Source organism: Schistocerca americana, chromosome 3 (genome assembly GCF_021461395.2).
Source record: "Schistocerca americana isolate TAMUIC-IGC-003095 chromosome 3, iqSchAmer2.1, whole genome shotgun sequence".
In the NCBI taxonomy this organism is placed as follows: Eukaryota; Metazoa; Arthropoda; class Insecta; order Orthoptera; family Acrididae; genus Schistocerca; species Schistocerca americana.
Window position 1 is genome coordinate 227,776,830 of NC_060121.1, and position 72,089 is coordinate 227,848,918.

Consider the following 72,089-nt stretch of genomic DNA (forward strand, 5'->3'; position numbering starts at 1 on the left):
CTTTGGGAGTCAAAAGTTACTGACGTGATGTGCGATGGGGGCTGATAACGTGTTAAATAACAACGAAGTAATGTCCAGCTGTTAACATTTAGTCGTTACAGCCAGAAACGATATTACCCCTGATAATAACGAATGAACATTTGATAAAAATTCTTTCAGCAATTATTGTAACCGAGCGAGATGGTGCAGAGGTTAGCGCACTGGACTCGCATTCTGGAGGACGACGATTCAAACCTGGGTCCGGCCATCCTGATTTAGGTTTTCCGTGATTTCCCTTCGCTTCAGGCAAAGGACGGGATGGTTCCTTTGTATGGGCTCGGTCGACTTCCTTCTCCATCCTTACCTAATCCGATGGGACCGATGACCTCGTTATTTGGGCCCCTCCCCCAAATCAAACAACCACCCAGTTTTTACAAACATACAAATACTCCAGTTCCAGACGATCTATTGCGTGACACTCAGAATAAGAAGACATGGTCACGAAAATTCAATTTATCGTCAGTTTTCCCGTGGTTTAGTAGACCTTTCACTATCCATAAGGCACATCGAATACAGGAAAATTCCAAAATCAGTTGGAGAATTGTGTAACCCACACGTTCCGGAGAACAGAGTTAAGAGCAAAACGTTATGGATTTTTTTTTTTAAATAAGCAGACAGCCATTTGACTTCATTGTTGTTCATTTAATTACGATACAAGTTTCGCCCTTTTATGCCATTTTCAAGTGATTGAGTTTATGCCATTCACATATATTGCAGGACATCAAGCTCAAAATGCTTTGCTTTTATATAAATTGTATATACGTAGCATCTGTTAAATTTGGTTTTGAAATAAGTGAAATAATCTGTATGATACGTGGATAATGTGAAGTTTGACTCACAGATCAGGTACAAATCAAATGGCTCTAAGCACTATGGAACTTAACATCTGAGGTCATCAGTCCCCTAGACTTAAACCTAACTAACCTAAGGACATCACACACGTCCATGCCCAAGGCAGGATTCTAACCTGCGACCGTAGCAGCCGCGTGGTTCCAGACTGAATCGTCTAGAACCGCTCGGCCAGCGCGGCCGGATCATTACTAAATAACCCATCCAGCTAGCCGAATACACAACGAAGGTGTTGGATGATCGTAAGAGTGTGAAACTGATACTTAAGACAATGCCTAGCTACATTATCTTTCTCTTGAATCAGGTTGCCATCTGCTCGTTATATAGGTCCACACTTTGCTAAATGACTACCCATGTAATTTACACTTTTTACTTTGCATGCTAAAGTCTCCTTTACATAATGAAATTAAAATTTTAAACAAGTAACTATTGTCCATAGGAAATTACAGGTCTTTCATCTGTAATCCAAACTCACTAATACGAAAGCATACGTCATCTAAAATTTCCAGAAAGAATTAAAAACAATTATTGGAATAATGCTTCTTGCAGCTGAATCATTTATTTTATAATAAACACACAAAAAATATGTTATTACAAAATTTTTCCATTCAGCAACTAAGTTTTCAGTCACAAGAAAAACTTACGATCTTATGTTAACTCATGTTTCGGCAATGTTTCTAGATATGATGCAAGGCTTTGCCAGACTTCTCTATCATTACAAAATATCGTAAGACTTAAGGTATATGCCATGAAAAATTTGTATGAAATAAGCTTTATTACACAAGTAAACAAACACATCGACGTACACAAAACACAGAACAGTTACAAAACATATTCAAAAGTATGTACACCAATTCTCAATTTCTTTCGAGACATGTTTGTGAATTTATACTTTGAGCAAACACCAGGTATGATTCCGAAAAGAAATTCAGCAACCGTGTAGCTCACTAAAACATACTCGTACTCTCTCGCTTTCAAAACAACCGCAATGGCTTCCTGAAACACAGCGGCTGATAGTACGGCGTGTCACCACGGGTTGCGATGAATAACGTGCCACAGGCTCTCTGTGTATTATCTACCACTTAGCCGCAGACAGCACAAACAATGACGGAGAGAATTTCTGCTTTTAGAGATCGCTTTGGCATGGCCCCACACCGTAAAGTAACCCCATCTGATGCTTTCAGCCAGTGTTAGAAGTCAGGCCGCGCAATGGACGTGAAAAAACGCGAGGGGGAACGTCCGTCGCCGTCGCGTAATCAACTGAAATATCTCTACTGAAATGCATACGCAAAAGAGCGGCTGAACTGCAAATACTGACAACATTAAAAAATGCTTGAGAACGAAAGGATTTAGATCGATGTTTGTGAATGAAGTATGGAGCAAAGAGCTGCAGCTTGCTGTGATTTGTTGGCACAATTCCCAATTGCTGTCTCTCACAAGGGTGTTAAAATCGGACGAATGTGCAATATGTGCCAGCTTACACAGGAAGAATGTGGTTTTCTAACCTAAGCAAGTTGGAAAGGACCACAGGTCATGGTACCATTTGGGTCGGGATGTCATCACGATATCTCTTAGAGCCAGAGGATGACTCGCACCCGGTAGCTGGGTGGATGCCGGCACGGTAGCTCAGCGTGTTCGATAAGAGAGCTGGTTGGCATCTGTAATAAAAAACTGAGTGGAAGGATCAACAAACGAACTTGAACCGATGTCATGTGACGTCCGCAACGACCAAACACAACGATCAACAAGGAACAAAATGCAAAAAAAGTGGTCAGCGCAACAGAATGTCAATCCTAAGGGCCCAGGTCGGAGATTTTCTCCTCTCAGGCACTGGGTGTTGTGTTGTCCTATTCATAATCATGTCACCCCTATGAACGCGCAAGTCGCGAAAGTGGAAGCAAATCGAAAGACTTGCACCCGGCGAACGGCCTACCCAACGGGAGGCCCTAGTCACACGACATTTATTTATTAGTGGATGACTGGAAACGATTGATTTGGAGGGATGTACCACACTGTACCCTGTGGCAATCCGACGGAAGGGTTTGAGTTTAGCGAATGCTTGGAAAATGCTATCTTCCATCAGGTGTAGTGCCAAACGTGAATTACAGAGGAAGCGGGAAATTTTCAGGTTTGGGCCCCTTATCGGGCTTAAGAAAACGCTAAATACAGAACGATATGAATACATTTTACAGCACTGTGTACAATAGAGAAACGTTATGAAGACTATGATTGTTTATAGTAGCATGACAATGCACCGAGTATAAAGCAGAATCTGTGAGGCAATGGTTCGTGGACAATAACATTCTTGAAGTGGTCTGGTGTGCCTGTAGTCGCAATCTGAACCCAATGGAACACATTAGGGATGAGTCAGAACGTCCACTTCTATCCAATCCTCGACGTCCAAGCCAGCCGGTGTGGCCGTGCGGTTCTAGGCGCTTCAGTCTGGAACCGCGTGACCGCTACGGTCGCAGGTTCGAATCCTGCCTCGGGCATGGATGTGTGTGATGTCCTTAGGTTAGTTAGGTTTAACTAGTTCTAAGTTCTAGGGGACTGATGACCACAGCTGTTAAGTCCCATAGTGCTCAGAGCCATTTGAACCATTTTGAACTCGACGTCCAATACCACTACCGACGGTTTCAGCTCTTGAGAAGAAATTGGTTGCCATTCTTCCACAGACACCTCACTGAAAGTGTCTGCGTACAGTCGTTTCGCATACGATGATTGTGTCAGCTTGACAACGAATTCTGTCATACAGCACCATCTTTGAGGCAATGGTTTGTGGTCGATAACATTCCTGAAATAGACTTCCCTGTCCAGAGTCTCGATCGGACACAATGGGACATCTTTGGGATATGTTAGGACGTCGTTTCTGCTACAGAACCTAGCGTCCAACATCAACAGCTTCTATGGTTTCAGCTCTTGAGGAAGAGTGGAATTACATTTCCCAACATTCAGACACTACATTGAAAGTGTCCCCTTAGAGTTCAAGGCGGCATAAAAGCGATGGGTGGACACATCTCATATTAATGTCGACTAACAGGTGTCCAGATAGTTGTGATCAGATAGTTTACATACATGTAAGTTCTCCAATATACAATGTAGCTACACACTGTGTTTTTCGGCTCACGCGTGAGACAAAATAATGGGCAAAACGTAGTTGGAAAGGTGTTACAGTTCCAGTAGTTCTAGAGGGAGCAGCAATCAGCGAGATGTGAAGTTTCTGGCAAGTTTGCAGCGGATTATTCGCTCGCCCGCAGTTTAGCTTCGTTTCGCTGCACATTGCTGTCCCGATTCCGAAACTGCTATCTCGGACGCCGCCTAACACTGAGTCAAAACTGATTTGCAAGTTAACCCGAACGCTTGATCAGTGCAGGGAGCAAAGGCTAACGTCGTTAGCGAGAAAGTGGTTCAATTAACTAGCAGTAGTCGCTACGTGCCAGCCGGGAAACGGCCGGTAGGTAAGTTGCTTCAGCCTATACTGTGGTGCACACACACCTGCATGCAACTACTCTGCTACAGTAAATAAACGAATATTGCAATAACGATGGAAGTTTTAGGGAAGATGTAAAAGGATAAATTCATCGATTTAAGATAGGAAATCTGGTAAGGAAACATCAGTGATGGAGGTTACGAGGACAGCAAGAAAGTAATGCCTCCTGCATTTTCGTTTTCTTTTACAAGAAATGTGAATGTCATATACATAGTTTAACAGATACAACATTCACAGTTAATTGTCACTTTTCAATTTTATCATTATCTTTGTCCAAAGGTTTTTTCCATCTTGAAGCAAAAGCATATACGGTATGGTAAAAATCATGATTCTGCTTCTTCAGCCACTGGCACACTGAATTTTTCAGTCTCTGCGTCTTCAAATTGATGTCCCCGATAAGCTTATTTAAACGGACCAAGCAGATGGAAGTTTGATGGTACAAGATAATGGCTGTATGGTGTGTGGGGCAAAACTTCTCGCCATTTTTTCGCAATTTTCCAATCGGTGGAGTGACTAGTGTGTGGTATTGAATTTTCGTGCAAAAGAACATTCGCAGTAATTTTTGATGGGCGTACTCGCTGAAGACTTTCCTTCAACTTCTTGAGCGTTTTCACATGTTGAATAGAGTTTATTGTGGACGATGTCTGCATCCCAAAAGACTGTTGCCATAACATTCCCAGCAGAACGCACTGTTTCGAACTTTCTACATCTTCATCTACATACAAACGCGGAAAGCCACCGCAAGGAGCGAGGCGTAGGGTGCCTTGTACCGCTTCCAATTGTTTTCTTTCCTGTCACACTCGGGAAACGACTACCTCTATGCCTCCGTACTAGCCTTAATTTCTCTTGTATTCTCTTCACGCTCCTACGCAAAATTTGCGTTGAAGGCAGTAAAATCGGTCTGCAGTTAGCTCCAAATGCCACTTCTCTCATTTTCTCAACTGTCTTTCGCGAAAAGAATGTCGTCTTTCATCCAGGGAATCCCGCTTGTGTTCACGAAGCATCTCCGTAATACTCGCAGCCCGTCTCTAAATAATGTCGATGCCTTCCTTTCATCTGACCTGATGAGAGTACCAAATACTCCAGCAGGACTCCAGAATGGGTCGCATTTGTGTTCTAAACGCGGTCTCCTTTGCAGATGAACCATCCTTTTTTTAAAATTCTCCCAATGAACTGAAGTCGACGACTCGTCTTTCCTACTACCGTCCCTACGTGCTCGTTCATTTCATATCACTTTGCAGCGTTGCCCCTAGATATTTCATCGACATGACTGTGTCAAACAGTAGGCTACTAATGTTGTATTACAATATTGCAGGTGTTTCCTACTCGTCTCCATTAACTTACATTTCTCTGCATTAAGAGCAAGCTATAGTCCATTACACCGACTATAAATTACGACTAAATCGTCTTGTAACCTCCTACCACGACCTTCACGTACATCACAGCGCCATCGGCAAACAGCTCTGCAGGTGACGCGTTTTGTAGCCCTGAATTTAAACTCATGTCCAAAGCTAGCCACAACCTCGTGATGCGCAGTTTATCGGAGAAAACGGCCGTCAGCAATCAGCGGCAGAAGTGAAATTACTACAATTTTGTTCACGGCGACTAAAGCTAACCTCTACGAGCAAACTCAATACAGAAAAAATTCCGCTTTTAGCTCTAAAAGCAAACTGTAATTTCTCGCTATTACTCGTTACCTGTAACAATCCTCACACTAGCTACGAAAGCTGCCGCCTTATGAACCAATGAACAGCCCTTGTTGGCACTTGGTTACAGATTAGGGCGACACAATCAGACAAATACAAAAAGATAAAACAATGATGGAAAGAAAAATACGATGATGAAAATAAAGCGGAAACATATTAGAAATTAAAAAGAAACACATTTAAACCAATTAACTGACTAAAACTGGTAATAAAAATCTTTTGACTGAATTTAGAAAGAAAAAATAGCAACAATTGACGAGATTCGATCCTCGGACCTGCCACAAATGAGATATTTACACTGGACATTACGCGAGGCCCTAACACTTGCTAAAGTAGTTATAACTGTGGTGACCCTGTCGCAAAGATAAATTTCAGCCTTCAGAAATTCGGACGGCTTTAGAACAGAAAGAAATAGACTGAAGAGATACAGAATACTTCAGAAGTCGTCAGCTCGTGGTGTAGTGGCTAGAGTTGCTGCCTATGGACCAGGGGTCCCGGGTTCGATTGCCGGCCGCGTTGGGGATTTTCTCTGCCCGGGGACTGGGTGTTTGTGTTATCCTCACCATTTCATCATCATCATTCACGACAGTGGCTAGATTGGACTGTGTAAAACTTGGACTGAGTAAAAGCTTGGGACTTCGCACGGGCACTGATGACCGCGCACTTGAGCGCCCCACAAACCAAATGTCATCAAACAGAACGCTTCAGAAGATACGGGACACAGCCTACCTAGAAGAGCACACAGCTGCCTAAGACTCAGGCGCAACTTAGCTGAGACTACAGACAGGGTGCTCATGACAGGGGCTATGTTACACTTTCACCTTACGATACACAGATAGTTCCCGAGTGGACACCCATCCACCAAACATGAATATAAGCAACCAGACGGCTGCAGTCGTCAGTTGGTTATATTTTCAAAAGTCTTCTAGAAGTGACCACTTTCGCTTGCTCCGCCACACGTCATTAGGTGGCTTGCGGAGTATGATGTAGACGTGGATGTCGTCCGCTATTGGTATCGTCCTAGGTGGAAGACTTGAACACATCTTTCTCGGCACCGGCACATTCGACTCCCTATTGTCGTGTTAATAATCTCTATCGCAACTATGTACAGCCTATCGTAATATTCGTTGGTGGCAGCCAGTATCTGCGTTATCAAATGAAGTGTGACGATCTTCTTGCTGAGTGTTACTGCAACAGCTTATTTACGTATTTCATTGAAAACAGTGAAGGAGAGATTAGTTTTTACTGCAAGTCAAGCCCTTGATTATTAAAACTGTAACACACGATCAGCTACGACGATGACGGGGTACATGATTAAGGGGAGGTTTACTATCTTTGGCCCGAAAAAAGCATGTTCTTTGAGAATTATTTTCTCGGGATGTGTTAAAGACACCAATGTCAAATTTGGTCAAAATGTTTATTGATACTTCCTCTACAAACTGGAACTTATTCGACCGGAAATGTCGAAGAGCAAAGGCGGAAGTGCCGTCGGAACGAAACAAAATTCCGATGTAGACCACGCGATGTATGTCACAAGTCAGCCGGCTCGTCTGTAATCATAATTGAGTTATTAAGACTCGCAGTTACAGTTCTTGGCACTTTTAGTCAGTATTTTGTCCATGGTCGAGATGTGGCTGCTAGATCTGCTGCTTTCTCGTTCCCTGTCTCATCATTTATGCGACGTACAATACTTGCAGCATTCTCCCAGTTTTGAGAAATTACCTTCCCCGGAGGCTTTCTGTAAATAACTTTGCCTCTACCTTTAACCATTTTAGTTGAACCACCATCACCAGTTGCTATTCAGTGTTAACCAGCACCAGATTTTGAGTACACAGCGTTTATTGTTCTGTTTTTGTTTCACAGTGAAATTAATATTCTTTTTAAACTCCGTAATACATATTGAGAATGTAAAATGATGCAAAATGTTCGAGATTTTGAGAAAAATGTAAGTAAGCTATAGGAAAAGACGGGTAATATACAATATGACGAGAATCAAGAGGGAACGGTAAGAAGTGAAAACCAAGATCGAAGTGCTCGGCTTAAAAAAGGATTTAAGACACAGATGTATTTCCCCAGACGTAGATGTACACTCCTGGAAACGGAAAAAAGAACACATTGACACCGGTGTGTCAGACCCACCATACTTGCTCCGGACACTGCGAGAGGGCTGTACAAGCAATGATCACACGCACGGCACAGCGGACACACCAGGAACCGCGGTGTTGGCCGTCGAATGGCGCTAGCTGCGCAGCATTTGTGCACCGCCGCCGTCAGTGTCAGCCAGTTTGCCGTGGCATACGGAGCTCCATCGCAGTCTTTAACACTGGTAGCATGCCGCGACAGCGTGGACGTGAACCGTATGTGCAGTTGACGGACTTTGAGCGAGGGCGTATAGTGGGCATGCAGGAGGCCGGGTGGACGTACCGCCGAATTGCTCAACACGTGGGGCGTGAGGTCTCCACAGTACATCAATGTTGTCGCCAGTGGTCGGCGGAAGGTGCACGTGCCCGTCGACCTGGGACCGGACCGCAGCGACGCACGGATGCACGCCAAGACCGTAGGATCCTGCGCAGTGCCGTAGGGGACCGCACCGCCACTTCCCAGCAAATTAGGGACACTGTTGCTCCTGGGGTATCGGCGAGGACCACTCGCAACCGTCTCCATGAAGCTGGGCTACGGTCCCGCACACAGTTAGGCCGTCTTCCGCTCACGCCCCAACATCGTGCAGCCCGCCTCCAGTGGTGTCGCGACAGGCGTGAATGGAGGGACGAATGGAGACGTGTCGTCTTCAGCGATGAGAGTCGCTTCTGCCTTGGTGCCAATGATGGTCGTATGGGTGTTTGGCGGCGTGCAGGTGAGCGCCACAGTCAGGACTGCATACGACCGAGGCACACAGGGCCAACACCCGGCATCATGGTGTGGGGAGCGATCTCCTACATTGGCCGTACACCACTGGTGATCGTCGAGGGGACACTGAATAGTGCACGGTACATCCAAACCGTCATCGAACCCATCGTTCTACCATTCCTAGACCGGCAAGGGAACTTGCTGTTCCAACAGGACAATGCACGTCCGCATGTATCCCGTGCCACCCAACGTGCTCTAGAAGGTGTAAGTCAACTACCCTGGCCAGCAAGATCTCCGGATCTGTCCCCCATTGAGCATGTTTGGGACTGGATGAAGCGTCGTCTCACGCGGTCTGCACGTCCAGCACGAACGCTGGTCCAACTGAGGCGCCAGGTGGAAATGGCATGGCAAGCCGTTCCACAGGACTACATCCAGCATCTCTACGATCGTCTCCATGGGAGAATAGCAGCCTGCATTGCTGCGAAAGGTGGATATACACTGTACTAGTGCCGACATTGTGCATGCTCTGTTGCCTGTGTCTATGTGCCTGTGGTTCTGTCAGTGTGATCATGTGATGTATCTGACCCCAGGAATGTGTCAATAAAGTTTCCCCTTCCTGGGATAATGAATTCACGGTGTTCTTATTTCAATTTCCAGGAGTGTATTTCCCCCCTACTGTTTATTCTATACACTGGAGAAACAATGATCACAATAAAAGAGCGAGATTAAAATTCAAGGTTATAGGATATCAGTTATAAGTTTCGCTGATGACATTGCTATCCTCAGTGAAAAGTCGGGAAGAATTGCATGGCCCTTTGAATGAAATGGACAGCCTAATCGCCACAGACTGTGAATTGAGAGTTAACTTAAGAATGACGAAAATAACGAGGAGGGGCAGCAATGACACTAGCGGTAAACTTAACATCAAAACTAGTGACAACGAAGTAGACGAAATTAATTCTGCTATCCTAGAAGCAAAATAATAAGTGAGGGACGAGGCAAAGAGAACAGAAAACGCAGACTACAACATGCGAAGGACGCATTCCTGGACAAAAGAAGTCTGTTAGTATCAAATATAAAGAAATTTCAGGGAACGTATACCTATACAGCAGCATTTTATGGAAGTGTATTATAGACAATGGGAAAAACGGAAAAAAGAGAACCGAATAGTTTGAGATGTGGTGTTGTGGATGTGGGAAATTTTGTGGGCGTATAAAATAAGGTATGATGAGGTTCTCCTTACAATCGGTGAGGAAAGGAGCAAATGGAAAACAGTGACAAGAAGAAGAGTCTAGATGATAGGACACGTGTTAAGACATTAGGAAATAACTTCCATGGTACTAGAAGGTGCTGTGAAGAGTAAAATCTATAGAGGAAGACAGAGATTGAAATATATACAACAAATAATTGAGAAAGTAGGTTGCAAGTGCCACTCTGAAGTGAAGAAGATGACAGGGGAGAGGAATTCGTGGCGGGCCGCATCAAACGAGTCATAAGACCGACGAGTTAAAAAATGCTTTATATATGTAGTATTTTTACACACTTGGTAGCTTTATTCCACATCCGTGGAAGGTAACGGTTTAGAGGTATCCGCCTGAGATCGTTAAGCTTTCGCGGTCTAGTGACCAATTAAATTTGATTCGTGCAACTGCACAAACGCTATTTTTCTCATAATGTTTCGGCCACCTTCAGCTCTCCCGTTTGCAAACCATTTAATTTAACAGTCATCGTTACCAGTTTTCAATTTTGATAAATTCATATACAGGTCTCTGAAAATCGCTCCAAGGTATACGTCCGAAATACACCGAGGTGACAAAAGTCATGGGATACCTTTTACTATCGTGTCGGGTCTCCTTTTGCCCGGCATAGTGCAGAATGCAGGACGTGGTTTGCCCTCATTAAATCGTTGGAACTCCCCTGCAGAAATATTGACCTATGCTGCCTCTATAACCGTCCATTATTGCGAAAGTGTTGCCGGTGGAAGATATTGCCGACGAACTGACCTCTCGATTATGTCCTATAAATTTTCGATGGGATTCATATCGGACCACCGGGGTGGGCAAATCATTCGCTTGAATGACCAAGAATGTACTTCAAACAATCGCAAATAGTTTTGACCCAGTGACATGGTGCATTGTCATCTATAAAAAAGAAGTCAATGGATATCTAGAAATGGTCTCCATGCATCTCAGCATAACCATTTTCAGTGAATTATCGGACCAGTTGGGCGAGACGACCCAGTCCATTCCATGTAAACATAGACCACTGCATTATGGAGCCACCACCAGCTTCAGAGTGCCTTGTTGACAACTTGGGTGCGTGGCTTCGTGGGGTCTGTGCCACTCTCGAACCCTGCCATCAGCTCTTACTCATCTGAACAGGTATGGTTTTCAGCCGTCTAGGGTCCAATAGATGCGGTCAGGAGTCCAGGAGAGGCGCTGCTGGCGATTTCGTGCTGTTAAGCAAAGGTACTTTCGTCGGTCGCCTGCTGCCATAGCCCATTAGAGCCAAATTTCGCCGCATTGTCCTAACGGATACATCCACCGTACGTACCAGATTGAAGTTGGAAACTAGTGGAAAGATCTTATAGGACCAAACTGCTGAGGTCATCGGTCTCCAAGCTTACACACTACGTGATTTACCTTAAACTAACGCTAAGGACAACACACACACCCATGCCCGTGGGAGGACTCGAACCTCCGACGGAGGGAGCCGCGCGGATCGTGACATGGCGTCTGAGACCGCGCGGCTACAGCGTGCGGCTTACCACATCGACTTCAAGCAGTGTTGTTTGTCTGATAGCACTTACAAGTTTACGCTGCTCTCGATTGTTAAGCTTATTGTTTATTTATTTATTTAATTATTTATTGTTCCTTGGGACCAAATTAAAGAGAAATCTCCATGGTCATGGAACGAGTCAATACATGAAATTATAACACGATAGTAGAAACAGATAAAATGAAATATAAAAACATATTCAGGCGACAAGTCTTAAGTTTAAATAAAGAAAATCAACAATGTAACACTGGAATTTGCTTAATTTTTTACCTCTTCCAGGAGCTCCTCGACAGAATAGAAGGATTGAGCCATGAGGAAACTCTTCAGTTTAGACTTAAAAGACATTGGGCTACGGCTAATATTTTTGAGTTCTTGTGGTAGCTTATTGAAAATGGATGAAAGTGAAGGCCATCGGCCACTGTGCTGTCCGTGGTGACAGGTAATGCCTGAAATCTCTCGGCACTCTCTTCACACTGTGGACCTCGCAATGTTGAATTCCCTTACGATTCACGAAATGGAATATCCCATGCTTCCAGCTCCAATTACCATTCCGCGTTTAACGTCGATTAATTCCAGCCGTGCGGCTATAATCACATCAGAAAACTTTTCAGATGAAAAACCGGAAACCTTTTCACATGAATCATCTGAGTACAAATGACACCTTCCCCAATTCGCTGCCTTTTATGTCTCGTGGACGCGATACTGCCGCCATTTGTACAGATGTTCATATCGTTATCCCATGACTTTTGTCACCTCATTGTACACAACTGACCATTAAAATAGCTATACCACGAAGATGACGTGCTACAGACGCGAAATATAACCGACAGGAAGAAGATGCTGTGATATGCAAATGATTACCTTTTCAGAGCATTCACACAAGGCTGGCGCCTGTGGCGACACCTACCACGTGCTGACATGAGGAAAGATTCCAACCGATTTCTCATACACAAACAGCAGTTGACCGGCGTTGCCTGCTGAAACGTTGTTGTGATGCCTTGTGTAAGGAGGAGAAATGCGTACCATCACGTTTCCGACTATGATAAAGGTCGGATTGTAGCCTATCGCGATTGCGGTTTATCGTATCGCGACATTGCTGCTCGCGTTGGTCGAGATCCAATTACTGTTAGCAGAATATGGAATCGGTGGCTTCAGGAGGGTAATGCGCAACGCCGTGCTGGATCCCAACGGCCTCGTGTCACTAGCACATCTTATCCGCATGGTTGTAACGGATCGTGCAGCCCCGTCTCGATCTCTGAGTCAACAGATGGGGACGTTTGCAAGACAACAAACATCTGCGCGAACAGTTCGACGACGCTTGCAGCAGCGTGGACTATCAGCTCGGAGACCGTGGCTGCGGTTACCCTTGACGCTGCGTCACAGACAGGAGCGCCTGCGATGTGTACTCAACGACGAACCTGGGTGCACGAATGGCAAAACGTCATTTTTTCGGATGAATCCAGGTTCAGTTTACAGCATCATAAAGGTCACATCCGTGTTTGGAGACATCGCGGTGAACGCACATTGGAAGCGTGTATTCGTCATCGCCATACTGGCGTATCACCCGGCGTGATGGTATGGGGTGCCATTGGTAACACGTCTCGGTCACCTCTTGTTCGCATTGACGGCACTTTGAACAGTGGACGTTACATTTCAGATGTATTACGAGCCGTGGCTCTACCCTTCATTCGATCCCTGCGAAACCCTACATTTCAGAAGGATAATGCACGACAACATGTTGCAGGCCCTTTACGGGCCTATCTGGATACACAAAATGTTCGACTGCTGCCCTGGCCAGCACATTCTCCAGATCTCTCACACACTGAAAACTTCTGGTCAATGGTGGCCGAGCAACTGGCTCGTCATAATACGCCAGTCACTACTGTTGATGAACTGTGGTATCGTGTTGAAGCTGCATGGGCAGCTGTACCTGTACACGCCATCCAAGCACTGTTTGAGTCAATGCCCAGGCGTATCAAGGCCGTTATTACGGCCAGAGGTGGTTGTTCTGGGTACTGATTTCTCAGGATCTAAGCACCCAAACTGCGTGAAGATGTAATTACATGTCATTTCTTGTATAATACATTTGTCCAATGAATACCCGTTTATCATGTGCATTTCTTCTTGGTGTAGCGATTTTAATGGCCAGTAGTGTATTAGGAGAAGAAACGTGGATTTTTGCGGTAGCAGACAAATATTTAATGGGTCGCTGAATGAGGTGTCCCCAGAGTTAATGGTGTTAGTGGGGGAGTGGATAGCGTTGGATGGATTGAAGTGGGAGTCGGCCAAATTGTTGTTAGAGTTTTGGGTCCCGGCGTGTGTACATTAGCGCTCAGGCCAGCGGCCGCCTGGGTTAACGGCGGCTCTGGGGCTCGTGTCCCGAGCCCACAGTTTGCTCAAGTTCCGCGGCCCGCGGTTACTACGCCGCGCCGCAGCTCTCTAATTAAAATTTAATTAAACTTCGTATTCCATTCACTACTCGCTCGCAGGTAATAACAGGTTTTTCCACTAGCAGTGCTAACAGCTTAGCAGCTCTGGTTTGTTGTCTCCTACTTTGCAGGTGCACGTCTCTCTAGGGGAACGGCTCCCAGGCCACAGGCCTGAACCACTGACGTCATAGGGACTGCAGGAAATAGTTGAAACGAGAACACAAAAAGCAGTGTATGTCGACCACATTGCGCGGACGGAAACCCAGACTTAGTTGTTTGGTAGTCAGCCTCCATAAGAATAGGGCCGATTCCCAAGCATGGAATTTTGTTATATGTCGGAGCTTCCGAAAGGAATGTATACCATTGAAATAGTAAAAATGCACTGCCCCTTGCTGCAATGACGTGCCGTAATTCTCCAAGTCTCAATTGTTCTACTAAAATGTAATGTGTGGCTAGGGCCTCCCGTCGGGTAGATCGTTCGCCTGGTACACACTGAGCTACCGTGCCGGCACACAACACCCAGACCACTCAGCTATCGAGGGCGGACAATTGCTCCACTGAGTTCGTGAGTCTGCACACACATGACATACATGAGAAGCAGGGATATTCTTTGAAGTGACTGCACACATGCACGCCCGCACGCGCGCGCACACAAAGAAACATTTCACTATCTCCACTTAACGCGAAAACAACAAGGCAACTATTTTTGGTACAAATTAAGGACTATTTCTCGTCGAATCTGTTAGTTTTCAGTGCAAGAAGGCAACTGTACACAACTCATTTGTAAACCATCGTTACCAGTTCCCAGTTGTTAATTCATCTTCAGACAGTTTATATGGTTTATAGTGTTCCGTGGCTCAGTCAGCAAAGACTGAACCCATATAGTCTCGTTTTGTCGTCCGTCCGTCCGTCGGTCTGTACGAGTATGTCTGTCCGACTGTGAAGAACGCTTTTTCTCAGGAATGAGCAGAAGTAATACGTTAAAATTTATTTCGCATTTTAAGGTCTATGGTCCTTCGGCGCTCTAAAAATTGCGAGCTTATAAGTCAGTGCAATCAAAAGATGGTTCAAATGGCTCTAAGCACTATGGGACTTAAAGTCTGAGGTCATCAGTCCTCTAGACTTAAACCTAACTAACATAAGCACATCACACACATCAACGCCCGAGGCAGGATTCGAACCTGCGACCGTAGCTGTCGCGTGGTTCCACACTGAAGCACCTAGATCTGCTCGGCCACATCGGCCGGCCCATCAAAAGATACGACCAGTTTTGTCAAATAAATTGATACACGAAAACACACTCATCAAAACCTGTAGAGTACTTCCCGTTGACCGACAATCATTAAATTGGGAAAGAAGCACCGTTTCACAGTACAAGAAAAGAAGGAAGTCCGGAAATTGTGAATTTGTAGTTATGAATATGAAAAAAAAATATTTTTGGTCATTTTTATCCGTCTATGTCTTTGTGTGTCCATCTGTTAAGACCCTCTTCCTCTGGAACAGATTGGCGTATCAAGTTCAAGCTGATGTCACATACCAATTTCCATGGTCCATTGGCGCTGTAAAAATTTTAAGCTTCAGAGTCAAATCAGTCAAAAGACAAGGCCATTTATGTCACATATTTTGGTACTCGAAAAACTCACTCATCGAAATATATAGGGTACTTCCCGTTGACCGACAATCATTAAATTGGGCAAGAAGCACAGTTTCACAGTACAAGTAAAGGAAGAAATCCTGCACTGTTAATTTGTAATTATATGACACGAAAAAAGTATTTCTTTTATCATTTCATCCGACTACAAACTTTAAATTAAAAGCACTCTCGAAAGTCTTGGAAGCTGTGGCAGCGATATCTTGCCAGTATCAATACCGACAACAGTAAAAAATGGTCAACATTCTCTATACCTGGAATAGGTAAATGTGTATACATATAACTAAGTTACTACGGAACTCTCAGGACGCGAGTTCTACTCGCACCTGGCCAATTCTTTCCCCTTAAAAATGCACGTTGTAAGACGAACAGAAATCGACTGTTTCAAACAATACAACTTGTTTGATGTTTCTTGCTTTTGGACTCCAGCAGCTAATGCCACTCACAAGAATTAAGGGCACATAATTATACGTAGCAGTTTTCAATGCCACGTTAATTTTAGACTTAGCTAAAAATAGTTATGATTCTTCAAGCACTTTTTGCTCTGTTTGTGGTGTAATTCTGCAGTGCCATAAGACTTCATTATTTTTTATTGCTCGTTCATATCCTATGTGTGTAAGTTAAACCATATGATGTGTTCTCATAACTAGCATTTTTGCTTCGTAAAAAATAATAAATATGAAAGCTGTGTAATTTCTTACAATTTCCCAGTGTTTTTGTGGCATCTTGTTGAATCGGGTGCACTGTCGGTGGTCTACGTTTTTCTCACACTATATTTCGAAGTCGTACCTCGGCGTCTTCATCATGTGCTTCCTGTGACTGTCACAGGAAGCGCCTGTTGAAGACGCCGAGGTACGACGTGACTGTCACAGGAAGCGCCTGATGAAGACGCTGAGGTACGACGTGACTGTCACAGGAAGCGCCTGATGAAGACGCTGAGGTACGATGTGACTGTCACAGGAAGCGCCTGATGAAGACGCTGAGGTACGACGTGACTGTCACAGGAAGCGCCTGATGAAGATGCTGAGGTACGACGTGACTGTCACAGGAAGCGCCTGATGAAGATGCTGAGGTACGACGTGACTGTCACAGGAAGCACCTGATGAAGACGCTGAGGTACGACGTGACTGTCACAGGAAGCACCTGATGAAGACGCTGAGGTACGACGTGACTGTCACAGGAAGCACCTGATGAAGACGCCGAGGTACGACGTGACTGTCACTGGAAGTGCCTGATGAAGACGCTGAGGTACGACGTGACTGTCACAGGAAGCACCTGATGAAGACGCCGAGGTACGACGTGACTGTCACAGGAAGCGCCTGATGAAGACGCCGAGGTACGACGTGACTGTCACAGGAAGCGCCTGATGAAGACGCTGAGGTACGATGTGACTGTCACAGGAAGCGCCTGATGAAGACGCTGAGGTACGACGTGACTGTCACAGGAAGCGCCTGATGAAGATGCCGAGGTACGACGTGACTGTCACAGGAAGCGCCTGATGAAGATGCTGAGGTACGACGTGACTGTCACAGGAAGCACCTGATGAAGACGCTGAGGTACGACGTGACTGTCACAGGAAGCACCTGATGAAGACGCTGAGGTACGACGTGACTGTCACAGGAAGCGCCTGATGAAGATGCTGAGGTACGACGTGACTGTCACAGGAAGCGCCTGATGAAGATGCTGAGGTACGACGTGACTGTCACAGGAAGCACCTGATGAAGACGCTGAGGTACGACGTGACTGTCACAGGAAGCACCTGATGAAGACGCTGAGGTACGACGTGACTGTCACTGGAAGTGCCTGTTGAAGACGCTGAGGTACGACGTCACTGTCACAGGAAGCGCCTGATGAAGATGCTGAGGTACGACGTGACTGTCACAGGAAGCGCCTGATGAAGACGCCGAGGTACGACGTGACTGTCACAGGAAGCGCCTGATGAAGACGCTGAGGTACGATGTGACTGTCACAGGAAGCGCCTGATGAAGACGCTGAGGTACGACGTGACTGTCACAGGAAGCGCCTGATGAAGATGCTGAGGTACGACGTGACTGTCACAGGAAGCGCCTGATGAAGATGCTGAGGTACGACGTGACTGTCACAGGAAGCACCTGATGAAGACGCTGAGGTACGACGTGACTGTCACAGGAAGCACCTGATGAAGACGCTGAGGTACGACGTGACTGTCACAGGAAGTGCCTGTTGAAGACGCTGAGGTACGACGTCACTGTCACAGGAAGCGCCTGATGAAGATGCTGAGGTACGACGTGACTGTCACAGGAAGCGCCTGATGAAGACGCCGAGGTACGACGTGACTGTCACAGGAAGCGCCTGATGAAGACACTGAGGTACGATGTGACTGTCACAGGAAGCGCCTGATGAAGACGCTGAGGTACGACGTGACTGTCACAGGAAGCGCCTGATGAAGATGCTGAGGTACGACGTGACTGTCACAGGAAGCGCCTGATGAAGATGCTGAGGTACGACGTGACTGTCACAGGAAGCGCCTGATGAAGATGCTGAGGTACGACGTGACTGTCACAGGAAGCACCTGATGAAGACGCTGAGGTACGACGTGACTGTCACAGGAAGCACCTGATGAAGACGCTGAGGTACGACGTGACTGTCACAGGAAGCGCCTGATGAAGATGCTGAGGTACGACGTGACTGTCACAGGAAGCGCCTGATGAAGATGCTGAGGTACGACGTGACTGTCACAGGAAGCACCTGATGAAGACGCTGAGGTACGACGTGACTGTCACAGGAAGCACCTGATGAAGACGCTGAGGTACGACGTGACTCTCACAGGAAGCGCCTGATGAAGATGCTGAGGTACGACGTGACTGTCACAGGAAGCGCCTGATGAAGATGCTGAGGTACGACGTGACTGTCACAGGAAGCACCTGATGAAGACGCTGAGGTACGACGTGACTGTCACAGGAAGCACCTGATGAAGACGCTGAGGTACGACGTGACTGTCACAGGAAGTGCCTGTTGAAGACGCCGAGGTATGATGTGACTGTCACAGGAAGCGCCTGATGAAGACGCTGAGGTACAACGTGACTGTCACAGGAAGAGCCTGATGAAGACGCTGAGGTACGACGTGACTGTCACAGGAAGCGCCTGATGAAGACGCTGAGGTACGACGTGACTGTCACAGGAAGTGCCTGATGAAGACGCTGAGGTACGACGTGACTGTCACAGGAAGCGCATGTTGAAGATGCTGAGGTACGACGTGACTGTCACAGGAAGTACCTGATGAAGACGCTGAGGTACGACGTGACTGTCACAGGAAGCGCCTGATGAAGACGCCGAGGTACGACGTGACTGTCACAGGAAGCACCTGATGAAGACGCTGAGGTACGACGTGACTGTCACAGGAAGTGCCTGTTGAAGACGCTGAGGTACGACGTCACTGTCACAGGAAGCGCCTGATGAAGATGGTGAGGTACGACGTGACTGTCACAGGAAGAGCCTGATGAAGATGCTGAGGTACGACGTGACTGTCACAGGAAGCGCCTGATGAAGACGCTGAGGTACGATGTGACTGTCACAGGAAGCGCCTGATGAAGACGCTGAGGTACGACGTGACTGTCACAGGAAGCACCTGATGAAGATGCTGAGGTACGACGTGACTGTCACAGGAAGCGCCTGATGAAGATGCTGAGGTACGACGTGACTGTCACAGGAAGCGCCTGATGAAGATGCTGAGGTACGACGTGACTGTCACAGGAAGCACCTGATGAAGACGCTGAGGTACAACGTGACTGTCACAGGAAGCACCTGATGAAGACGCTGAGGTACGACGTGACTGTCACAGGAAGCGCCTGATGAAGATGCTGAGGTACGACGTGACTGTCACAGGAAGCGCCTGATGAAGATGCTGAGGTACGACGTGACTGTCACAGGAAGCACCTGATGAAGACGCTGAGGTACGACGTGACTGTCACAGGAAGCACCTGATGAAGACGCTGAGGTACAACGTGACTGTCACAGGAAGAGCCTGATGAAGACCCTGAGGTACGACGTGACTGTCACAGGAAGCGCCTGATGAAGACGCTGAGGTACGACGTGACTGTCACAGGAAGTGCCTGATGAAGACGCTGAGGTACGACGTGACTGTCACAGGAAGCGCCTGTTGAAGATGCTGAGGTACGACGTGACTGTCACAGGAGGCACCTGATGAAGACGCTGAGGTACGACGTGACTGTCACAGGAAGCGCCTGATGAAGACGCCGAGGTACGATGTGACTGCCACAGGAAGCGCCTGATGAAGACGCCGAGGTATGACGTGACTGTCACAGGAAGCGCCTGATGAAGACGCTGAGGTACGACGTGACTGTCACAGGAAGCGCCTGATAAAGACGCCGAGGTACGACGTTAGTGTCACAGGAAGCGCCTGATGAAGACGCCGGAAGCGCCTGATGAAGACGCCCAGGTATGACGTGACTCTCACAGGAAGCGCCTGATGAAGACGCCGAGGTACGACGTGACTGTCACAGGAAGCGCCTGATGAAGATGCTGAGGTACGACGTGACTGTCACAGGAAGCGCCTGATAAAGACACCGAGGTACGACGTTAGTGTCACAGGAAGCGCCTGATGAAGACGCCGGAAGCGCCTGATGAAGACGCCCAGGTATGACGTGACTCTCACAGGAAGCGCCTGATGAAGACGCCGAGGTACGACGTGACGGTCACAGGAAGCGCCTGATGAAGACGCCGAGGTACGACGTGACTGTCACTGGAAGTGCCTGATGAAGACGCTGAGGTACGACGTGACTGTCACAGGAAGCGCCTGATGAAGACGCCGAGGTACGACGTGACTGTCACAGGAAGCACCTGATGAAGACGCCGAGGTACGACGTGACTGTCACAGGAAGTGCCTGATGAAGACGCTGAGGTACGACGTGACTGTCACAGGAAGCGCCTGTTGAAGATGCTGAGGTGCGACGTGACTGTCACAGGAAGCGCCTGATGAAGACGCCGAGGTACGACGTGACTGTCACAGGAAGCACCTGATGAAGACGCCGAGGTACGACGTGACTGTCACAGGAAGCGCCTGATGAAGACGCCGAGGTACGACGTGACTGTCACAGGAAGCGCCTGATGAAGACGCCGAGGTATGACGTGACTGTCACAGAAAGCGCCTGATGAAGACGCCGAGGCACGACGTCGAAATACGAGTATGGTGTTAGAAAAACGCAGGGCACCTGCAGTACACCCGATTCAACGAGATGTCAATATGAAAGCTGCTATTTACGACTATGGAGCCTCGAGAAAGACAGTGTCTGCTCTTAGCTTCTGGAATACGAAAGTAAGAAACTGCACAAGTTGTCATGCAACTTAAAAGTTGTATTGTAACATGAGTTCTGATAGTCTCGATTTTCCGTCATTTGTTCTCGCAAGTTTCCAACTGATAATTGCTCTTGTCTTCGGAAGGCACACATGTAAAAACACACACAAAAAGACTGTAACGACATAAATAGCATGTAATCCGTGTCAACGGTTTCTTTAAAATTCGAAATTGGTAGCAGCAACTAAAGGAACAGCAGAGGCTGTATTTGTACAGTGTGCAGTATCATGGGCGCCCGCAGAGGGGAAAAAATTCAGATATTACCGTTTTTGATATAAATGTGAGTTGGAAAAAGTATCGTGCAGAAAGTACCAATTCTAATGGGAAGTACACAAAACTAATCGTATTTCAAGCGATTGAAACTATCAACTAAGCCCTTTTCAATACTTTACTTTCAATATCTAAACTTCATGATTGTTTCAGGAGTGCACACAGTCCTTTGGTATTATTAATATGAAAGTATACAACGGTTTTAATTCAACAATCTGAAAATTATATCACTGTATGATTACATCTTACATATCCGATGAGGTATAAGTACAAGTAGAAAATATTCGCAAAAAATTATTATATTCCAATAATTATGCCTGACACTGAAATAAAAAATCTTAAATATAAACGTTCTGAACGATTAAGGATATTCTAACAAAAGTGCCACCTTAAGTGTAGAAATGTAGTTAGTTAGTTACGTGTTCCATTGATCAATAGCACGGAAAACTGTTATGATGTGGAATGTGTCAAATGCACAAGAAATGTGCACAGGAATCAAGTTTTCTTTAATCATCACATTTTTTGTTTACATTATAGTGTTATACTTAAACATTTCTGTTATCTGTCCTATTCCCTTAAATGGCACAAAATGCATATATTATATCTCCAGATTTATTTACTCATATTCAATAATTCATCTATGGTATAGAAGGAGTTGTCGAGGAGGTGTGATTTCAATTTTTGTTTGAAACTATTACTGCTGTCTGTCAGACATTTTATTTCATCTGATAATTTATCAAAAAGTTTTATAGCAGCATATTTTATCCCTTTCTGTGCCACAGATAGGTTAAGTAAAGGACAGTGTAGGTTTTTCTTTTTTCTGGTATTGTAATAATGAATGTCGCTGTTGATTTCAAACTGGTCCATGTTGTTGAGAAAAAATTTCATTACTGAGTAAATGTACTGCGAAGCAGTTGTAAGAATTCCTAACCTTTTAAACAGATGCCTATGAGATGTGCGACTATGAACACCACACATTATTCTAACTACTTTCTTTTGAGCAGTGAATACCTTTTGCCTAAGTGTTGAGTTGCCCCAGAATATTATTCCGTATGATATCAGAGGGTGGAAGTATGCAAAGTATGTTAGCTTACCAATTCACACATCCTCAAAATTGGCAATTATTCTGATTGCAAAAGTTGCTGAACCTACTCGCTTTAGGAGATCCAAAATATGAATTTCCCAATTAAGATTCTCAGCTATATGTACACCCAAAAACTTAGTATTCTCAACCCTGGCTACTGACTTCTTTTGATGTATTATGTTTATTGAAGGAATTATACTTGTTGCAGCAGAAAATTGGATGTACTGTGTTTTTTCAAAGTTCAGAGCAAGCCCATTCGCAGAAAACCAATTAATAACTTTTCCAAAGACCTTATTTGTATCATTTTCTATCGGACTTTCTTTTACCGGGCTAATAATTATGCTTGTATCATCAGCAAACAGTTTCAGTTCAGCATCTTGTTTCACATAAAAAGGGAGGTCAAGAACAGGAGGGGACGCATGATCGAACTTTGTGGAACACGTAATGTAATTTAAATAAGTTTGATGAAGTGGCAAACTCCTTTGAATCGCGTGAAGCATATAAAGAGACTTCTTGCTTCCTGTTCTGTAGATATGACTTAAACCACTCATATGCTGTTGCATTTATACCATAGTATTGTAATTTCTCTAACATAATGTTGAATTAATTTAAAAAGTAATTATCGCACTTTGATGAGAATGATTACACTTTGTTTATGTACGAACTTCAAGTTTAATCATGTTAATGGATTTGTTGCGGTACTTCCATGCTTTCTATTTTTAATGTTGATAGGAGTAACTGAAATTGCATTTTAATGTATTTCGAAAGCTACCCTTTTTGTTTAAATGGAAAGAGTGAGCCAGGGTCAGCATTCAACCGTATTAATGAGGGTAATCTCTTGAAATCAACGTCGAATTGGCCGGCAGAAAAGACTTTTAACAAACTAGGACTCAATCAAAGTAGTTCTCGTCTCTTCTGTTCGTCACAATATGGTGCAGTCTGAACAAACGGAATCCAGAATTCGTAGCTCTGTGACAGCATTGGACCCTGTGTTGTACGCCTATAGAGCTCCCCCCTAGGGAGGACAGTTTTCGACCTGGAACTTTCATATTTTTTGACTTTTATTGTAGAATACGAGATTTTTGTTACGTTGATATACATACACTGAAGACCCAAGGAAACTGGTACACCGGCCTAATATCCTGCAGGATTGTCCATAGAACCGTAAGAATACGAGGGAGTGGAGAAGGTTGCAATGCATCCCAGATATGCTCAATAATGTTCATGTCTGGGGAGTTTGCAAGCCAGCGGAAGTGTTTAAACTCAGAAGAGTGTTCCTGGAACCACTCTGTAGCAATTCTGGACGTGTGGGGTGTCGCATTGTCCTGCTGGAATTTCCCAAGTCCGTTGGAATGCACAATGGGCAAAAATGGATTCAGGTGATCAGACAGGATGCTAAAGTATGTGTCACGTGTCAGAGTCGTATCTAGACATGTCAGGGGTCACACCTAACACCATTACAGAGCCTCCACTAGCTTTAACAGTCCCCTGCTGACATGCACGCTCCATGGATTCATGAGGTTCTCTCCATACACGTACATGTCCATCCGCTTGATACAATTTGAAATGAGACTTTCTGACATGTGTGAGACTGGTTCTGACCTATATTCCTACCACAGTTGCACCAGGAGTCTTTTAGGAATTTTGTGTTGGACCTACGTCCTGCAAGGTAGGAAGATACCATCTCACAGATGCAATGTTCAGAAGAGTGCAGCAGTACGGACAGTGATGTAATCAGACAATAACCTCAGTGTGGGTTCCACTACACTCCCTGTAAAACATTATCGCTAACAGAAATTAGTGTACGAGCTCAGATGATGGTAGGAAGATAGGTCAGAACCAGTCTCACAAATGTTAGAAAGTCTCATTTCAAATTGTTAGCAAAAATGAAAATCTCAGATTTCCGTTATTAAGGTTTATCTTTACTCTACCTATGACTTAATGACACATAAATGTTAGCAAAATTACGTACAGGATGGTAAAATATTGATACTGGCTGTTCACAACTGGGAAGCGAAATTTCTAACTATTACAAGGGTCTTTAATGGTAAGATGCTTGATGACCCTGTCTATAAAAATAAAAACAATTTAAATAAAATTTGTGCCAGAGATATCAAATATGCTAAAATGCACACTGAAAATATCCAAATTGAGTGGGGGTTGGTAAAGAGCAATCAAAAAGAAGTACACAATTAAAACAATGCATAACTGTACGGTGGCAGATCAATACTTTCCGTTTGATCAGACACGTCGCGTGTCTGCTTCGAGTAAGCCCGACAGTCATGAATATGTTTAACTACAGCTCTTGGTTGAATGTACAAAAATTAGGGGAGACAGAGACGACTGCACTCCTATTCTAAATCTCTCCCGACAGTTAAACACCAGTCTGATACATTTCCTACATGTTCGCTGAAGCTGACGCTCCTGTTTGTTCCCTAGCTAAGTTAATTAGCATAGTACACACTATTTGGCTGGAATAGCACGTACTTCGTTGCCCTCAAATCGGTCGCAAGGACTGTCAGTGCTCGGCGCGGTTCTCTATACTAGGAGACTTTGCAGTTTAACTTCTTACGAGTTAAGATGAGCCTGTGAACAAGTGTTCACGTAATGACTCTCACAATCGTCTCAGCATGGTGCGAGTCGCCTTGCTCAAACACTCGACGATTTTCTGAAGGAAAAAACTAATTACTATGTCTGCAGTTTGCCTCTATCAAAGCTGGTGGCCACGCGTTTTCTATCTAGCCAATCAGGATACTCATACTTGCTATATCTCCACCCACTATAGTTTTGTAGCCTATCACAGGCGTCGTTTCTTTTGTAGGGCAGAGATTAACTTCTGCTATGAACGAAAACAGCTTTTCACAGTGAAGTGAATACCCTTAGCTGCACACAGGCGTTGATATAAGTCGACGGGGACAGTTGAAAATGTGTGCCTCGGCCGGGACTCTAACCCGGGATCTCCTGTTTACATGACAGACGCTCTAGCTATCTGAGTCACCAAGGACACATTTCCCCTGGTAGCTGAATGGATTCATTATTTGAATGCTGTAATTTATGACTGCAATTATTTGTCATCTTATTTATGTGATTTCATTGTAGCCATTTTTGTTACTGTTTTTGTGGAATAAAAGAAATGGTCAGCGTGATGGATTGTCAATCCTCTGGGCACGGGTTCGATTCCCTGCTGGATCGGGGAATTTTCTCCGCCCAGGGACTGGGTGTTATGTTGTCCTCATCATCATCCTATCATCCTAGTCGACTGCAGGTCGCTGACGTGGCGTCAAATTTAAAGACCGGCACCCGGCGAACGGCCTGCCCGACGGGGGGTCCTAGCCATACGATTATACAAAAGCAAGGACACAAAGGCTACTGCGACTGCAGGGGCTTATCTCTGGCACGCCTCCGATGAGACCAACATTCGCAAATTATTGTCCCGCACTACATTCATAGTGCCCCTGCCCATCATACTCATTACTCGCGGCTTTACCGCCGATTCCCGTAAGGGTTCGGGCACTGTTTGTGCATCCGCACGGAAGAAGATGGTCAAATGGCCGGTGAGCCTGATGTATATATATATGGTATCTGGTATACCATCGGTGACCATGCAGCTCGTTATGATGGGCAGGGGCACAATGAATGTAATGCGGGACAATAAGCTGCGAATGTGGGTCTCACGGGAGGCGTGCCAGAGATAAGCCCCTGCTGTCGGAGTATCCACTGTGTCCTCGGTGCCTCAGATGGATAGGGCGTCTGCCACGTAAGCAGGAGATCCCGGGTTCGAGTCCTGGTCGGGGCACATATTTTCAACTGTCCCCGTTGACTTATATCAACGCCTGTATGCAGCTAAGGGTATTCATTTCATTGTAATTTCATTCTAACGAGCTGCATGGTCCCTGGTGTTATCTGTTCGAAATTAACAGATACCGTCTTCATATAAAAACAGATTTTTATTTCACGCAAGTTTTAACGCAGGTGGCTACAGTGAGTCACCAGTGTTTTGAGTTGGAATTCTCTGGAGGTTTTACCTGGCATCTCCAGATGTATTCCTGTAGGAAGGATTTCCGAATGGTCATCGTTAAAGCATGGACAAAGGCTGATTTTGCGTGGCCTACACAGTGGCTGTGGCGTCTCATTGTGTCTGCTATGTGTCCCGTGGTGTTTCCAGCCGTGTGGGATGGTGTTCCATTGTAAAATTCTCCTTTCCCTTATAACTGCTTATCGTAGCTTAGGTCAGGGAAATTACTTGCGTGCAATTACTAGTGTGAGTGTTAGTCGTTTGATTTCACGAAATGTCAGTTTCTTTATACACTTCTCTTTGTCTATCAATAAAATTCGTACATTTTCGCGTAACTACATTTTGTGACATATCGAATTAATTGGAATTGTTTCAGGAATTCAATGTAAGGTGTGTTATTTGTTTGACATGTTACAACTTATCTGATCAGGCAACATGTTTCCAGTCGTCAACAGTCCAATGTCAGTGTTGAAGGGTGCAGGCGAGTTGTAAAGCTTTGTGTCGTGCAGTCATCAAGGCTACACGAGTGGGCCTTTGGTTCCAAAAGGCCATACCAATGATGTTTCATTGAATAGTTATCCAAGCTGACACTTGTTGATTGCCCAGCATTGAAATCTGCAGCAATTGGCAGACGGGTTGCACTTTGTTGAACGATTCTCTTCAGTCGACATTGGTCCTTTTCTTGCAGGGTCCTTTCCCCGCAACAGCAATGTCAAACATTTGATATTTTACCAGATTCCTGATATTCAGGGTACATTCGAGAAATGGTCGTACGGGAAGATTCTCATTTCATCGCTACCTTGGAAATGGTATGTCCCATCACTCATACACCGACTTTAACACCATGTTCAATCTGCTGGACAGGTCCCCAGCTGTACAGGGCAGACAGGAGATCCCCTTTTCGAGACAAGACTGCAGCAGAGCAAAGCCGCACTACCTGCTGCGGCGCCAGCGGAAGCTTAGGCTGGGGTTACAGTCTAAAGGACATTCATATTTCTTTACGTACTACACGAACATGTAATAAAAATAGGGGTTCATATTTAAAAAATCGCAGTTGATACCCGTTTGACCTATGGCAGCGCCATCTAGCAGGCCAACCATAGCGCCATCTGGTTTCCCCCTTCAAGCTAGACGAGTTTCGTTCTCTCCGTTTGACGCTTATTTCGTGAGATATTTGGCCCGGTCACGGTCACGATCAATGGACCACACTGTATACTGCACGTTAGTTTCGCAAAACCGTCGATAAGCTCGCTACCGAACGTAGCTGCTGAAATTACGGTGAATGAGACAGAGATAACTGTTCGCGGTCTGAAATCTCCCCTTTGCCAATCGGTACTGAGTGTGCAAAGAGCTTTTCACGTCAGCTTTAACACGACATCTCCAGTTTACAACAGCATATTGAAGTGTTACAATAAATTTGAGGAGGATGACCATTCTTGAGATGCAAAATGTTCAGACCGACCAGTTGAGTGAGACCCGACAGTGGACCGTGTCAGCGACATGAAGTTTGACAAAGTCTACCGATGAAGCGAGTGTGCAATTTAACATCCCTAGGGTAAGTGTAAAGTGTGTGGAAAATCTATCGTAAGTGATAAAGGGCGAAGCTGATCAAAGTGCCACTACTACAATCCATAGGGAATGTCGACTGATGTGCTTTCTACAGTTCCGCATTCTTATAAAAAATCGCACTCTAAGTGATGACTTTGCACGTGAATTAATCTTCAGTGACGAAGCCACTTTTAATCTGTCGAGAACGCACAGCTGACACAAAATACTCGTATGGCATATAGGTATTCCACATGCAACTGTCGGAGATGTCCAGGATACCGAGGCAGTTAACGTGTTCTGTGACGTGGCCACCAAGGCAGTCTATGAACCCTTCTATTTGGCTGAGAGGACGACATGCTGCATTTGTGGCTCATGGCACGACGTGAAGCTGACAGCAGTGATTACATCTTTCAAATGGATGGCGTACTTTCACATTTCTGTGTACGAATTTACCTGCATGAGACGTTGCCACATCGCTGGCTCAGCTGTGTTTCAATGGCTGACCTGGCGCTACTCGAGCGGCCACTATGGTCGCCGGACGAAGTTTACCGATTTTTCTTTTGGTGTTACAACACGGATAGCATCTATGTCGCATGTCTACCACAGGACCCCGAAGACTTGGAACATCGTATTGTAGTGTCTGTTCTTTTGGTGACTCCTGATACGCTCAGTCGGGCATGGGCATAACTACATCACCGGGATTGAATGTGTACCATTCGATGAAGTATGACACATAGAACATTCAAAAAATTGCGAAAAACCTGTTTTTGTCTTTCGTTCATTGTATCATTTGTTACAAATTTCTTGGCCATTTATCTGCAACCATTTTCTGAAATGTTTCACGGACTTTATGATTATCTTGTAATTAATTTTCTTCGATTGATCAATATCGACCACATGGCCATTTTCAAGCTGTCATCTAATGGAGTATAGTACGTTGTACGATCTTACATGCAGTCAAGAATATCTATGTGTGCATTCTCTGTTCATTAGCTCCAACTGGTCATGAGCTATTATTGAAGTCCAGATATCGGTAACAAGCTCACTCGTTATGCTCCGCACACTCTTTGTTTTCTGAAATCAAATGTAATGATCCATGGGCACCTGCCAATAATACCACAGGTATGGTGTGTTTGATAAAATAGCAGAATCTGCCACTACCTGGATGTATTGTGAAACGATTACAATACCAGGTCCTGTCCTGATCAAAATAAAGCCGAGAAATGTTGTCGTGCGAAATTTGTTTAGCGAGATGAGCTTCTCCTCTGCTTCCCTTTCCTCTGCCCATTTCACCTCCCCCCCTTGCCCCCTCCTCGCTACTCGACCACCAGTCACACGCTTTGTAGAGTACAAACAAAGGAACTAATTCAGCCTCACTGATACGAAGAACTGGTTCATTCGTTGTACTCCCACGATGTCAAACCGATTTTGAAGATGACGGTAGGGTTCGAGAGGAATCACATATATTAAGAGTCAGAAAGCAGTTGTGTTTCTGGAATAAGAAGAATGCGTTTGATCTCACTCACTGTACGACATTATTACACCAGACAAAATATTAACGTCGCACTCTAAACAGTACAAAGACCACTTTGGACCGTCGTACTTGATGTAGAGCTGTCGCACGTGGTTATATGGCTCTCCACTGCAGACGCAAGTCATGGAGGTGTAGGGGTGTGCATGTGCATGTCATTTGTGAGTAATCACAGCAGTAAGTGCTTCGATATTAGATGTCAGAGAATGTGAGAAAGAAGATATCTAATTTAGACATGTCCAAGACCAGTTCTAAGCAAAGAAGGGGCAGCAGAAAGGTGGAAGGAGTATATAGAGGGTCTATACAAGGGCGATGCACTTGAGGACAATATTATGGAAATGGAAGAGGAGGTAGATGAAGATGAAATGGGAGATACGATACTGCGTGAAGAGTTTGACAGAGCACTGAAAGACCCGAGTCGAAACAAGGCCCCGGGAGTAGACAACATTCCATTGGACCTACTGACGGCCTTGGGAGAGCCAGTCCTGACAAAACTCTACCATCTGGTGAGCAAGATGTATGAGATAGGCGAAATACCCTCAGACTTCAAGAAGAATATAATAATTCCAATCCCAAAGAAAGCAGGTGTTGACAGATGTGAAAATTACCGAACTATCAGTTTAATAAGTCACAGCTGCAAAATACTAACACGAATTCTTTACAGACGAATGGAAAAACTGGTAGAAGCCGACATCGGGGAAGATGAGTTTGGATTCCGTAGAAATGTTGGAACACGTGAGGCAATACAGACCCTACGACTTATCTTAGAAGAAAGATTAAGGAAAGGCAAACCTACGTTTCTAGCATTTGTAGACTTAGAGAAAGCTTTTGACAATGTTGATTGGAATACTCTCTTTCAAATTCTGAAGGTGGCGGGGGTAAAATACAGGGAGCGAAAGGCTACTTACAATATGTACAGAAAGCAGATGGCAGTTATAAGAGTCGAGGGACATGAATGGGAAGCAGTGGTTGGGAAGGGAGTGAGACAGGGTTGTAGCCTTTCCCCGATGTTATTCAATCTGTATATTGAGCAAGCAATAAAGGAAACAAAAGAAAAGTTTGGAGTAGGAATTAAAATCCATGGAGAAGGAATAAAAACTTTGCGGTTCGCCGATGACATTGTAATTCTGTCAGAGAACGCAAAGGACTTGGAAGAGCAGTTGAACGGAATGGACAGTGTCTTGAAAGGAGGGTATATGATGAACATCAACAAAAGCAAAACTAGGATAATGGAATGTAGTGTAATTAAGTCGGGTGATGCTGAGGGAATTAGATTAGGAAATGAGACACTTAAAGTAGTAAAGGAGTTTTGCTATTTGGGGAGCAAAATAACATGATGGTCGAAGTAGAGAGGATATAAAATGTAGACTGGCAATGGCAAGGAAAGCGTTTCTGAAGAAGAAAAATTTGTTAACATCGAGTATTGATTTAAGTGTCAGGAAGTCGTTTCTGAAAGTATTTGTATGGAGTGTAGCCATGTATGTAGTTTAGACAAGAAGAGAATAGAAGCTTTCGAAATGTGGTGCTACAGAAGAATGCTGAAGATTAGATGGGTAGATCACATAACTAATGAGGAGGTATTGAATAGAATTGGGGAGAAGAGGAGCTTGTGGCATAACTTGACTAGAGGAATGGATCGGTTGGTAGGACATGTTCTGAGACATCGAGGGATCACCAATTTAGTATTGGAGGGCAGCGTGGAGGGTAAAAATCGTAGAGGGAGACCAAGAGATGAATACACTAAGCAGATTCAGAAGGATGTAGGCTGCAGTAGGTACTGGGAGATGAAGAAGCTTGCACAGGATAGAGAAACATTGAGAGCCGCATCAAACTATTCTCAGGACTGAAGACAACAACAACAACAAAAACCAAGACCACTCTGTGTAGGAGTTTGATACATCAGTGTGTCTAGAACTGAATGGTGTACTACCCACAGGCAGGTAATATGGTCTAAGGACAGTGGTCGTAAAAAGATCCTAACCTGCAGAGACTGGAAACGAGTGTCACATAATGTTGTTGTTCTTACTGTCTTTATAACGCGTTTGAAAATCGACAGTAATTACTACTATCAGTGATTGCAGGTCTTTTCAAGCAGTTTACCAGCGAACATTTGGAAGGGAACTGCATATAATAGACATTTGGGAGTCGGGTACCTCGTAAAATGCCGCTGCTTGTATCAGCACATAATGCTGGATTTCTTCAATGGGCTAAAGGACACAAAAACTGAACAGTATTTGACTGGATGCATGTAATGCCGTCTGGCGAGTTGCGATTTTGCGTCTTGTCAAATCCTATGAGGTGTCGAGTGTACCGAAGGCCCTGTGAGGCATTTAACCCATCGTACGTGAGGGCTTAGTGCATGCCAGATGTGGTTCCGTGAAGTTTAGCAGTGTTTTCTCGTACCTCGACATGGACTCAGTCGTATTCCGTGAACCGAGGTGTTTGTTTTAACATTTTTGGTGGCCCAGTGTTGGCCTTTCTTCTCCAACCTCTTCATGAGTATCGTCTGAATACTCCCGTCTTACATTCTGACAAAAACCATGTTTACAGGGATGACCACATACATTCTTGATTTGTCGAAAATACAGGCATACTATCACACTTCGACTGGCTTTCTAAATGACGATCTGAATAAAAATTGTCTGGGACTTTTGGGAACAGAGGTTGAAACGTATCAATCACTAAACCCTCGCTTCGGTAGCCCTTCTGCATCCAGTAGTAGTAGTAGTAGTAGCTTCATTCATCCGTAGATATCTTTTTACAAGGATATAGGACATGTCAAAGTATTTACAAGTTTAGGCCAATTTAAAATAAGCTAATCCGTTTACACACATATTTACAGACTTCTAGTTAGAGACAGTCATTAGATTTACTCCTTGTTAACAATACTTTTTTTACAAATAACTTATTAAATAATGTAATGTCACACTGTTCACTCATATCTCACTATCAGTCACTGCAAACACTATACGCACATTGTTTCATAACACTTCACTCACTACATACACACACACACACACACACACACACACACACACACACACACACTCTGATGACATTAGACTCCACAGACATGAACATTATTGAGCATATCTGGGATGCATTGCAACGTGCTGTTCAGAAGAGATCTCCACCTCCTCGTACTCTTGAGGATTTATGGACAGCGCTGCGGGATTCATGATGTCAATTCCCTCCAGCACTACTTCAGACATTAGTTGAGTCCGTGCCACGTCGTGTTGCGCCACTTCTGCGTGCTCGCGGGGGCCCTACACGATATTAGGCAGGTGTACCAGTTTCTCTGCTCTTCAGTGTATTACGTTCAGCAAACTGATATGCTAAATTTCGAAAATGTTTAAATGCAAAGCCATAGAACGTAGAACGCAGTTTCCTCTGTTTCAGAAAATACGCTCTTAAAACGCCGCAATGATTCATACCGTAGACTGCTTTAAGTCTTTTACGTAATGCGAGTTCATTACGTACATCTGCATTAATAATGGGATATCCACTCCCTATTAGCTTCAAAACCTCTTCTAACGTTTTAGAAGGTAACGGCATGGAGGACGTTTCTCTCTCGTATTTTCGGTAACAGATATTTGAACTAGTCTCATTAGTATTGAATCAGTCGATGTCAAATTGTGAACGATAAATTAAGGTTATTAAATATGTTAAATAAACCTACGATTTCAGTATTAAAACCAAAGAAGGAAAAGACAAACGTTTTGGAGCAAAGGTACGCATGGCTACATTTACCCTACATAGTATCGTAAGACCATTGCACTATGGCACTGGCTTCTGAACTTCTGGTATCAGCTACCATATATGGCAATTCGTTAAACTAACAGCTAAGCTTAAAGCTTGAGCTATGTTACGAACTTACACACGAGCTATTGGTAATTCTTTGTGATTCTGTTTTAGGAGATAGATAGCCAATATTATAGGAGATAGATAGCCACACATTTATATGGTAAATACTTAGATCGAAAGTTCCAAAAATTAACTCACCTCGTATCTCGAAATCTCCAAAACGCAAACCACTAACACAACACACCTGACTCTTCCACCATATAAGTTCTCAACTGAAGATGCAGTGCTGCCACACTACACTCTCAAGTCGATCTTTAGCTCGATCTTTTTCCCGCCTGTCTGAACTGGAGGCTGGTAAATCGTTCAGCGCCACTAGGCAATAATTTTCATATAATGCCGGAAGACAGAGAATTATTCTTCCGAAAGCTATAGTTTCGACACTGTGTCACTGCTTGGACGATGTTTCTGGAGTGAATTCCTAGACTCAGTTTGTTCTTCAAGACTTCCTCTACAGTCACTTAAAATTTTTCAGTATCGCTTAGCGCCATGCCGTAGAGGATCGCCAGTTCGTGGCAATCGGTCCCCAAGATAAAGAAATGTGATGTGTTGCACATAAATAGGCTAAAGGGCATCGTGTTGTCCGACAGCACAACTTAGCGATCCATCACTGCCAACGGTGGCAAGTGTAAAATAACCAGGAGTGCGCCAAGCTGGACTTAAAATAGAATTCACACATGAAAACAAATGAAGAAAATAGAATGACAGTGAGATGCAGAGTGGAATGCGGCTGTGTATTGCATAGCTTTCGATAAATCACCTTTGTCGTACAAGAGACGATTGTTGGATAGTCTGCTGCACGATCAGAAACATTTCTATATATATGAAGACAGTAACTGTTCTCGAAAGAACAGAATACTGTTGATGACCGTGCAACTTTTCCCTGGAATAAATGATGACTAACTGAAACCATCAGCTGCCGACAGGTGTTGTTGATATACCTCGATGTGGACAGCTGAATATGTGTGCCCCCAACCGGGACTCGAACCCGGGATCTCCTGCTTACATGGCAGACGCTCTATCCATCTGAGCCACCCAGGACACACATGAATAGCGCGACTGCAGGGACTTATCCCTTGCACGCTTCCCGTGAGACTCACATTCCCAACTGTCCACAATTCTACATATGTAATGTACCTTATAGACATTTGCTCATTCACTCATTACTCGCGCACGCTTTGGCGATTCTCGTAAGAGTTTGGGCAACCTGTGCGCATTCGCACAGACGAAGGTCAATGGCTGGGTAGCCTTTAACTATATATATCTATATGTGAAGACGGTAACTGTTCTCGAAGGAACAGATTACTGTTGTTGACCGTGCAGCTTTTCCCTGGAATAAATGATGACTAACTAAAAACCTCAGCTGCCGACAGAACAAGTTACTGTCTACGTATATATAGTTAAAGGCTACCCAGCCATTGACCTTCGTCTGTGCGAATGCGCACAGGTTGTCCAAACTCTTACGAGAATCGCAAAAGCGTGCGCGAGTAATGAGTGGTTGAGCAAATGTCTATAAGGTACAATACATATGTAGAATTGTGGACAGTTGGGAATGTGAGTCTCACGGGAAGCGTGCAAGGGAAAAGTCCCTGCAGTCGCGCTATTCATCTGTGTCTTCGGTGGCTCAGATGGATAGAGCGTCTGCCATGTAAGCAGGAGATCCCGGGTTCGAGTCCCGGTCGGGGGCACAAATTTTCAGCTGTCCACATCGAGGTATATCAACAACACCTGTCGGCAGCTGAGGGTTTCCGTTAGTAATCATTTAGAAACATTTCTGTCATCGCTCTGCCTGTTGAGGTCAACTGAGACGGCGGGGATAGATGTCTCTGCTGGGTCTCGCGAATTTTGGCATATTCTTTCCTCATGGGTCGTGAGCCTTCCAGGCAAAGAGAACTGCATAGGGAGCTTGTCAAGGTTCTGGAAGGGTCGGACGTGGAACGCGGGATGCAGTTAGTCCACGTGGTACGTCTTGCAGGTAATCTGCTCAGATCTGGCTAAAACGCCATGATACTGGCAGCTGAAAATTAGCGCATAATTGACCAACGACGAACTTATCGTGATTTCGTCTCGTTTTAGTAAGTGAGAGCGGTATCGATATTTTCATCAAACTCCATTGGTAGTTACTACAAGAGAGCTGTTGTGCGTCAAAAAGGGTTACTGTTAAAATTCTGACAGCATACGTTCTAAGAAAAGTTCGGAAACGTATTGCTTCCACCGACAAGCGTCTTGTGAAGTGATCACGACGGAAAAAATACAGAAATTTGAGTCCATATGAAAGTTCACCAGCAGACGACATTCCAGTGTGTCATGCATCATGAATGCAATAGAGAAGGCAGAAACGATTATGTTATCCAAACTACCTTTCACCAAACACCGTAAGGTAGATTGCGGAATATAGATGTAAAATGTAGATACTACACTCTTGCACCAGTTAAATGCCAACGACTCAATTGCAGCACGATATGAGATACGTCAGTTGAGAACTTACAATCCTTCTGCAAAATACACACACACACACACACACACACACACACACACACACACACACATATATATATATATATATATATATATATATATATATATATATATATATATATATATATATATAGTGTATCGTGAATATCAGGAATCCGGAAAAAATGCAATGCGGCGGCAAAAATATCCTGCAAGAATGACTAAAGAGAATCGTTCAACGTGACAGAAATGCAACCCTTCTGCAAACTGCTGCAGATTTCAAGGCTGGGCCATCAAGAAGTGTCAGCGTGCGAACCATTCAATGAAACATCATAGTCATGGGCTTTCGGAGCCAAACGCCCACTCGTGTACCCTTGATGACTGCATGACACAAAACTGTACGCCACACCTGGGCCCATCAACACCGACATCGAGCTGATGATGAACCTGGTTGGACGAGTATCATTTCAAAGTATATCGAGTGGATGGACGTGTACGGTTATGGAGACAGCCGTATGAATCCATGGGCCGAGCATGTCAGCAGGGGACTGTTCAAGCTGGTGGAGGCTCTGTAATGGTGTGAGGTGAGTGTAGGTGGAGTGATATGTAACCCCTGATATGTACGTCTAGATACGACTTAGAACGTACGTATCCTGTCTGTTCACCTGCATCCATTCATGTCCATTGTGCAATCCGACGGACTGGGACAACTCCAGCAGGACAATGCGACACCCCACACGTCCAGAATTGCTACAGAGTGGCTTCAGGAACACTCTTCTGAGTTTAAACATTTCCGCTGGCCACCAAACTCCCTATACTTGAACATTATTGAGCATATGTGGGATGCCTTCTAACGTGCTGTTCGGAAGGAATCTCCACACTCTCCTACTCTTAGGGATTTACGGACAGCCCTGCAGGATTCACGGTGTCAGTTCCCTCCAGCACTACTTCAGACACTAGTCGAGTCCATGCTATGTCGTGTTGTGGCACTTCTGCGTGCTCGCTGGGGCCCTATACGCTACTAGGCAAGTGTATCAGTTTCTTTGGCTTCTGAATTCAGCGTCTTTGGACAGATATCTGGAGAGATGACGTTATGGATAACAAATATAATGGGGACACAACGCTCGACGAAGTTTTCTGGTGATGCTAAGCATCTTTTGTAATTGGCTAGATGTGTGCCCAGCATTGCACGGGTATGTATTTATTCCAGTTCTATGAGTCTATGTCCTCCTTCCCTCTCTCTCCTACGTCTCCTCCGCCTCTCCTTGTGTAATCTCCTCCTCCCACCTCTATGTCCATCTTCTCCTGCCCCCTCACCACTCTCTCGCTTCCCATCTCCAAGTGCCCCTCTCTCCATCTTCATCTCCCCCTCATTCTATCCGTATCTTCCTCTTCCCTTTCTATTTCCCCCTCCCCTCTATCTGTCCGTCTCCTGCTCCCCTTATCTGTGTCCATCTCCTCCTTTCCCCTCTCTGACTTGTCTGTCCATCTCTTCTACACTCTCCCCCGCCCCCACCCCTGTTCTCTCCCCCTCCTTTCCTTTCTCTACCCTTCTACTTCAGTTAACATAATATCTGTCACAGCTGCGGACCCACATAAATAACAATTACTTTTCGAGTAATCTAGAAAGGGTTGTGGATTCAGCTTGGTTTCTTTCTTAAACACTGCTAAAATGTTGCTAACAGCTGCCTTACTCGAATTATTCCAATTCTGCTAAAGAAACTGTAGCCAAAATGGATTTTAGTTCCTGAGAATTCCGTATTTTTGGGCGTATATAGCTACATTTGGTCTCGGTCGTACAGTTAATACGATTATAATCGACTGGCAGTCGACAATGTTTAATTCTGTTCATTCGTAGTTCCAATAACATTTTGTCTTGTACTTAAAGGGAAACATCGTTCTAGGATATCCGGAAACTGAGGAAAAAGGAAGGTGATGAAAAAGAAGAGAAGACAAGCCCAATGGAACAAAATGTCATTTCAAACACTATCTCCACTGACGAAAATATGCAAATGTTGTAGGCAGAAGTAGCTGAAGAAAAAGTAAAATTGCAAGGGACTGGGTTGATAAAGATTGACAAATGTGAGATGTTCTACATGAAAGACGTTGTGTTTCCTGACTTCAGGTAGAAATTGATCCAAGGAGTTTCATACGTATATGTTTGTAAAGCAATTTATTTATAGCTAGCATTTTGCCTGCTGCTTCGCTTGCGTAGACTACATGGTCTGCACAGACGCTTTTTTCATTAATCGAATTTTAATGTTACTCAAATGTGGTAACACCTTCTCAACTTTCCACGCTAAATAAGGTCATAGAAGAATGATCTTTGTCGAATGTACTTCTGATCGAAATGCGATTCTGGTAGCTACGGTCCAACGTTTTTTTCAATCATACCCTCTGCGTTCTTGTATTGGTATTTCCACAGAAACTTCATCCCCAAACACACGTTCCTTTATGTATAATCGAGAAGTGAAATACCAATTCCCACAGCTTTGCCTTTAGACATTTTTGAATGTAACGAAATATTTTCTTGAAAATTTTCATCCCCTATTTTACTCCGTTAGTGGTTTAATTTCCAAAAATGCTGGAAGAAGTATTTTTTAAATTTATGACTGAGAAACCAAATATCAAATATCGTAGTTCTAGCTTCAAAATTAACCTATTAGCGACAAATTTACGAAAAGCCTTTCATCCCCTATTTCATCCCCTTAGGAGTGTAATTTGGAACAATCGCCTCTTAAACGAGGCCTACAGTATAAGACCCACATCATCTACAAATTTCGAGTTTCTGTCCTTAGCGGCTTAGGGCTGGGTGATAATGAGTCAGTGAATCAGTCTGCCCCTATCCCGTTCCCTTAGGTATTGAATTTCCCAAAACAATGAAACACGTATTTTTTTCATTTCTAACTGAGAAGCCAAATACCAGTTGTCATAGACACAGTTTTAAAAATGCATTCTCATATAAATATTTTCAGAAAACTTATCGCCCTCCTATTTCACCGCCTCAGGGATTGAGTACCACAAAACAGTGAGATGGGTATATTTTAATTTTGAACAGAGAACCAAATACAAATTTTCTTATATTTATCTTCCAAAATGCTTGTATAATGAGATATTTCCATAAAAACCCATATTTCACCCCCATGGAAGTTCAATTTCAAAAATCAGTGAAACACTCTTTTTTTTCTTTTTTACTTCGAACCAAGAATAAAAATCCAAATTTTCACAGATTTAGCTTTAAAAATGCTTTCATAATTAAATATTTCATAATACACCCCATTAGGGGTGTTTTCAAAAATACTAAACAGATAATTTTTTATTTCGAACCAAGAAGTCAAATTCCAGTTTTTAAAGTCCTAGCTTTAAAAGTACTTTAGTATCTGAAACTTCCTGGCAGATTAAAACTGTGTGCCCGACCGAGACTCGAACTCGGGATCTTTGCCTTTCGCGGGCAAGTGCTCTACCATCTGAGCTACCGAAGCACGACTCACGTCCGGTACTCACAGCTGTACTTCGGCCAGTATCTCGTCTCCTACCTTCCAAACTTTACAGAAGCTCTCCTGCGAACCTTGCAAGAACATCCCCCAGACTGTGGCTAAGCCATGTCTCCGCAATATGCTTTCTTTCAGGAGTGCTAGTTCTGCAAGGTTCGCAGGAGAGCTTCTGTAAAGTTTGGAAGGTAGGAGACGAGATACTGGCAGAAGTAAAGCTGTGAGTACCGGGCGTGAGTCGTGCTTGGGTAGCTCAGATGGTAGAGCACTTGCCTGCGAAAGGCAAAGGTCCCGAGTTCGAGTCTCGGTCGGGCACACAGTTTTAATCTGCCAGGAAGTTTCATATCAGCGCACATTCCGCTGCAGAGTGAAAATCTCATTCTACTTTAGTATCTGTTTAATAATGATTTATTTTCAAAAAGATTTACACCTGTTGTTTTATCACCATAGGGGTTAAATGCCAAAAAATGATGAAACACGTATTTCTTTCTTGAACGGTTCACAGGTGTACTGCCGGTCCATAGAGTCGTCAGGACCGGCAGTACAAAAAAAATGGTTCAAATGGCTCTGAGCACTATGGGGCTTAACATCTGTGGTCATCAGTCCCCTAGAACTTAGAACTACTTAAACCTAACTAACCTAAGGACATCACACACATCCATGCCCGAGGCAGGATTCGAACCTGCGACCGTAGCAGTCGCGCGGTTCCGGACTGAGCGCCTAGAACCGCTAGACCACCGCGGCCGGCTCCGGCAGTACACCCGTGAACTGTTCGAGCAAGAAATACGTCGGGAGAAACTGAAGAATCACACGTATTTCTTTAATCCCGACCGAGAAACCAAATACCGATTTTCTTGGGTGCAGCTTCAAACATTGCCTGAACAGCGACATTTTTCGGAAAAAAAATGTTCAAATGTGTGTGAAATCTTATGGGACTTAACAGCCAAGGTCATCACTCCCTAAGCTTACACACTACTTAACCTAAATTATCCTAAGGACAAACACACACACCCATGCCCGAGGGAGGACTCGAACCTCCGCCGGGACCAGCCGTACAGTCCGTGACTTTTCAGAAAACCTTATTACCTGAAGTGTGATACACTGCTTGTGACAATGTTTAAGTATCCAAAAAACGTAATATCAGTGAGGCAATCAACACACTAAAGTTCTAAAGTTTTTCTGCTTCAATTTCCTGCATAAATTCGGCTTCAGGCCTGCAAAAAGTAAGACATGGGTAACGAAATTATACAGCTGCCTTACGTTCGGTACAGTCTTCATTACTTGTATTATCACAGAAGTGAAAACTGAGTGAAGCAGCCGATGTGCAGTTGTTAAAGGATTTCACGTGTTGAGGGGGAACAAACCGCGTGCCAGGCGGCGAGTTCCCCGTGCTACAAAAGTCTCCTCGTCTCGGAGTGGCACTTGGTGGAAACGTCCCCGCTCATCGCCCCCTCCCCCAGGGCGTCACTGCATCAGCGAGAGCGCCTCTGCCGACACGTGTGGCAGCCACCCCCTGCCTCCTACCACCGAGACGAGCCCCCAACTTGTTTTCCCCTGGGACGACGCGTCGCGCGGCCGCCTGTTACCAACTTGCCGATTGGCCAACCCTGCGGACCGCGTCGCCATGGCAACTACACGCTGTCGCCCTCCCCGACCAAACTCAATTTACATTTTTTTTTTCTTTTTGCCGCCTACTCCTCCCAGAGGGGGATGAGGCCTCCGCACGTGTCCGGCCGCTTCGTCATTAACACATCAAATTGCATTCCCACTACTCGTAGTCGACGACGCCGCCAATTTCTGACCTGCTGAGTTGGGTGGCATCGTCACCCGGTACTTGTTGATCCTACAAGGGTCGTTCCGAAAGTAATGCCTCCTATTTTTTGTGGTGACTTTGGCTGTCTGCGTTAGAAGTTCCATGCGGCTTTTCGCGGATGATGCTGTAGTATACAGAGAAGTTGCAGCAATAGAAAATTGTAGCGAAATGCAGGAAGATCTGCAGCGGATAGGCACTTGGTGCAGGGAGTGGCAACTGACCCTTAACATAGACAAATGTGATGTATTGCGAATGCATAGGAAGAAGGATCATTTATTCTATGATTATATGATAGCCGAACAAACACTGGTAGCAGTTACATCTGTAAAATATCTGGGAGTATGCGTGCGGAACGATTTGAACTGGAATGATCATATAAAATTAATTGTTGGTAAGGCGGGTACCAGGTTGAGATTCATTGGGAGAGTCCTTAGAAAATGTAGTTCATCAACAAAGGAGGTGGCTTACAAAACACTCGTTCGACCTATGCCTGAGTATTTCTCATCAGTGTGGAATCCGTACCAGATCGGGTTGACAGAGGGGAGAGAGAAGATCCAAATAAGAGCGGCACGTTTCGTCACAGGGTTATTTGGGAAGCGTTATAGCGTTACGGAGATGTTTAGCAAACTCCAGTGGCAGACTCTGCAAGAGAGGCGCTCTGCATCGCGGTGTAGCTTGCTGTCCAGGTTTCGAGAGGGTGCGTTTCTGGATGAGGTATCGATTATATTGCTTCCCCCTACTTATACCTCCCGAGGAGATCAGGAATGTAAAATTAGAGAGATTCGGGCGCGCAAGGGAGGCTTTCCGGCAGTCGTTCTTCCCGCGAACTATACGCGACCGGAACAGGAAAGGGAGGGTATGACAGTGGCACGTAAATTGCCCTCCGCCACACACCGTTGGGTGGCTTGCGGAGAATAAATGTAGATGTAGATGTAGATTTCGTTGGCGTAGTGCTAACGATTGAACATTCCTCTTTCGTTTGCAGGTGATTCTGATGTTCTCCGATAGTTGGCGCCAGCATAGGAGTGTTCCAAAATGGAGTCTGATATGGACGCGCGTATGAAACAGCGATGTGTGATTCAATTTCTCACTAGTGAGGAGCCGGCCGCTGTGGCCGAGCGGTTCTAGGCGCTTCAGTCTGGAAGCACGCTGCTGCTGCGCTCGCAGGTTCGAATCCCGCCTCGGGCATGGGTGTGGGTGTTGCCCTTAGATTAGTTAGGTTTAAGTAGATCTAAGTATAGCGGACTGATGACCTCAAATGTTAAGTCCCATAGTGTTTAGAGCCGTTTTTCAACTAGTGAAAAAATCGCGCCGATTGAAATCCATCGACTCTTGGTAATGGTGTATGGAGACGATACAACAGACGTGATCAGTGTTGGGTACGGCATTTTCAATGTGGTGAAAAGAGTGTGTATGACAAGCCACGGCCCGGTCGGCCCTCTACAAAAGTCATCACTCGCAATGAAGAGCGTCTTGATTCAACTCATCCGTGCTGATCGCCGGATAACGGCCAGAGAGTTGCGTCCAAAGCTGAATGTTGGCTGTAATGCCTTGGGAACAGAATGTCTTGGTTATCGGGAAGTCTGCGCGAGATGGGTCCCGCAGATGCTTACACCAGAACAAAAACTCATCGAATAGAAATTTGTCGGGACCTACTGGACCAATATGAAGCTGAAGGTGACAAATTTTTGAATAGCATCTTCACCGGAGGTAATACGTGGTGCCACCATTACGAGCCGGAATCCAAAAGACAGTCCATGGGATGGCGACATGCGAATTCTCCGTCAAAGAAGACATTCAAGACGCAGCCGCCTGCAGGCGAAGTGATGTGCACAGTCTTCTGGGATAGCCAGGGTGTGGTTCTTTAGGACGTCCTGGAGCCTGGAGAAACTGTCAATTCAGCACGCTAACAAAGACTGACTAAGCTGAAAGCTCTAATTTTCAGGGTAAGGCCAGGCCCAGCAACAGTTTTGCGACCACACAACTCATTGCAAAATTCGGCTGGACTCTCTCATCACATCCACCGTACAGTCCCGATTTAGCGCCTTCCATCTCTTTGGGCCTCTGAAAGATGGACTACATGGCGAACATTTTCAAGACTCAGATGCTATTGACAAAGTTGTAAGGAAGTGGTCAGCCTCAGCTGGTTCCGATTTTTACAGGCGCGGCAAAAGTGCATAGCGAATGGCGGTGACTATGTGGAAAAATGGCAATCTGTAGCTGAAATATCTCTCTATTTAGCTTGTCTGTTGTGATTTATGCGTCCCCTGCAGTTTCCGTGAGTAAAAATAGCAGGCATTACTTTCGTAACGACCCTCGTATAAAGAGCACTCGCTACCTTACACTCGTTGGGCTCCAGCCGTTTCAATGTTAAGTCCTTCCAACAGCTGGAGTGCACACACTCACAGCCTTAAAGACACAGCCCAGGGCTCTGCCCCTCAATAGGAGCCATAGTGCAAAACTTCAAAGAAGAAACGTGTTTGTTTTATTACTAAGGTACTCCCGTGTGGACAGCTGAGTCAACATTCAACTCCAAAACCTTGAATGAGTTTCGCAGTAGCAACCGGCACTTGGCACATCAATTGTCAACGTCTCTAAGACATTTAAAAAAATGTTTAACAGAATTTGTCAGTTTAAAGGAAGGGAGGAAGGTGGGTTTAACACCCGTCGATATCGTGGTCAATAGACACGGAGCAGAAGCTCGAATTGTGTCAAGGGTGGGGAAGCAAATAGGCCGTGCCCTTTAAAAGGAACCATCCCAGCGTATGCCTGGAGCGATTTTGGGAAATCACGTAAAACCTAAATCTGGATTGCCTGACGCGAGACTGAATCGAAGTCCTTCCGAATGCGAGTCCAGTGTGCTAAGCACTGCGCCATCTCGCTCGATGTGGCAGTATGGTATAAGATTCTCTTTAAAACCATACAAAAACTGAATTTATCCATTCCGAGACGACTGAAAGCTATTCTGAATGCCAACGATTTCCGTACGCCGTATAAGGAATGGTGTTTTCACAATTTTGTCCACAGGATGTATTTGAAATACGAGGGTCGTCCAATAAGTTATTCCTCACTTTTTTTTTCTCGGAACATGTTTACTGTTAAGAGTCACAATTCTCAGATAGCTTACTTCTTCCATACCTCATTTTTCCAATGAGCTACTGCACGAAAGTATTCTTTCCTATTTTAAAACAAGGAAATCTTCGTTATATTGCGTTTGCTTAAGAAATATCTTTGCCTGTATTTACGATCAGGGCCGAATGGAGAACATTTTTCCAAAAAAGCGTCGTATCATTTGGCGACCCCCCTCCTTTCCCCCTTCATCATCACTTCATCCCTCTGACAACGAGACATATGTTGCGTTCTTCGGTCTCTTGGTCTCTTGGTATGTTACAAGTGAAGAAAGGTTACTGGTAAAGAGTTAAATTGCACCACCTTTGAACAACAGTAGTTGAAAATTGATAAACAAGGTCAATATTTTTATCTATGCCACTGAAAAGGAAACACAGATTTGTGTGTGGTGGAAAGGGAAATACCCTATCAACAAAGACAAATGAGGAAGAAACGTAGGTGTTCTTCTTAAACAGGTGCAAGTGTACAGTAGCTTGTAACATGTTACAGGGTGTTTCAAAAATGACCGGTATATTTGAAACGGCAATAAAAACTAAACGAGCAGCGATAGAATTACACCGTTTGTTGCAATATGCTTGGGGCAACAGTACATTTTCAGGCGGACAAAATTTCGAAATTACAGTAGTTACAATTTTCAACAACAGATGGCGCTGCAAGTGATGTGAAAGATATAGAAGACAACGTAGTCTGTGGGTGCGCCATTCTGTACGTCGTCTTTCTGCTGTAAGCGTGTGCTGATCACAACGTGCAAGTGTGCTGTAGACAACATGGTTTATTCCTTAGAACAGAGGATTTTTCTGGTGTTGGAATTCCACCGCCTAGAACACAGTGTTGTTGCAACAAGACGAAGTTTTCAACGGAGGTTTAATGTAACCGAAGGACCGAAAAGCGATACAATAAAGGATCTGTTTGAAAAATTTCAACGGACTGGGAACGTGACGGATGAACGTGCTGGAAAGGTAGGGCGACCGCGTACGGCAACCACAGAGGGCAACGCGCAGCTGGTGCAGCAGGTGATCCAACAGCGGCCTCGGGTTTCCGTTCGCCGTGTTGCAGCTGCGTTCCAAATGACGCCAACGTCCACGTATCGTCTCATGCGCCAGAGTTTACACCTCTATCCATACAAAATCAAACGCGGCAACCCCTCAGCGCCGCTACCATTGCTGCACGAGAGACATTCGCTAACGATATAGTGGACAGGATTGATGACGGCGATATGCATGTGGGCAGCATTTGGTTTACTGACGAAGCTTATTTTTACCTGGACGGCTTCGTCAATAAACAGAACTGGCGCATATGGGGAACCGAAAAGCCCCATGTTGCAGTCCCATCGTCCCTGCATCCTCAAAAAGTACTGGTCTGGGCAGCCATTTCTTCCAAAGGAATCATTGGCCAATTTTTCAGATCCGAAACGATTACTGCATCACGCTATCTGGACATTCTTCGTGAATTTGTGGCGGTACAAACTGCCTTAGACGACACTGCGAACACCTCGTGGTTTATGCAAGGTGGTGCCCGGCCACATCGCACGGCCGACGTCTTTATTTTCCTGAATGAATATTTCGATGATCGTATGATTGCTTTGGGCTATCCGAAACATACAGGAGGCGGCGTGGATTGGCCTCCCTATTCGCCAGACATGAACCCCTGTGACTTCTTTCTGTGGGGACACTTGAAAGACCAGGTGTACCGCCAGAATCCAGAAACAATTGAACAGCTGAAGCAGTACATCTCATCTGCATGTGAAGCCATTCCGCCAGACACGTTGTCAAAGGTTTCGGGTAATTTCATTCAGAGACTACGCCATATTATTGCTACGCATGGTGGATATGTGGAAAATATCGTACTATAGAGTTTCCCAGACCGCAGCGCCATCTGTTGTTGACAATTGTAACTACTGTAATTTCGAAAGTTTGTCTGCCTGAAAATGTACTGTTGTCCCAAGCATATTGCAACAAATGGTGTATTTCTATCGCTGCTCGTTTAGTTTTTATTGCCTTTTCAAATATACCGGTCATTTTTGAAACACCCTGTATGTACTGAAGTAGTAATGTACTGTAGTAGTATTCTGTTTAATACTGAGGAAAGTCTTGCGTAAAATGCGGGTCCTATTAGATGGGGACTTAACCGAAAACTTATACGGGAGTCATTCAACAAGCAGTGCCCCACATTTTTTAAAAAGCCGTTAATATACATAGACTAATGTCCTTGTTGGTGCTTCACGTTTGATGTTTGTTCTGTGCGCTGGTGAAATCTCGAACCGTTGTGGCAGACAGCAGAGCCGTAGTACTGCGTCAAAATGGCGCATACGTACGACTCACGTTACAAGCAGCGCGCTGTTACTGAATTCTTGTATCCAGAAAAAGAAACCGTGGTGAATATCAATAAACGTTTGTATGCAGTGTATGGCGTTGCTGCAGTTGATAAGGGCACAGTTGGCGATAGGTAAAGATAGTTACAGCCTCAGGAAATGCAGAAACAGAGCTCAATGGTGATCCACGTTCGGGACGTCCTGTCACAGCCACTGCTCCAGACATGTTGAATCGTGCGGATGCCATTGACCGGCGCATCACAACTCGACAATTGGCTCTGCAGTTGTCGGTCAGCATTGCAGGTGCGTCTGCAATGATCGAGACTCCCGGATATTCAAAGAGGTGCTCACGATGGGTTCCACGAATGCTCACAGCGGACCACAAGATTCAGAGAAAGGCCATTTCATCTGAATTGTTGGAGCGTTTTGAGACCGACGGACAGGCCTTTCTGTCTCGGATCGTTACGGGGGACGAAAGCTGGGTACACCACTTTGCGCCGGAAACAAAAAAGGCGGCCCATGGAGTGGCATCATCCTCATTTACCACAAAAGAAGAAATTCAAGACCACTCCCTCTGCAGGAAAAATCATGCCGACAGTCTTCTGGGATGTGATGCCAAGAGGGTCAACCATCAATTCAGAGGCATACGTGAAGACTCTGAATAAACTCAAGGACTGTTTCCGGCGTGTTCGATCGGACAAGAATCCAGCACAAATCTTGCTCCAAGAACGAAAATTCACGCCCACACACAAGTCTGAGAACCCGGGAACACATCCCCAAATTGAGTAAGGACATCACTGCCTCATTCACTCTACAGTCCATACCTGGCGTCTGCAGACTTCCATCTCTTTGGGATGCTTAAAGATTCTCCAAGCGGAACACACTTTCGAGATGAAGAGGGTGTCAGTCATGCAGTGAAAACATGGCTACGCCAACAGAACAAGAGCTTTTACCAGCAGGGAATACATCCTCTTCCACGACGTTGGCGTACGGCTATGGAAGGTGATGGAGACTATGTAGAAGAATAGGACATGTACAATACATGTTGATGTATGTTGTAACCAAATTGTGACTCTTAATAAAGTGGGGAATAACTTATTGGTCGACCCTCGTATTTTAAATACATCCTGTGGACAAAATTGTGAAAACACCATTCCTTATACGGCGTACGGAAATCGTTGGCATTCAGAATAGCTTCCAGTCGTCTCGGAATGGATAAATTCAGTTCCCGTATGGTTTTAAAGAGAATCTTATACCATTCTTTCTGCAAAATAATGGGAACTTGAGGTGACGAAGACGGAGGTGGATAGCGATCACACACCCTTCCCACAAATGTAGGCCTATACCACAAAGGCTGGAACTAGTAGCCAGGTCAGATACGACAACTGATCCTCGCGCTCACAAAACTAGCCCTGCATGATGAGATCTGTGTGGAGAGTGTCCCGTTGTCTTGGAACACAGCATCACCATTACGGAACACAAATTGTACCATGGGGTGATTAAAAAAAATAGTCACAAAATCCTTGGCAGTAATGCAGCCTTGCAAAGTAACCATGGGGACCGTGGATTACCACTATAGGGCGGCCCTCATCACTCCGAACCCCCGCAATGTTTCACTCTTGGGACGTAAACTCGAACAGAAGTTGGAAACAGTGTGAAGCAACCCTCGTCAGAGGAAATGACATTCTTCCATTGCTCCATAGTCCAGATTTAATGGCTTCGGCACCACGTTCTACTATTTCACCGAGCGAGGTGGCGCAGTGGTTAGAGCACTGGACTCGCATTCGGGAGGTCGACGGTTCAAAGACGTCTCCGGCCATCCTGATTTAGGTTTTTCGTGGTTTCCCTAAATCGTTTCAGGCAAATGCCGGGATGGTTTCTTTGAAATCTGGAGCCGCGAGACCGCTACGGTCGCAGGTTCGAATCCTGCCTCGGGCATGGATGTGTGTGATGTCCTTAGGTTAGTTAGATTTAAGTAGTTGTAAGTTCTAGGGGACGGATGACCTCAGAAGTTGAGTCCCATAGTGCTCAGACCGATTGAACCTTCCCCATCCTTCCCTAATCCGAGCTTGTGCTCCGTCTCTGATGACCTCGTTGTCGACGGGACGTTAATCTCCTCCTCCTCTCCTATTACGGAGATGTGGATCACTGACGAGTGGCTTTCGAATTCGAGCTCGCTCAGCGATCTCCAGCTTATGGAGCTCCCGCCAACAATTTACCTATCTTCCAGTTCACTTAGCTACGACAAAACACACTCACAACTACACAGAATATTGTTCTGACCACGATTGACACTTGAGACGTGTTGAGGACATTGCACAGGTGTCGTTTGTGGACAAATACAATAGCGTAACCTGCAGACTTCGCTAGAATCTGCATTTATGTTCAAGCACGCATTTCTCGCGATGTTTTTATATCAACTCCTGTACATTAACACTAACTAGGAAAATACTTGATACTGAAGTCAGTGGTGGTCCATAACGACATATTCGCCATTATCTCGAAAACAGTTTTTTTGCAGGCCCACGTTTACCAGAACGTGTTTGCTTGTATTATCGTATAAATTTTTCGTGTCAGTTTTAGCTGCTGACTGTCACATACCATGTATTCAATGTTGGATGTGGTCGTCACAAGCGGCTCCTTGGACCTCGAACTAGCCCTGGTTACAATAAGTTACGTTTAAAACCGAACTACTGACTTTTGAATTCACATTGTTCCGGCGTTACGACAAGCGCCTGCACGGTGGTCAAGAGCGGAAGTGCAGAGAGGGCTGTGAGACGACGCCAGCCAATAGGACGCTGACGGACCCCTCTCTAGGACCGACACCTAGACAGGAGCTACATCTAGGACAAGAGAATATAAGCGCCGCTCCGCAGTCGGGTTAAAGTCCAGGCAGTCTACGATTTCGACAGCAGTGACTTAGGAAATGTATTTCTTCTCCTGTGTTACGAATTGTACATACTGAAGAGACTGCTTATGTTTCATGTTGTTCTTTCTTTGAGATATCCCATTGCAAATTTTCTTGAAGTTTGGTATTGTCATTTATCTTACTGTAATAAAAATCTATTAATGATTATAAAGAATCCGCCTCGATTGCAAATAGGAACCGGATATTGACCGCGGTTTAGGCGCGGATAACCACGCCTTCTTCGGAACACACTAAAACTACAAACTGCCTAAAGAGGAATGGTCCAACATTAATACAGAACGCCCAAAAGGGCAAAAGACTCGCATAAAATGTAAATGAGCGATACGTGTGTACCATGTCAATAGCTGCACTTAGCTCAAACGTCAGAAGCGTGCTTCTTCACCCCAGCCAACGTTCGGTGGGCCGCGGGCTCTCAGCTGAACTGAGGTGGCGCCAGCACTAGGCTGTGAGAATGTCGGAAAGGAACGCGCATGCGCAAGTTGAGAAATCGTCTTCTTCCATGTGATTGGCATAAAATATGTTACGAAAGTGATGCGATGACCGGGTCAAAGGCGCAGGAAGTTAACGCATGTGTATGTATAATGTCCTAGCTCGAGGACGATTTCATAGAACTATAGAACGTGGGATAGCAAATTCCACGGATGGTCAAAACGGATGCATGCAGGAGAGTGTAATGGTACTTCAATTACGTAACCATTACGGCAGCTCACCCGACCCTCTCGATACCAGCAATATTCTACTGTGTTTCTGTTAACTACTTAACATATTTATGAGACAGCATTTAGATTTGATTTCATTTGTGATACATCGATATGTTTTGTCGCTATGATCTTTGACGTACTTGTAACTCTGATTTTTGGGCGCGTAAGTGATTATTAGTTAGTTGCTAAGTTGTTAGAGAGACGGACCGTGAAAAAGTCGAGTGTTGGACTACGTGTTGGAAAGACGCATAACGTAGTCAGCTTATAAAATGTGAACTTTAATAGTGACTGTGATGAAGATTTTTTTCATGTATGTTTTGTATTGTGAAGTGATGTTTTGTGTGATACGTGATATTGCAATAAAAGCAGTTAAAAGAAAGTGTAACTTAAATTCGGAGTGCTGATTATTTTTTTTACATCACTATTGTGCTAACTTTGAAAGGTTTAATCTCCAAGAATGGTTTGAGAAGTGCATCTACAAAACTTTTGAATATAGCAGAATAAAACCTAGGCCTCTTTGCATCCGAGTTTGGAATCATATCCACATAGATTTTCGACGATTGAGCCATGATTTTACGAGACCAGCGTGGGAAACACAAAAAGATGAGTGCCTAGTTTTTTCATTATTACATGAAATGACTATTAACTGTGCTTTAATGACACCTGCCACATAAAATGACTGTTGTTGCCCGAAAATGCAGTATTTAGCAGCGTGAGCAACACCACAATCGTTATTAAATGCTGACCTTTGTTGTGGTAGGGTTGTTAGAACAGACAAAATACCATCAGATAGAAGCAGGCTAAAAATATGCGGGATGAATAATCCATGTTTCAATTACTTGGGGTCGGTGATAGTATTTGATGACTACGCTTGTATAAGATTGTAAAGTTACTATATTAATTTCTAAGCGCTATTGACCAGAAAAGGGTCAAATAAGTATGACAGGTTTAATGTTATTGCGTGAAAGGGCGTACAACGTAGCCTTCATCGCCCTTAATATCTAAAGACCGACAGAGGTCATTTTGAATAGTGCTATCGGATATGTACCAAAATAGTGTAAGAAGGACCTAAAGCTAAACTAGCTTCTTAAAATCAGGTACTTGAGGTACTGAACGCGTATAGCGTGGAACAGACAAACTACCTTTATGTTCTAACAGCTGTTGACGTGAAAGGTCAAATAATGTTACATTTTATGCGAGTCTTTTGCCCTTTTGGGCGTTATTTATTAATGTTGGACCATGCCTCTTTAGGCAGTTTGTAGTTTTAGTGTGTTCCGAAGAAAGCGTGTTTATCCGCGCCGAAACCTAGGTCAACATCCGTTTTTTTACCAGTCGAGGCGGATTCTATATAATCATTAAATTATTCACGATTGCTGACGAGCTGCAATGTTAAAAGTTCTCAAAAATCTATTAATAAGATTTGCTTGATTTGTTGTCTAGCGATTCGAGAGAGCAGGTTTCCTAGGAACCCTAAGGGGCCAACACGCATGAAAATCAAATTTTTGTTCTTTTATTTAAAAAGATGTTGTTGTTCATAGTGGTATTAGTAAATTGCTTTATCTCTGCTTTAAGCTACGCACTCTTGAATTTTCGTCGCAGAAGCTGGCGCTTTGCGTGATGAGGGTTGCTTTATGCATACTTAAGTAGCGGGGAGCGAACACCGAAGCATACAAATGAAAGAACGTCACGAACTGTGCTTAGAAGGGACAAAATGTTCGTTGCACCGAAGCTTCCTATTGGCTAAAAGTGCGTTCTAGAAGGAATGTCGGACCGTAGAAACTGTATCAGACCTAGTGACTTAGAATACAGTAAAGGCCTGGAGCTGATTTTAGCTGGCATTGTATTAACATTCGTTTCAGTGCACGTTCAGCAACAAATTGTTTTGTTGGGCCGTTTTGCAAGAGGAATTGTTTGAAATTGTTAATTGGCGTAGCATCAAAAATTATTGAAATAGGCTAACAATTATGTTTCCCTGTCGAAAGCGCAACGTAACAAAGTTATTACTATTAGGACACTACCACCTGTGTGGTTCATGTAACATAGCTACGAAAAAAAATTAAATCTGACATTATGGACTACCATCGTATCAATCCTTTGTCATAAAATTATTTATCAAAACAAAGCAGCGCAGAAAGACGGACAAAAATGTGCATGATACGGTTCACTGATGATATAGAAGTGGTTTGCGAAAGTAACTACATAATTAAGTTGACTGTGCACTTGCTGATGACTACACAAGTTTACTGGCATTCAGTTGATGGTAATAGTAGGCACTCAGATCTAAAATAAAGGGCGATTATGGCATGCGACCAAATGTACATGCTAGTTATCTAAATGTTAAACTTGAGCAAGAGACTGTTGAAGAGGTGAGACTGTTGAAGAGGTGAATTCTGCTGTTTTGAAAATAGAATACATAAACAATGCAGATGATTGGAAAGAAATATGCAAGAACAAGGCTTGCTCAAGACAAGTGTGCTTTCTAGAGGGTATTCCAGGAGGAGTGGTCAGTACTCAGGAATGTGACAGGAACGACCATTCGAGGCGAAGTGTCCAGTAAGCACGAACTCTACAATGGATACCCTAAAAACTTGAGCTCTTCTTCAACATCAGCACTGTGAAACAAGCCCCTTCTACTAGAAACTGTTTGCTTTCCATATTTTGGGAGCAGGTAGTATGGACCAAAAGAAAGGAAAAATTGCCTGTTAAACGTAGTCTCTAAAATACGCACCTCAAAAACTACGAGCACTTGTTCCGTAGAGGAAACGCGTTTCACAAAAGAAAAGCGAAGGTGAACAAATGCTCACAGTTTTCAAGTATGCCCTTTACAGCGCATATTCAGTGGACATTTTTTTCTTGCTTTAGACCATACTGTCACCTCTCAGGATATGGAAAGCAAAGAGAGTTCAGTAGAAGAGCTTTGTTTCACAATGTTGAAGATGAATGACGATGATGATGATGATGTTTGGTTTGTGGGGCGCTCAACTGCGCGTTCATCAGCGCCCGTACAAAGTACCAATTTTTACACAGCCCAAGTTTTGTATCCATTCCAATCTATCCACTGTCACGAATGATGATGATGATGATGATGATGATGATGATGATGCTGAAATGATGAGGACAACACAAACACCTAGTCCCGGGGCAGAGAAAATCCCTAGCCCGGCAGGAACCCAGGACCCCGTGATCCAGAGGCAGCAACACTCGACGCTTGACCACGAGCTGCGGATATTTGAGATGAAGATGTGCTCATAGCTCTAACGGTATGCATTTTAAACACCATGTTTAATGTACTTCTTTGCTTCGAATTATCGTTCCAGTCATACCACTGAATTTGAACATTCCTCCTGGAACACACTGTGTATAAGAAACCAGCTTCTAATGTGCAATAATCTGAAACTTGACACGAAAACAGTTGTGTGTGGCGCGTAGATTGTAAGATTGAGAAACATGTATAATATGGAAAACAGAAATGAAACGATTAGAAGCGTTTGCAGTGTGGCGTTCGAGCAGACTACTGAAGATCAGACGGCTTAATCCAGAAACAAATTAAGATATCAACGAGAAAGACATCAATGAGAAAAAAATATGCAAATGCTTAATAAAGAACATTATGAATCGAAGAGATGAATGTTCAGGTGCACATTACCAGATGAGTAGCTACTGCAAATTGTAGTTTAAGGGCTTGTAGAAAGAAAGCATCACAAGGGATGATGTACAATGAGTAGATGAGGAAGATTTTCGATGATTCAGTTCCTCTGAAGTAATGAAAATAGGTGGCAGACGACAGGAAAGGAAATCTTTATTGATGATCCAAAACATTATGAGCACCTGCTTATTACCGTGTTGGTTCACCTTTGGAACGCAATACAGCAGCGATTCTACGTGGTATGGTTTCGACAAGTTCTTGTCAGGTTTCCAGAGCAATGGGCACCATATGCTTACCGCACAGATCACGCAAATCCCGTAAATTACGGGCAGGCGATTTGTAGTTAGGTACCTAGCGCCAGATAGGTGTCTTCTATCGGGTTCAGTCAGGCGTACTCGACAGCCAAGACGTCAACATGAGTTCGCTGTCATGCTCTTTAAACCACCGTTGCAGGGAGGATTATCCTGCTGGAAGATGATACTGCGCGTCTGGGGAGGTATTAAGCATGAAGGGATGCTGATGGTGCTCAGTAATATTCATATAGTCCACAACTGTCATGGTGCCTTTGAGTACTACCGTGATCCCATGGAAGCCCATGAGAATCTTCCCCATCGCGTAATACTGCTCCCACCAGCCTGCGTTCATGGTGCATCGAGCAACCGGTCGCCTAGAAGACAACCATCAACCTGTAACAACTTATATGATTCAAACAACTAGGCGACAAGTTTTCGTTAATTCACGGTCCAATCTCGATGATCCTCTGCCCACGGTAATCGTAATTGAGTATATCATTAAGTCTACATAGGAACACGTAAGCGGCGTCTGCTGCGTAGCCCCATATTCAACAATGTACGCTGAGCGGTGTGTTCCGAAGCAGTTGTACCTGCACCAGCATTGTATGCTGTCGTCAAATCTGCCACAGATCGCCGCCTATCCTGCTTGACAGAGCGGATAATCCTCCGACCTCCACGTGTCATGATGAGACTTGGACGACCAACACCTTGTCGCCTGCACATGGTTTCACCATCTTTGAATCACGTTCCACAGATGCTCACTATAGTAATACGGCAACAAGCGACCAACTTCTCCGTTTTTTGAGACGTTCGTTCCCAGGCTCCGCGCCAAAACAATTTTGGAACACGTATTGTGTTCGAGTATAATGACTTTTCTGGAGACAAGAAATCTACTCTGTAGGAATCAGCATGGGTTTCGAAAAAGACGGTCATGTGAAACCCAGCTCGCGCTATTCGTCCACGAGACTCAGAGGGCCATAGACACGGGTTCACAGGTAGATGCCGTGTTTCTTGACTTCCGCAAGGCGTTCGATACAGTTCCCCACAGTCGTTTAATGAACAAAGTAAGAGCATATGGACTATCAGACCAATTGTGTGATTGGATTGAGGAGTTCCTAGATAACAGGACGCAGCATGTCATTCGCAATGGAGAGAAGTCTTCCGAAGTAAGAGTGATTTCAGGTGTGCCGCAGGGGAGTGTCATAGGACCGTTGCTATTCACAATATACATAAATGACCTTGTGGATGACATCGGAAGTTCACTGAGGTTTTTTGCGGATGATGCTGTGGTGTATCGAGAGTTTGTAACAATGGAAAATTGTACTGAAATGCAGGAGGATCTGCAGCGAATTGACGCATGGTGCAGGGAATGGCAATTGAATCTCAATGTAGACAAGTGTAATGTGCTGCGAATACACAGAAAGATAGATCCTTTATCATTTAGCTACAAAATAGCAGGTCAGCAACTGGAAGCAGTTAATACTATAAATTATCTGGGAGTACGCATTAGGAGTGATTTAAAATGGAATGATCATATAATGTTGATCGTCGGTAAAGCAGATGCCAGACTGAGATTCATTGGAAGAATCCTAAGGAAATGCAATCCGAAAACAAAGGAAGTAGGTTACAGTACGCTTGTTCGCCCAATGCTTGAATACTGCTCAGCAGTGTGGGATCCGTACCAGATAGGGTAGAAGATATAGAGAAGATCCAACGGAGAGCAGCGCGCTTCGTTACAGGATCATTTAGTAATCGCGAAAGCGTTACGGAGATGATAGATAAACTCCAGTGGAAGACTCTGCAGGAGAGGCGCTCAATAGCTCGGTACGGGCTTTTGTCAAAGTTTCGAGAACATACCTTCACCGAAGAGTCAAGCAGTATATTGCTCCCTCCTACGTATATCTCGCGAAGAGACCATGAGGATAAAATCAGAGAGATTAGAGCCCACACAGAGGCATACCAACAATCCTTCTTTCCACGAACAATACGAGACTGGAATAGAAGGGAGAACCGATAGAGGTACTCAAGGTACCCTCCGCCACACACCGTCAGGTGGCTTGCGGAGTATGGATGTAGATGTAGATGTCTTTGTCAGTGGACTTTCCCTTTTGCGACCTACTCTCTCTTAGTCTCTGCTCTGCTTATGTAGTTCCCTACCCCTTCAGGGTGTCTGCAACTTTACTACGTGGCCTTCAGTCTTGAGGTGGGTAGTGGTCGTAAAGTTCTGGCTCTTCAGTGAACAACAAACTAACCTTTTCAATCCTTAGGACTGATGACAGCAATAACCACATCAAACGGTTTACGATGCATTCGCCCGTTTAGAGCTCTTTGATAGGTCTTGATGAACTTTTGCATCATTGAAAAGATAGCAGGGATACAATTACCTCTTTTGATGATCAATGTCATTTTCAGCCTCCTTTCCTTGTCTTCACAGGCTGCAGCAAAAACTTAACTGCAGTCTGCTGCCTATTATCTCAGACTAAACCAAAGGAGACAGCATAAAAACGACAGATATATTATAAAATTTGGTACTCTACGTAAACATATACACGATCGAGTCTCATTTATGTGATCATCTGTCAGATTCCTCAATAACCACGTGTTACAACGCGGACGTGCAGCAAGAGAGTAAGTGAGATCTGGATGATGATGATGATGCCTGTTGCGCTAGCTTTCATGGTTGAGGATCTAAGGCGTAAAGAGCCCTATCGAGGTGCGCTCACAGATTCTTGGTTGGGTTTAAATCTGCTATTGCTGCCACCTGCAGTTTGTGAGTTGTTACTACTCGTTGACGTCGAATATAGGTAGTGGTCAATTAATGTGACTTGATCGTGCATTTGGGCGGATTAATTTGGTATTTTCACAAGACGGAAAGTTATTTTGCGTCTTCATTAAGGCATCCAATCGTATGTCATTACATTGCACTCTGTGCCATCGTTACAAACGTTTTTGACATGAATACTCACGCCATTACAGCTCTCAATTAGAATGTTCTCTCGCCTTCATCAGCATATTCCCTCAATTAGTCGTTGTTACATTGATTTAAATTCAAGTTCCGTGAGGGAAAACGTAAGAAAAAGTAGTCTTGGCTATAGAGCACCCCACTTGTACATGAAATTCAGGGTCCTTTGTATACCGATTCGGTTATGAAGATATTACTGATATGACACCTGCTACTATGTAACAAATACGTTTGACTGCACTGTTTGGACTGTCACACAAATAACACAGAAAGTTTAGAAATACGAACCCTTGCCAGGTCGTCACGACTTTGTAGAAAGCAAGCCAGAAACGGAGAGACGTTATCACACCAAATCCTCCGGCATCCGTGTGGTTACCAGGTTACCAGTTCTGACAGTATTCAAAGAGAAGTCCATGTAAACAGCCAGATAATATAAGCGCTGCATCAGCAAAAGAATAATAACAGAGCGCAGGACGATACGAGGCGTCAGAATCTTGCGTAGACATCTTTTTATGCGTTGCATGACGTTAGCGACCATGTCCACGTGACAGCCTTCTGGCACTTTATGTGGGCCACTGACAGAGGCCTTGGCAGCGAAAATCTTACACACATACAAAACGTTTTGCATCGCCACGGTTCCCACAACCACTGAAGATAGACGTCGACTGTGAATATTGTATCACAGACACAGTCCCTTTGACTGTTCAGAGATGTCACTAAACCCGTCCAAAGATGTAAACAACCATGCCTGAGCAGCGCCTATTAGACGGAGTAGATCCGACAGCCGATCAATTCCAGTCATCCACCACGAAGGAGGTACACGCCCTGTGTTGCCTGTAGTTCAGCCATGCCTAAATGGTCAATACCGCGGTTCGAACACGTCCGCATTGTTACTTTTTGCCAGGAAGGGCTCTCAACAAGGGAAGTGTCCTGGCGTCTCGGAGTGGACCAAAGCAATGTTGTTCGGGCGATGGCATTCACGCACCGTACAGCCGTTATGGCGCCTTCCATGACCATCAGCGGCGTTGCTGCACCCGCTGAACGGTGTGTTTAAGGCGTTCAGGAGATACACGGAGACAGAAACTGTCGATGACATGCCTCGCTCAGGCCGCCCAAGGGTTACTACTGCAGTGGATGAACGCTACCTACGGATTATGGCTCGGAGGAACCCTGACAGCCACGACACCATGATGAATAATGCTTTTTGTGCAGCTAAAGGACGTCGTATTAGGACTCAAACTGTGCGCAATAGGCTGCATGATGCGCAACTTCACACACGACGTCCATGGCAAGATCCATCTTTGCAACCACGACACCATGCAGCACGGTACAGACGGGCATACCAACATGCCGAATGGACCGCTCGGGATTGGCATCACGTCCTCTACACCGATAAGTGTCGCCTATGCCTTCAACCAAACAATCGTCGGAGACGTGTTTGGAGGCAACCCAGTCAGGCTGAACGCCTTAGACACACCATTCAGCGGGTGCAGCAAGGTGGAGGTTCCCTGCTGTTTTGGGGTGGCATTATGTGCGGCCGACGTACGCCGCTGATGGTCATGGAAGACGCCATAACGGCTGTACGATGCGTGAATGCCATCGTCCGACCGATAGTGCAACCATATCGCAGCATATTGGCGAGGCATTCGTCTTCATGGACTACAATTCGCGCCCCCATCATGTACATCTTGTGAATGACTTCCGTCAGGGTATTTACATCGCTCGACTAGAGTGGCCAGCATGTTCTCCAGACATGAACCCCATAGAACGTGCCTGGGATGGATTGAGAAGGGCTGTTTATGGGCGACGTGACGCAGCAGCCACTCTGAGGAGTCTGCGTCGAGTCGCCGTTGAGGAGTGGGACAATCTGGACCAACAGTGCCTTAATGAACTTGTGGATAGTATGCCACGACGAATACAGGCATGCAACAATGCATGAGTGTATTAGAGGCACCGGTGTGTACAGCAATCTGGACCACCACCTCTGGAGGTGGTACAACATGCAATGTGTTGTTTTCATGAGCAATAAAAAGGATGGAAATGATTTTTATGATGATTTCTATTCCAATTTTCTGTACAGGTTCCGGAACTCTCGGAACCAAGGTGATTCAAAACTTTTTTTGGCGTGTGCAGATTATCGACCACGCTGTCAGAGGACAAAGATATACAGTTCATGACATGCGAGAATCATGAAAGTGCAGTCCATTAGCACTGCAGTCAGCAACACCTCAAGGTCCTCTCTACACATTGCATTCCTACATTTAAAAACGTGTCTGAACTCTGCTCCTAATGTAATGGAATTTTTAGAGGCTAAGCAAAGGTGCATTTGAATTGGTATTTAGCATCAGTATCAGCTGTGGAATCAAACTGCATGGGGATTGTAAGGGCTCAATTGTAATGTAGTAATGATACTACTTATGTACAAGATTACTGTCATACATCACCACACAAATAATAAATAAAAGGCTTCCTAAAACAATTATTTAAAGGGCACAATATCCTTATTAGTTTGTATTCATTAGTCATATCTAGAAAATAGTACCAAAAATAGTCACAAGGGAATGGTCCAATAAGACACGTCGAAACCTATTCTGAAATTTTTTATACAGGAAAAAGAAAAGGAAAGAAATGTACTGACAAAATTTTAGCTGCTAAGAAGCACTTCAAGTATTATGTAAATAATGTTGAAGTTCCTGGCGAATCACTCACGCAATGCCGCGTTGCGGAATTATCCAGAGTTCACAGACACCAATTGTAAGCACCTACCGCCTGGTTTAGAAGGGAGCGAATGGAGGCCAACACGTGCGAATCAGCATTTGCAGAAAAATCACTACCATTCGCTTGTATATGGGTAGAATCGTTTATACTAGAGGGAACGGAAGAGAACACAAGGTAGCGGAGATTGCCTATGAACGCTGTGTTATTAGTTTTTGGAGCTAATATTCGGCATACAGGATACAACTCTGTCTTGTTACGGCCACAGTGCGAAACTTTGCTGTTCAGTGAGGATTACTCTGCACGGCGAGTGCACTGTTCTTGACGCAATATGCAAAATTGCGCAGGTAAGGAAGAATTTAAGTGTCTCAATTTTTATGGAAGCGTGACACGCGTGGAGATCGTGCACTATACACGAAATTCCACCTCCATCTCTCCTTAGCACTGGTCCAAAATTTTCCTTGTATGTCGCTGCCGTTTTTCCCCAGCTTCTCATTGCCATTGAGGGGGAATTTACAAACAGAACACTAACTACCGACGTCGGGCATCATCTCAAGAGGTGACACAGCACTACACGTGTAAGGTCTAATGGTAATAATTTTTTTTTTCCTAAAACAAAAATTGTCTAGTGGCAAAGCTCGCGCTTCGTGATCCAGAGAGCGTACGATCAAATCCCGTTCAGACCACAACTTTTTCACTATGATTTTTAACCGAGCATTCACTTCTCACAGATGTTGGAGTGGCCACGAAAGACATGTGGTTCGGATTCCACATTCAACTGCAGGTCTAGGAACACGTAAGTAGCTGCAGTGGCGTCCAGTTGAAAGACCTGCAAGAGGCCTACTGGGTACACCAAACAGAATTCTCTTTTGCTCTTGCTTGTTAGCTTGTTTGCTCCGATGAAAACCTGGCTTAAGCTATACAAACATTTTTTTTAATTACTTAATGTCTACAGTTCAATTCTTACACATGTAATTCTGATAAAAGTGGCTAGCAGAGAAAATAAAATCATGTCAGTGTTTGATGACGCAGACGACTTCCGTCAATAAGGACTTCTAATTTGTTGAAATGAAATGTGTCTTGCAGGACCACATTTTATAGCGGGTCCTGTAGGCCATTCCTTATAATAACGTTTTAATGTTGTACGTCTGAATATCAGTGAAACAGTTCTTTGTTTGTTCCCTGTTGTCATTACAAAACTGCGAAGTGTCTATTGAATGACAAAAACAAGTATTTTTCTTGCGCCAGGCACACCAAACAAAGGAAAAATTGATGCAGTCAGGCACTTCGCAGTAACCATTAGTTTTATTTAGGCAGAAACGGTCCGGCCGGTGTTATGCATATTGCGCTGCATACCAGGCATACTTGATCAAATCGTAAAACGTGACGAAGAAAACTGGTAATGCACAAATGACTGGAGCCTAAGAACAGTGTTCCGCTGATAAACCTGAAATGAGGGAGAGGTATCGGAAATGATATTGTCCAATAATTTCCTGAAAAATGCTTTCCAATGTCGAAAGAATTCTTTATCGAGTGGTTGAATCGCACTAGTAGTTCCAGGCGAAATCCACACTACATCTACACATTTTCCGTAGTCCTCCACAAAAACAGAATCGTCGTTATGTCCATACCAGAAATACAACAAAAGCAATGAATTAGTTTCTGCAGCTGGCAGGAATACATTTCGAACAAAATGTTGAAAATTATTCTTTTCCATTCTTCCAGGTTTTGAAACGTCGATTACAAGATTTTTGCATGCATATCACGGTCATTATCGTATATGAATGTGTCATTGCATTAATTGATTGGGCAACCGACACCGTCTGTTTTTCACCCCAAAGTGATAAAGTGCGGTGTGCACGCAGTTCTTTCATGAAACCTGATTGATCAACGTTATAAACAGCAGTTGCGAGGATAACAGCAAGTTTCGTCTTTACGTCAGCTATGAATTTCTCTACAGCACTGTCTATCACAGGCAGATGCTCTACAAGTTTACGTGACGTAAACTTAGTAATTTTGCGACTTCCTATTCTATACTATTTCTTGAAACTGCATAGCCAGGTCGACGAAGGCTGGAAATTAGCAATGTTCATGTCAGAAGCAATTCGGAGCCCCAGTATCCTATTGGTCTCCTATTGGTCTCCATTGGTAAGGGTGCATAGCCGCTCACGAGCCGATCTAAGTCTTTCGAACAGTTTTTCATTCAGATGGTTTCGGGTTCCGAGGTATTCTTCTTCAAAACTGTTACTGGCACAACTGACCTCGTCCGAACCACAATTCATGGTATCGTGACAGTTATTACCTATGTCTTCTAACGTATCCACAATTTCAAACGAAATGTGGATATCATTCGAATGAACGTCAAGGAAATCAAAAAACAAATGACACATATGTACGTCCTTAGGAGAAGTAGCTGATTTCGGATGAGAACCACATTCTTCATATTTCATCATTGCTAAATTGAGAACGTTAATTGCATTCCACATTACTGTGAAACTGGAAGAAAAAAAAGGTAGTATTAGCAGGCTTTCCTTACGAAAGCACAATAAATATTAATTCACCTTTATCTGTATTGTCAATACTTACCAATACTCCAAAAAGGCAACTGATAATTTGTGATAGATATTACTTGAGTGGCTAATTCAGTAACTGTGTACTGTAGTGTCAGAGAAACTATCAGCGAACAGTAACGTGGAACGTCCTTTACAAATTACAATGGGGTTGTGTCGTGTTTCCTGTTTACAAATGTACCGCAGACCTCGGCTCTGTGCATGAGCAGTTGCTACAGCGTCAGTACATCTACATCTACATCTACATCTACATTTATAATCCGCAAGCCATCCAACGGTGTGTGGCGGAGGGCACTTTACGTGCCACTGTCATTACCTCCCTTTCCTGTTCCAGTCGCGTATGGTTCGCGGGAAGAACGACTGCCGGAAAGCCTCCGTGCGCGCTCGAATCTCTCTAATTTTACATTCGTGATCTCCTCGGGAGGTATAAGTAGGGGGAAGCAATATATTCGATACCTCATCCAGAAACGCACCCTCTTGAAACCTGGACAGCAAGCTACACCGCGATGCAGAGCGCCTCTTGCAGAGTCTGCCACTTGAGTTTGCTAAACATTTCCGTAACGCTATCACTCTTCCCAAATAACCCTGTGACGAAACGCGCCCCTCTTATTTGGATCTTCTCTCTCCCCTCTGTCAACCCGACCTAGTACGGATCCCACACTGATGAGCAATACTCAAGTATAGGTCCAACGAGTGTTTTGTAAGCCACCTCCTTTGATGATGGACTACATTTTCTAAGGACTCTCCCAACGAATCTCAACTTGGCACCCGCCTTACCTACAATTAATTTTATATGGTCATTCCACTTCAAATCATTCCGTACTCATACTCCCAGATATTTCACAGAAGTAACTGCTACCATACAATCATACAATAAAGGATCCTTCTTTCTATGTATTCGCAATACATTACATTTGTCTATGTTAAGGGTCAGTTGCCACTCCCTGCACCATTTGCCTATCCGTTGCACATCCTCCTGCATTTCGCTGCAATTCTCTAATGCTGCAACTTCTCTGTATACTACAGCATCATCCGCGATAAGCCAATGTAGGGTTGTACATTTTTAGCGCCGCCTGGCGTGCTACGAATTTGGCAATTTTCAGCTATTGTTTTTAATACTTGCAGTGCCTCTTAGCAGCTAATTTTATGGCAGTGCATTTCTTTCGTTGCCTTCTCCCTGTGTAAAAATTACAAGGTAGGTTGCGACATGTCTTATTTGTCCATTCCCTTGTCAGTGAGAGAAACAGTGTTATCGCTAACAGTGCAGTTAAACTATTCTTCGAAGTGCGTTACTAAATCTCACAACTTACATTTGAGTTCTGGCTCGACCATACTAATAGCCGTCAACCGGAGAATAACTCAAAAAGTAAACACTAAAATCCAAACCTAAAAGGTATAATATGGTAAGACGCTTAAAACGTAAGTCGCACAGAATAATACAACATCGAATAATGAATAAAACACACCGCATTGCTAGCATTAGCATTTGCATTAGCACTCCGTCTTCAGGCCATAAGTGGCCCATCGGTACCATCCGACCGCCGTGTCATCCTCATGCGGATAGGAGGGGCGTGTGGTCAGCACACCACTCTCCTGGTCGTTATGATGGTTTTCTGTGACCGGAGCCGCTACTATTCGGTCGAGTAGCTCCTCAATTGGCGTCACGAGGGTCAGTGCACTCCGAAAAATGGCAATAGCGCATGGTGGCCTGGATGGTCGCCCATCCAAGTGCCGTCCACGCCCGACAGCGCTTAACATCGGTGATCTGACGGGAACCGGTGTATCCATTGCGGCAGCATTGATAGCTTGTGCCAAATTATTACATTAACTGAAAACCTTTGTCCACAAACACACACACACATCATGCTACAATGTAAATAGCATCAGATAGTAAGCTTACACTGTAGTGACAAAAGTCATGGGGTACCACCTAATATCATGTCGGACATTCTTTTGCCCAATGTAGTGCAGGGGCTTGACGTGGCATTGACTCAACAGGTCGTTAGAAGTCCCCTGCAGAAATATTGAGCCATGCATCCTCTACGTACAGCCGACCACAACTGCGAAAGTGTTGCCAGTGCAGGACTTTGTGCACGAACTGATCTCCCGATTACGTCTCATAAATGTTCCATAGGATTCATGTCAGGCGATCCGGGTGGTGAAATCATTCGCTCAAACTGTCCAGGATTTTCATTAGGCCAGTCGGGATCAATTTTGGCCCGTTGACATGGCGCATTGTCATCCATAAAAAACCCAACGTTGTTTGGGGTCATTAAATCCATAGACAGGTGCAAATGGTCTCCAAATAGCCGAACACAACCATTTCCAGTCAATGATCGGTTCATTTGGGCCAGAGGACCCAATTAATTCCATTTAAACACATCCCACACCATTTTAGAGCCACTACCAGCTTGCACGGTGCCTTGTTGACAACTGGATTCCATGGAGTCTGCGCCACACTCGTACCCTAACACCAGTTCTCACCAACTGAAATCGGGACTCATCTGACCGGCCACAGTTTTTCAGTCGTCTAGGTTCCAACCGATATGGTCAAGAGCCGAAGAGAGACGCTACAGGCAATGCCGTACTATTAGTAAAGCCGCTGGCATCGGTCGTTTGGTAACAAAGCCCATTAATGCCACATTTTGCCCGACTGTCCTAGCGGATACGTTGGTCATAGGTTCCACAGTGATATCTGGGGTTATTTCACGTAGGGTTGCCTGTCCCTTAACACTGACAGTTCTAAGCCAACACCGCTGCTCTCAGTTTTTAAGTGCAGGCCATCGACTACTGAATTCTACTTGGCGAGGGATAATGCTTTAAATCTGGCATTCTTGGAACACTATTGACGCTCTGGATCTCATAATATTAAATTCCCTAACGATTTCTGAAATGGAATGCCCCACGTGTATAGCTCCAACTACCATTCCGCGTTTAAAGTCTGTTAATTGCCGTCGTGCGGCCGTAATAACGTCAAAAACCTTTTGAGATGAATCACATGAGTACAAATGACAATTGCGCCAAAACACTGTCCTTTTATACCTGTCCTTTTATACATCTGTATGTGTGCACACTGTTGTCCCATTACTTTTGTCCCCTGAGTGTAGGCTCCAGCCCAGCGGACTTCTTGTGAACCAAAAACACCAAATGGCTCGTCCCAGCGCGCTCTGTGCCGCTATCCGTATGCTGTCAGCCAGCTTCGGGCGTTCCACTGCTCGTAGCCAGCCTCCAGGGGCACGCCTCTCGGGAGCCAAGGCAGCAGTGGCCGGCGTGTTCCCAGTGCATTCGTCGTGATATCCTCGTGTTGTGGAACAGTAGTCGCCTAGAATGAGATTTTCACTCTGCAGCGGAGTGTGCGCTGATATGAAACTTCCTGGCAGATTAAAACTGTGTGCCCGACCGAGACTCGAACTCGGGACCTTTGCCTTTCGCGGGCAAGTGCTCTACCATCTGAGCTACCGACGCACGACTCACGCCCGGTCCTCACAGCTTTACTTCTGCCAGTATCTCGTCTCCTACCTTCCAAACTTTACAGAAGCTCTCCTGCGAACCTTGCAGAACTAGCACTCCTGAAAGAAAGGATATTGTGGAGACATGGCTGTCACAGCCTGGGGGATGTTTCCAGAATGAGATTTTCACTCTGCAGCGGAGTGTGCGCTGATATGAAACTTCCTGGCAGATTAAAACTGTGTGCCCGACCGAGACTCGAACTGCAAGGTTCGCAGGTGAGCTTCTGTAAAGTTTGGAAGGTAGGAGACGAGATACTGGCAGAAGTAAAGCTGTGAGGACCGGGCGTGAGTCGTGCTTCGGTAGCTCAGATGGTAGAGCACTTGCCCGCGAAAGGCAAAGGTCCCGAGTTCGAGTCTCAGTCGGGCACACAGTTTTAATCTGCCAGGAAGTTTCATATCAGCGCACACTCCGCTGCAGAGTGAAAATCTCATTCTGGAAACATCCCCCAGGCTGTGGCTAAGCCATGTCTCCACAATATCCTTTCTTTCAGGAGTGCTAGTTCTGCAAGGTTCGCAGGAGAGCTTCTGTAAAGTTTGGAAGGTAGGAGACGAGATACTGGCAGAAGTAAAGCTGTGAGGACCGGGCGTGAGTCGTGCTTCGGTAGCTCAGATGGTAGAGCACTTGCCCGCGAAAGGCAAAGGTCCCGAGTTCGAGTCTCGGTCGGGCACACAGTTTTAATCTGCCAGGAAGTTTCATATCAGCGCACACTCCGCTGCAGAGTGAAAATCTCATTCTGGAAACATCCCCCAGGCTGTGACAGCCATGTCTCCACAATATCCTTTCTTTCAGGAGTGCTAGTTCTGCAAGGTTCGCAGGAGAGCTTCTGTAAAGTTTGGAAGGTAGGAGACGAGATACTGGCAGAAGTAAAGCTGTGAGGACCGGGCGTGAGTCGTGCTTCGGTAGCTCAGATGGTAGAGCACTTGCCCGCGAAAGGCAAAGTCCCGAGTTCGAGTCTCGGTCGGGCACACAGTTTTAATCTGCCAGGAAGTTTCAGTAGTCGCCTATCTTCTTCCCGGAACTGGCTTCGATCTTTGATTCGTCCCCTTGCAGAACACCAAATAATAAGAAGTGCAAGGCCCGTGTTATGATACGGAAAGAGAGAACGACAGTAGAATTCACAATCGCCTGGCACGGAACTTCGAATACGGGAAAATACGAAGCGAAAATTCGCATCCTTGTTTTCCGAAATACGAATATTAGACTATAATGTTTTCATTTACGCTCTAAGGGTAGTTCTGGGTGGTCTGGTGGTAAAGTGTGTTCTCGGAAACGTTTTTCTTACCTTACAAAGTAATATATTCGAGAATTCTCAATTGGAAACTACGATTAACTTCTTGTAGCTAGTCACACAAAATTTTGTAAATGACGTCGTGATCGCTTTTGGCTGTAAAATTATTTATTTGTAAAACCCATACCGAGCGAGGTGGCGCAGTGTTAGCACACTAGACTCGCATTCGGGAGGACGACGGTTCAGTCCCGGGTCCAGCCATCCTGATTTAGGTTTTCCGTGACTTCCCTAAATCGCTCCATCCAAATGCCGGGATGGTTCCTTTGAAAGGGCCCTGTCGACTTCCTTCCCCATCGTTCCCTAACCCGATGAGACCGATGACCTTGCTGTCTGGTTTCCTCCCTCAAAAAACCCAACCCCGTAAAACCCAATGTTGCAATTCCGAAAGTGCGACCATTACCAAGCTGAAATAATTGCGACTTAGCACTTGTCAAAACCGAAAAATCATCTGTCATCACATGTCACTGGAACTGATTTCCACGATATGTCAATGAAGCTCGTTTCATCGCATTCTGCCCCTGATTACGATCTCTTGTGTGTACTGCTCTTCTTGAATTGCATTGTAAATATGTTTCTTTCTTGTTTTCTGCTTAGTTTTTGCTTGCACCTATAGAGCCTACTACGGTATCGGGTTGGATAAATGGTTCCATATTTGTTTTTGCTGCATGTAAAACAGAAGTTGGTTTCGTTGCATGATATTTGGCCGAGTGACTTCCATTTGCTACTGCTTACGGATCCACGTGTGAACTGCTGGATTTAAATGTGTTGTAAGTATTCTATGTTATTTTCGTTCGCATCTGTTTCCCATATATTCCCGCGTTTAATGGAAGACTGCGAAATCTTCAATAAATAATAGTATGATTCTAGCACATTGATTTCTGCTAAAATGTATTATTTGCAGTGCCTGTTAATAATTTCAGTAGGTAATTTAGCATTTCTAGCATTTGCAAAAGGAATGCTCTAGTCACTAAAACTACAAAGTATTCTCACCTCCATCTACATTCATACTCTGTAAATCACTGTGAAACGGTTGACACTCAATAACAAGAAGCAACACCTTTCAGAACAGAATCATATATTTACTCCGTGACAAGATGTAATGAAGACGAACACCTAAAGCTGCTATATGGAGTTCTTCATTAAATACGAGAAAGTCTAGAAAACGGATGCTAACAAGAGTAAGATGTAAGAAAAGCAATATACTTACAGTGCATTTAAATCGAGCAGTTTACACGTGGATTCATAAGCAGTAACAAACACACAAGTCCACAGAACACCTTGTGGCGGAACAAACCTCTGTTTTATATGAAACGAAAATAAACATCGAATCCTTTACTCCGCCCAATATTATGGATGCGAGCAGAAGCCAAGCAGAATACAAGCAAAATATTTACAATGCAATTCAGAGTGTAACACACACAAGAAGTGGTAATCAGAAAAACATTGCGATTACACCAGCTTCTCTTTACTACAAAACAAAAACAAGTATGAAAGATTTTATGTCATCCAATAAGACAACGAGATGGTGAAGTATTGATAAACTCGCACCGCTCCACGTGGTCTGGTAGCGTACCAAGTTCATGTTACCCGAAGTCCCTATATGAGTGCGTCCGTTATCCGACACAAGACAAGGCTTAAGCCGTCGGCACACGGACCGCGCATCCGAGCGTTGAGCGTTGACCGTGCCGAGTTTCTGACGTCATAGCGTGGAATAGCACGTTCGGGAGCCTTTCCGAACGTGCAGAGCAATATCTGGCATGTCAGATATTCTGAGCGTGCGTCTGAACGTTGACCAATGAGATGGCACAACGCCACCTACTTCACACACACGCCGTCTCCCTTCAGTACAAAGTTGTGAGGCGCTATATTGGCATTCATTTCAAGCCTATATGTGTATGTGACGTTTCTGAGCACCAGCAAGTTGTGTGATTCGTTCCAATAAAATAATGAGAAACATCGTATACGTTGCAATAGAATTATTGTAACTTGAGTATTATGAGAGTAGGCTATTTGAAGGCAGCGACACACTGAAGATCGATCCAAAATTTTGTTATAATTAAATTTCAATTAGTAACATATCTACGATTAAGGTTTTCAGCAAGGGATAACATAATATGTTTAGATGCAAGAGCTGTGTTGTTAGTTTAGCGGAATGAGTAGCGTCTCTGTCTTGTTGTTTGTTGGGGCGGTGGTTCGCGTCTTCACACTTCTAAATTCTTTTTCCTTACATTCGCGTTTTATTAGGTTCTGATACTTTATTATTAGTTTAATATAAGTATATACTATAATATTTGATCTTATGTAAATATAAGTTCACCTTCTTTTGAGGGGTGACTTTGTTCGATGGGCTTAATCTACAGGACAGCTTGCGCTACATGTATAAAGATATTTTGGTCCTTTTTCTTTTCCGCTTCGTAATTCACATGTTGCAAAGATTCTGCTACTGGATAGGAACAGTGATCAAGTAAGACTGATTGACCTTGGGGTTTTACTAAAATGTGGGAATGATGGAACAATGTTTATCTTATGCGGAGAAATACTCCAAATTTGTACCGCACTGTTTGTGATGGAACTTTAATAAGCTTGTGTCCTTATTGATTGGACATCCTACTTTCCTTTTCGTAAGCGATGGAGGAAATGTGCGTTTTAATAGAGTTAATGTGGGAATTTTACTCGCGCCCGTTGAGTAAACAGTGTGATTTACGAACTAGAAACATCTCTCAACTGCCACTGGAGTGCTTTGCGATCGCGTATCCACGTTGGGGCCCACGTACCGTATGCACAAGTCGCATCGTTCCTGAGCGTTCAGCAGCACGTTGAACTTGTCACGCTCAACGTTAACGTTCGACAGCACGGTCCGTGTGCCGACGGCTTTAATGCTGTCGCGTTCGCTTGCTCATCAACACCTGTAGTGCTGTGCTCGACTGCTTTGATGTCTCGTGCATCCTCTGCCATGAAATAACGCACCGCTAACCGTGGTGCCAACTGATGAATGGGGCGGGTCTTTTAATTGTGGCGTGTAATCAGGACACATGAATATTTAATTTTCCAAAACGATCGTTTTGATTTCTTGGTGTGCGGTGAACATAGAGAGACTTCTAGAGGGGAAAATAGAGATTCAATCGAGAAGTTAACTTAGCGGTGGTACACATACGTGACCTTGTATCGCTAAGAAGAAGAATATGCAAATGGAACTGATTGATGTGCAATTTGATATCCCTTTCAGAGAAAAGTTCTTTTGCGTTAAAACTGTCCGAAAGTTCTACGAAATTTTCCTTGAGAAGGTTTTTCACGTTTCCACAATGCGGCTGCAAACGTGATACCAATGTTTCGATCAATTTATGTGTGTGACGGACCTTTTTTTCGATTACGAAGCAAAATGAGAGACGATTACGTACCCTCCTGAATGAAGAAAGTCTGCGAAACTATTTGCGTCTGATAGTGTGTCATTAATATTTGTCTTCAGCGATCCAAAAATTATTCCAAAATAGTGAAAAAACTGTTTCTTTTTCGATCTGTGTAGTTGGGAAACCAAGCGACAAACAATCTTTCGACTTCCCTTGAATGGCCGTATTTCCAACTAATGCGACGCATTCGCGGTTTCTCCTTCTTCCCACTCAGACACTGTGGCTTGGAAGTGGGGAAGAGTGCAGTCAGGCAAGAAAGATCTGCACGTAAGTAACAGCTCTGCACAAGTGTACAGTTCTTTGTTGTTCCTGGTTTGGAGAATTAATGTGGATAGTTATTAACATAGAAATAAATTTTATATAAAGTCTTCCCGTATAGAATGTATGTGTCTGCTAAAAGCTGAATCTTTTGATTTTAACTAAGATTCTGAGGCCTTTCTCGATACTAATCAGAGATGATCATGATGCTTGGTTTGTGAGGAGCTCAAGTGCGCAGTCATCAGCTCCTGTATAAGGTCCGAATTTTTAAGCAATCATATCTGGCTATTGTCATGAATGATGATGATGATGATGGTGATGATGAGGACGACACAAAAACCCGTACAGAGAAAATCCCCAAGCCCTCCGGCAATGGAACCCAGGACCTCGAGATCCTGAGGCAGCAACGCTAGCCACTAGACCACGAGCTACGGACATACTTATCAGAGAATACTTGTCATTTGTAGGAACTGCTACCGCAGAGTAAGGTTTAACGTAGTACTAAAGACAAGATAATTGAAGATGGAACACAGGTTAAGAGAAGGCGAGGACGGGGAAGATAATTTGCAGTGTTCAAATGGTTCAAATGGCTCTAAGCACTATGGGACTTAACATCTGTGGTCATCAGTCCCCTAGAACTTAGAACTACTTAAACCTAACTAACCTAAGGACATCACACACATCCATGCCCGAGACAGGATTCGAACCTGCGACCTTAGCAGTCGCGCGGTTCCAGACTATAGCGCCTAGAAGCGCTCGGCCACCCCGGCCGGCAATTTGCAGTGTCATTTTCAAATCTTACTATAGATAGTAAACGATAAGAGTGGGTCAGATATTAATGCAATAGAGACCAAAGGCTTCAGTTCCGTGTGATAGAGCCTTGTCTTTATTATAATACACGATGCTGATCCTTACAGGTACAGTTTTAGGAATATAACAATGAAGATTATTGAACCACACGCACCAAAAATGTAATTAGCGCTTTCACCGTAGCAAGAACGCATGATATGGTGAATAAGCGGAATAGAAGCGGAGAAATTACTCATGTTTTACCAGACTGAGACAAATTGGTACACTATTGGCCATTAGAATTGCTACACCTAGAAGAAATTGCAGATGATAAACGGGTATTTACTGGACAAGTATATTATACTAGAA